Source organism: Phoenix dactylifera, chromosome 9 (assembly GCF_051530095.1).
Source record: "Phoenix dactylifera cultivar Ajwa chromosome 9, Ajwa_hap1_PhDact_Kaust_v1.1, whole genome shotgun sequence".
In the NCBI taxonomy this organism is placed as follows: Eukaryota; Viridiplantae; Streptophyta; class Magnoliopsida; order Arecales; family Arecaceae; genus Phoenix; species Phoenix dactylifera.
The window spans coordinates 25,987,882-26,049,257 of NC_143198.1; the positions used below are offsets into that span (position 1 = coordinate 25,987,882).

General features: G+C 39.3%; 3 protein-coding genes and 1 long non-coding RNA gene across 4 annotated transcripts; 1 reads left to right on the forward strand and 3 right to left on the reverse strand.

Moving 5' to 3' along the window:
• Positions 1 to 4,813: 4,813 nt before the first annotated feature.
• LOC103715140 (protein decapping 5-like) lies at positions 4,814 to 20,447 on the reverse strand. The gene is made up of 8 exons (XM_008802675.6): positions 20,038 to 20,447; positions 14,346 to 14,446; positions 12,787 to 12,855; positions 11,758 to 12,705; positions 8,544 to 8,609; positions 5,721 to 5,909; positions 5,465 to 5,575; positions 4,814 to 5,377 (listed from the first exon to the last, which is right to left on the reverse strand). Exons 1-8 carry the CDS (start codon positions 20,180 to 20,182, stop codon positions 5,231 to 5,233), a joined length of 1,776 nt encoding a protein of 591 aa, XP_008800897.2. The 5' UTR covers positions 20,183 to 20,447; the 3' UTR covers positions 4,814 to 5,230.
• Positions 20,448 to 26,028: 5,581 nt separating this feature from the next.
• LOC103715139 (nuclear matrix constituent protein 1-like) lies at positions 26,029 to 38,133 on the forward strand. The gene is made up of 6 exons (XM_008802674.6): positions 26,029 to 26,735; positions 30,575 to 30,784; positions 33,556 to 33,809; positions 33,942 to 34,209; positions 35,091 to 37,144; positions 37,388 to 38,133. The coding sequence occupies exons 1-6, from the start codon at positions 26,409 to 26,411 to the stop codon at positions 37,467 to 37,469; spliced, it is 3,195 nt and encodes a 1,064-aa protein (XP_008800896.3). The 5' UTR covers positions 26,029 to 26,408; the 3' UTR covers positions 37,470 to 38,133.
• A 1,311-nt stretch (positions 38,134 to 39,444) lies between these two features.
• On the reverse strand, positions 39,445 to 50,921 carry LOC103715138 (large ribosomal subunit protein mL101 (rPPR4)-like). The gene is made up of 2 exons (XM_008802673.6): positions 50,570 to 50,921; positions 39,445 to 40,901 (listed from the first exon to the last, which is right to left on the reverse strand). Exons 1-2 carry the CDS (start codon positions 50,780 to 50,782, stop codon positions 39,657 to 39,659), a joined length of 1,458 nt encoding a protein of 485 aa, XP_008800895.3. The 5' UTR covers positions 50,783 to 50,921; the 3' UTR covers positions 39,445 to 39,656.
• On the reverse strand, positions 40,902 to 48,143 carry LOC149752915 (uncharacterized). Its single transcript, XR_016396513.1, has 2 exons — positions 43,577 to 48,143; positions 40,902 to 42,640 (listed from the first exon to the last, which is right to left on the reverse strand). It is a non-coding gene; the product is annotated as an uncharacterized LOC149752915 (long non-coding RNA).
• Positions 50,922 to 61,376: the final 10,455 nt, after the last annotated feature.

The window sequence follows — 61,376 nt, forward strand, 5'->3', positions numbered from 1 at the left end:
TTTTTTTTTTGATGAAGAGAGAGGCAAGGTGTCTCCCTGTCTATATTGAGAGAAGGGTGAGAGTTTATGTACCGAGAATATGTCCGAGAGTGGTGAGGAGGAGGTTACTACTGACTTTCCTTAAAAAAATTAGTCAAGCTAATCTATTCATCTATATTCCTACTCATCTAAGATTGATAATATTTCAAGAACTAATTTCTGTAAATTCCAAAAGAACTACGTGAAAGTTTTTATCAAGATTCTTATGAAATGAATCGATAAAAAATTTCCATCTTCTTTTCAAGAAAAATAAAAAGTTCTTACAAAAATCTTTAGCAAGCTACAGGTATATATCTTAAAGCCCGCGCACGTTAAATGGAACAGTGGATCTATCATGCATCCAAAGCTAGAAAACTCAAAATGGTACGACCTAGATGCTTGTAACAAAACGGAATGACTATTACCCTATCCTAGATTCCTAATCCATTAAGGGTAGCACCTTAGGGCATGCCACCCCAACTTTTGACAGAAGACCAAAGCACCCGAGATGCATCAAAAAGAGAGGTGCCGTAGGGGCATATGCCCCCACAAAACATTAGTGGAGTGTCACCGATCTACTATCTTGTCTGTGAGACAGAGATCAGACCAATGTCTCAATGTCTCAAGGTGTTGTTTTCCCACTGAGTTTCTTGAACTCCCTAGCTGTAATGTCCCCACAAAAAAAAACCCTAGGGCTTCCAAGATGCTCCGCCACATTTTCTCTTCAATGTCTCATTGCAATGAATTTGGAGTCTTATATATGGTCCATAAGCTTCTGCCTTTCCTTGCTTGGACGCCAAGATAGAATCCTCTAATCTCAGTTACAAGGTGCATCTCTGAAGCAACCATGCATGTCGCCCCTTGAACTTTAAGCACGAAAACTGCAATGCCTTCTGGTGATTAGACAAGTTTGAGTCACGTATGGGCCCGGAGCCAGTTTACTTGTACCCTTTGGTTCACATTGATGTGGAGACACAAGTTGCTGGATTAACTCGGTTCTCATTGACAAAAAGCATTGCTAAGACCTGATAATCTGAGAAACACTGGACATGCCTAGGACCAATGCATGTAATCGGAAACAAGTTGGACTGGATTACGCCATATATTCCTATATCATGTAAGAATGATTAAACTGAGCTCCATCTACTCCATCTAAAGGAGTTTCATAAGTTTTTATTCAGATCCATAATTTTTAGTGGCTTCATCATTCTCTGCTTGCTTTTGAGTTTGATGAATACCCAACTCTAGCTCTATTTCAAAAGCTCTGATAATTTAGGACTCTATACTTGGACCTAAAAGCTGTCCCATGTTTCACTTTCTGCAGCTAAAGCATTAGGGATCATTCACTATCATCTAGGCACACATCCTATTATGTGAGGGCCAATGATTCTCACACCTATCTTATATAAGTTTCTTCTTGAAAAGGAAGCATCACTTGCCTAAGGTATGACCTTCTATAAAACTGTATAGATTGTTAAATCACTGTTATTGCCGTCATCATTATTATTATTATTATTTGTTAAAATTAATAAATTATACGTGTTTAGTTTGAATATATTCAAAACAGTCAGCATATAAAATATTTTAAAATAAAATAGGGAGAAAAGGGGGCAAGACCGAAGCAGAATGGTCGGCTGTGAAAAAAAGGCAATCTAGTCGGCTGTTTTATTCATCTCGTGGTCTATTTGTGCCAGATGTTCAAAAGAAAAGATTGTGTGTGCAGCTCCGGGTCTGTCCGCGAATCCAGCTGATGAAACTACTTTTTTTTTTTATCGTTTTTTGAAAGTCTAGCCTGATGAACATTGACACGTACACACAGAAAGGCCCTAATTACGGCAGTTTCAGACAATCCCTGTCAAATATCTGTTATGCGGTGACAGGTTGCTTCTGATCTTGGACTCCATAATTGGGGGTTAGCCAATAAATGTGTGATAAAAGTTGGAAGGCTGGAATCTTAATAACTTGTTGGTGGGTCCCATCAAATATAAACTGGATTGATGAGATATCTTTCTGTCACAATGCGTCAAAGAAATAATAGTAAGAGATTGAATGGTTATTATAATGCATCAAAGAATAGTAGCTGTCGAATGAGTTAATGAAGATGCCACTCTTTATTTCTGACAACAAGAATTGATTAACTAGAATAAATTGTGCTTCGAGCTCAGATGCAAAGGTCTATAAACCATTACAAGCCTTCTCCGTCTGAGAACCAACAACTGCAACAATGGGACAATTTCGTAGGTGTTCCGGGACAAAGACCATGTCACCAGCAAGTAAAAGTGGACGTTTTCCGTTGGCGAGACTATTCGATGGAGGTCGAGCTGAATGAGTTATGGAAGGTAGTCTTGAGCTCGGCCTGCATTATGGAGTTAGAATGGGACTGCATCTCCTCGGTCTGAAGACTTCAGACCAGCTCAAGCTGGGAGAAATTTGAAGACGCCAGGATTAGGTGGAAAGGTCCGAACGCTCTCGATGAATTGAAAAAAAAAAAAAGAAGAAAGAAAGGGAAGGAAGATGTAAATATCGGCAAAAGAAGCGTCTCTCTAACTCTGTAAAAACTGAAGACCTCACTCAAAAAAAAAAGATTAGCAAAAAATATTTTTAAGTTTCTTAGTTCTGTATAAATACTCAAAATCTTCTTAGCAAATAATCGATATGCATGGGACTAAATACATGTCCGCACAGATCTTCATATAATATATCGATATGAAATTAAATACAAACCCGCATGGTTTCTCACATATTTCTTTCGTTTAAATCCTAATATCCTCGTTAGGCTAAGGATCTAAATCTATTTAAATCTAATTACAAGCACCACGATTAGCCTGTGGTCAGTCTCAATAAGCTTGTCTTGCAGTATTTTTGGCAATGGGCTGGATCCGCTCTGATACTATTTGTAACAACTTAGGACATTATCCAAAAAACTAAACGATAGGTATTTTTTGTATTTCTTAGTCTTATATAAGTACTCAAAATTTTTCCGGAGAATAACCTATATAAAACTAAATCATAGGTACATCAAGATTTTCTCATGATTTTTATGCATTTTTGCATGTGTTTTCCATAAAATATTAGTCTTATAGTTATGTTTCACATTTCCGTGTTATGGTATTTTATTAATAATCATTTTATAATCCCTACTTTCAAACTGATTCATAAATCAGTATGCTGATAGTGACTATCGTACATAAATTGTTTCATAAGCAATATATTTGGACTCTTAACACATGCCAAACAATGGAGCGGTGGGAGCTAGAAAATGCCACGTCACTTATATCAGGTTTGGACAAGCAATTTTTCTTATACTGGCAACACCAGACAGCATACTTTTATGGAAGAGTGATACTTTTCTGTTCCGTTTCAGATCGCCGGAGCTGCGGCCATTTTTTGTTCCGTTAGCGGCGGCGAGAGATGGGAGTTCGGAAGAGATATAGAATCGATGGTGGCCTGCGTCCAGATGCAGCTGCCGTTAGAGAAGCTGAATGCTCTTTTGGTGGTTTTCTCTCAAAGAGCTGGTGCTAAATGGGCCGTGGGCAAGAAAGTAGTGGGCCTTGTTTCTAAACTGGGCTCGTTGGGTTTGAGCACGTAGTCCAAGGAGATGGCCTTAATCGGATTATATCATGGTTTGTGTTTATTTTTGTTTTGTTTAGTGTTTGGTATTGTTAATTTTCTCTTGGGAGATCTCACCTAACATATTTGACCTCAAATCAAGTCAATTTTAATTTATCATGAATCTATCTATGTTCGAAGACTCTCGATCGATTATTATTATATAGATTAAATATATAGTCAAAATATGTAATTGTATTTCCGGCTCTCCATCTCATCTACTCGCAAAAGCAACCTCATTCTTGTAATACTCAGGGTTCAAAAAAGGGAAAATGATTTTACTTAAAGGTTGAATTTATCTTAGACCACTTCACATTATATGTCAAGAGTTCTGGTGAGATTATGGGATACCTGTCGAATAACTCGTTGTTAATCAACAGTTAATTGCGTTTGAGAAAAAAAAAATTCCACAAATTTTTAATCGCATCTGTGACAGAGGGAATCTTAAAATTTAGTCATTTTGTTAACTATAAGTACCGATGATTAAAGTTTTTTTCCGCATGTCTGTGTCAAAATTATCATAACTTATCAATTTTTTTGAATTGTCTTGGACAAAATCAATGTTTATGGCATTTTCATTATGTTCTTGAGTTCAGATTTTCTTCATTACCTGTATAAGAGTTTAAAATATTTTAAAATTTTGGGAAGGAGATGCTAAAAGAACGTGCATCATCGAAGTCATTAATAGTTCATATACTTGAATCTTTTTTTTCGTTTGTTTGTTTTGAGGGTGGTGGGAGATGAGCGAGGAGATTTCAATCACCTATTAAGGTCCAACATGCAAACAATGATTGTAACCGATGATATACAAATGAAGGATTTGTTTGATGCTTAAATTTTTTAAAAAAAGGAAAGTAAAGTCAAGAATCCATTTGGACGTTATACAAACTTTTATGTCATCAATATTTATGTTGTTTTTTTTTGGTACACACATTTAGAAAATTTAATAATATAAGGATCTACTCAAAACAATTTTGGAGTAATTTTTCTTTACCTTTTTGATTCAATGGAGGAACGGTTCCCATGTTGAACTTCTAATGCTGTGCTTCCATCGGGGTTGGCCGGTCTATGGTCCTCGCAAATCAAAGACCTGGTAATGGAGGATGGTGTCGGCTTGTTTGCCTTAACAGCATAACGCCTCGACACAATCAACACAAGGGAAATTATTTGCTGCTACTTTTAAATATCACTAATAAGCTTTTATCAGAATCAGAAATTTTTTCGCAGCATTTCAGAGCTGTTCACTACATAAGCGAACTATGGTGACCAATAGTCTTCTGGCCAGATCTTCAAGAAAATGAAAAACGGGAACCAAAGTAAAACAGCACAGATCTAAACCTATAACATTCATAGTTATAAGAAGACAAGGCCTCAAACATGCCACCTGCGTGATCATAGGAGCTTCAACAAGCTCACTTACCATCCGGGATTTATTTTCACATAACTGAAAACCCCCCAATTGTTCTCTCCTGAGCTTCTCTTTATTTTATAAAGCAATCACACAGGTAAGCGGACAGCACTCCCTAAGATTAAACTAAAAGACAGCCCTGTCATCATCGACTACTTGATCCCACCGGCATGTAACCTAGTGCCAGCAGCATCCTTAAGAGGCACGGTTTGAAGAAATACGGCCTCGGCCCCTCCCGGCATAGCCGTACCCTCGTCCGTAGTATGAAACCCTTGTACGCCCACCACGAAGGCCACGTCCGCCACCTCGACCTGGCCGATGCCTTGCAAAATCACCGAAAGTCTGCATAGGAAAATTTACTTATATAGCAACATCTCTATTTTAGCAGCATACAGGTCAAGGTCAAGGTCAAGAAAGTGTTCGATTTACCTCTGTGTCTATTTTCAACTGCTCAGAGAACTTGGTTCTCCCATTCCTTGCACCATTGTTGAGTGTGTCGCAAGAGAGTGAATCAAAGAAATCATCCTTGCAGTAAACAGGCTTAAGGAAATATCGGTCAGTAGCTGGTTCTTGTTGATAAGGGAAAAATATTTAAACTGTTTAATGTTTGTGTCAGAAGAACATGTTGATATTTAACCAACTGGTGCAAAAGTGATGCTTGCTTCAGAAGAACATGTCATAGTACCTTTATCTCCAATTTTGTGGACTCTGGATCATCGTCCTCCAGAGTATCATCAGCTTCATCTTCTCCTTCCCTGTCCTTTATCTGGGCTTTACTTTTACCAAGATGGCCCCACACTTCATCCTTCTTGAATTTTTCATTCATTACTGTGAAATCAAAATCTTCGGTGAATTTGGTGACAGGGCGCGGATACTGCAAAGCCAGAGACAAAGGTCCATTTCATCATATAAGTAAACAACATCAAGATAGGATACATTCTGTAACTGCATAACTACAGCCAGGTACATAATGGTTGCACATCTGCTTGAGTTTGCAATCATGTGCCCGTGTAACTGCTAGGTGTTTTATTATGGAAGGATGCATGCTGATACAACTACGAAGGAAGATCACTTCAAGAGGATATATGTGTTGAGCAGCCAATGAAGTGATGGAGGACACATGCATGCTGATGCAATGACAAAGGAAACATGCATGCCAGTGCAATTATGAAAGATACATGCATATGTCCTTCCACGTAGATCACCACATTCAAAGCCCATTTTTCAATTATAATTGCTAACTAGAAATGCTAACAAATAGAATTCGAAAATTAGGGATTTCATTAAATTTTAGGTGCTTCTTTCAAAATCTTTGGTAGAATTAGTTCAAACATCTTTAAAGTAAAGGCTCCAGAAAAAGGTTTGAGAGATCAAATAAGGATTTATTAGACTTCAGGAACATCGAAATTCAGGGGATGCAGCATTAAATAGGAATTCTGGCGAAAGTCCATAAAGATGGCTACCAATTCATAGAACTGTGGCTTGTTTTGTTCATAGTGCTTAGTTTGACAATCAGAGGTAGTATGAAACAGAAGGAAATTATTGAAGGAATCCCATGTCTTAAGGTTTGGAAAAGGGAGGTACAAAGGATATCAAATAAGAACTGGAAAAATAAGGTCTGTGTACACTTCTTGTGCACACTTTCCACATGATCATGTGGAAGGCTGCAGTTGTCAAGATCCTTCTGAATTTTGAAAACTACTCTTAAACATGTGCTGCCACAACAACACTTAAAAAAGGGTGTCCAAAACCTATGCTAGATATAGAATTGTTCGCAAGAAATATGGGGCAAGTATGCATTCCAATTGATAGATCCAGTTTAGACAAGAATCATTATTTAAATTCAAGAACATGATCTTAAATCGGTGAAACATTAGTTCAAATTTTTGTTTGTATCCTGCATAAATAAATAATAAACTAGAATTAATTTATCCAACTGGAACCAAGCCGTATCATTTAAAATCAAATTCAGTAGCCAGTGATCAAGGAACTTACAAGTCCAACTGGCAACCACAAACATGTGGCACCATGCTAGATAACATTATCCATATAAGGGTTTGTGACACAAATGAGGAGCTAAGACTTCAAGAAAAGCCATCCATAAATGTTAAGTAAGTGCACATCTATATACATCTTATTTATGTATTCATGTTGCCTATACATATTGCATGTAGGTCACACTAATCTAATTGATATTAAGTTGATCTAATTTGAAATAGCCTGAGTTGTTTATGAGATTAGTAAAATGCATTATAAATGATTCGTGGAACAATTTTTAGCTTATAGAAAAAATTACCACAGTGCCACGAATAATAAATCATAAAAAACTTGGAAAAAAAAGGTCTATATTTTTGCTTGATCAGAAGCTTAGTTTTCTGAAATGGGGCAGATTCAAGAACTGGTTCATGAAAGTGAATGCTCTCAAAAGAAATGTGGAAACATTTAGGAAGCAGGTGCCTTTGCACAAGCAGTTGAAGAGTCCTCAAAGGCTCAAACAGAATTACCTATTGAAAAACACAACTTCTAAAGATAAACGTGTTTTATAGATTTTTCTGCAACATGTTTTAGAAAACACATTGAATTATTCAGTAGACTTTGCATAAGAATCATCAAGAGGCTATTTGCGAGTTTGCAGTTCTTATCTTTCGTGCAGCACAGAACTCCTTGCCCTTAAACTTATGTGGCATAGAATGCTTAAAGAAGTTGAGAATCAAAAAATAAGGTAGGTTTTCCTAACACAAGTTTACGTAATCACTTAATAGTAAGTTCTGTTAGTTGATTTCCAATGTCACCAGAATTGAGAGTTTTACCCAACAAGAATATATGACAATATCATGAAGGAAAACTGGCAGATTAGGAGAGAAGCCACTGTCCATTTTTCTAATGAAGAAAACAGGACAATCATTTCCTTATTTTACTGCAAGGTGACAGCAGTTTTAGGGGATCAGGAAGGATATCCTAAGTGAAGTCTTGAGGTCGTAAGAAATTTAGTAAATGTTTAAGGGCATTTAAAGCTTGCCATACTTCGCTGATATCTTTGTGAATGGATGGTTAAAACATAGCACATGTAACTCCATTCAAGAAAGGAAGGTAGATTTGACACCCACAAATGAACCCCAGTTACTAAGTTCATAAGTGAAAAATATACTGAAGATTTAAAGTTAATGCAATGTTAAATGATATTCAAAACCTTAACCCATGGATTTCTAGTCATTCCTACCAGCTCGGCATGGAAAATAATGAACATATCAATATATGCTCAACTTGGGTAGCAGCATAAAAAAATCATAATACTATCTAAGAAATAATTATTAACTTAATTTTACATGGATTTTGGTTTAGCCTGCTAAAAACATATGACTGAAATTGTGGGAGATTTGCGTTTTCTGCTTTTACATTTCCTATGATCAGTAATGGAAATCTCATGCCTTATAAAGCTACTCAGAAAGTTTGTCTCATTATAAAAACAAATAATTAGAAGAATTGAAAGAACAAAGAAATGCAGTACCCCATTTCCTCTTCCTCTTCCACGCCCCCTAGAGCTGTGATAAGTCTGCAAGGCAGCTCCATTTGGCTGGATAAACAATTTATATATCAAAACCCACATCATTTTAAAAAAGAATTTTTTTAAAAGCAAGTGTGTAGCACTAAAATCTAAAAAACAATAATGAAAATGAGTTTAACTTGTTCATCCTCGTTGAACTAGTCTTCCATCCTAACAGTTTAGAAAAAAGGTAAAACAATGATACAGGAAACTACTTTAACACAAAAATCAACATCCCTTTTTTCAAACAATTATAAAAAACATACTTCTGAACAGTACCAGAAGTATAATAAAGTAAATCATGGCATCAGATGTTCTTTTAGTGTTCCGCATCAGATGTTCTTTTAGTGTTCCGCATCAGTTAAAATCCAAGAAAAAACATGGTTATGAAGTAATAGTTTTCGTTCTAGTAGTCTCCTTGGACGGCAAAGCCATTTTCAGAAATTGTCTTATTAAAATTTAGCCTCCAAACTTTATAGTAAGCCAGCCACATACCAATGATAGGATGGTTCCATTTAAACAGATTTTGATAAAACTTATGCTCCTGTTTTGTTCAGATCTAGAAATTAATTTTTCTCGAAAACCATTAAAAATAATATATCAGGTATAACAGTAAACTGGACACGTTTCTAAAATGTTTCCATTCTTGTCATTGTATGGAATCAAATTTCATCAATACTGCACCAGAATCCTCAACTATATAACCCTCATTACTTGCAAAGCATGAATAAATGATCAAAGATTCATCTGTAACATGTCAAAACAGGTATACACACGCATCATCATCATATTTGAGGTATTTTCTTCGTATTTTCTAGGGTAGGTCTGAATATTCTGTTTCAATAACTGCCTTGAAATGAAATGCTTGAGGAATGATCAAAGTATCACAACATATGGTCCCAAAAAATCCACAACCCAATATTTTCTGCCTCCCTCCCCACTTTCCATTCCTTGTCCCGCTTTAGGCAACCCCAAATAGGGTATCTAACAAGTCCTCTAAGATAAGTAACTTTCTACTTTTCTATTTTTAATTATCTAAGCTTAATTGTTTTACTTTTGTTGTGTCCACTTCCTTAAGAGGTACTTATTTTAGTAATGTATTGCAAAACTAGGGTCCATAAGTTACTTTTTCAAGTTTACAGAATAAATTATTTACCAAATTGAATAAAACATCCTTACAACTTGAGTCTTTAAACTAAATTTAATAGCCAATCATGAACCAGTACATGTAGCTAGATTTCACGCATGTGAAATTCTGACCGATGAATCTGAAATCACATATTGAAATAAGAAATGCTGCACATAATATTACATAATTGGCAGACAGAAATTTAACAAAAGGAAGCTAAGAAGCACTAATATAAATTAGAAGCAATCCAAAATGGCAAGCTAATTCAACACAATTACAGGGCAAATGTACAAGTAATCATAGATGGTCTGGGCTCAACAATGTGATAGAGAAGTCTGAAAAAACAAAACAATACAATGTGAACGATGAGAAGAAAGATGAACAAAAGATATAAAGGAACAAGGAATTGGATTTTTAACATTACATTCAACATTGTTTTATTGAGTTAGTTTTTCTTTTGAATATCCAAAAGTTAAAAATATCATCTCTACATGTGTAACAAGCTCTTAAAATAATTCCTCGAAAACTATTTCCTTTTCTTAAAATCTTAGTTGAATAATTTTGAAAAAGAATAGTTCATCTTAAGCTTCCCATCCCTCACCAATATTGCATTATCTACACTTTTATTGCACCTGATTAAATCAATCTCAGTCTCCATTTAGCACCTCTTCATTGTTCCTTCATGTCTTTATGAGAACAACCTAATATACAATTCATATGCTACAAGCATAGCCTTGTGGGGTTTTTTTTGCATCTTTCCATTGCTCTTCATCATTTCTTCAAACAAACTCTTAATTGCCAATAAGACCATAACATTTTGCAGCTACATGCTGAGCACTTACCCTTGGATTCTCAAAGAAATGATCTATGATTATGCACATCTTATGCATATCAACATCTCTTAAGAGGGAAAATAACCAACCTACAAGCCATTTAACTGACATATTAAAGTCATTATGTAATCTTATTGTAGGCATTTGTGGTCATTATATCCTCTGTTGTTGCAACTTCGTAGTCAACTTTTCATAGTATTTTTTGTCTTCAAACTGTTGTACTTTTCTTACAGAAGCAACTAAAAACCACCAGTAGATACATTCATGCTATATTCACTTGCATGGGCATAAAGATCCTATCAAAATTGTTTCAAATTGTATCCTTCAGTAATACTTATCATGCATACATGATAATATTATCACGATTATCTCCCGTCTCAACTCCTAATGCTACAAAGTCTAAACCTATCATTCCACACAGTAATATCTACAAGTTTTCCATGCATCTTTTTAATATTATATTACCACATATAAGCTTGTAGTGGATAGATGTTCTACGAGCATGCAATATTGACTCATCATTATATCCACTAGACCGGTACTAGTTGTCAGAGCACCAACATTCTACATGATGTCCATGATATACTTGGCTTTCATAGAACAGCCTTCTTTTTTCTGATATCAGTCCATCTAATCCAGGAAAAAATTCTCTTATCATTGCAATCAGGCACCATTTCCACACATCACCTTCAAGAGCCAGCCTTGCCAACCCTCTCACATTTTTATAAGAAATGTCGTTATATATCACTTATAGGAACTGCAATAGCTTACTTATATCCTATTTCTTATCACAATCAAGTTAATGTGTCAAAATGGGGGCACATACTGGCTAATTATTGCTCATCTGTCACAAGGCTTGAGTTCTAGGGGCATCAATGAGTCCGATCAAGATTCATCTCAATTGATTCAGCCTCTGTTTCTTGTGACCTTGTATGTCAACTTGTCAAGCCTCCACCTTCTACATGCAGGCTTTGGTTTGGCACAAGTGAAGTTTGCATTTGGGAAAAATTGTTCAGATTCCACATTCTCGAGATGTGTTTAATTGTTAAAAGGAAATATGTGTCTATATTATTATAACAAAATTAGTAACATGAGAAGATATAAAGAACTATTAACTTATAGAATATGAGCGGAAACAAAATGACATTTAAGGAGTTAGTGAGTTCAGAAAACATAATATGGGAGTTCACAGATAACAAGCATTTTACCGCCATACCTTCTGCTTGGTTGGTTTTGGTAATGGCAATATGGGCGCCTTATTTTCAGCTGGAGTCAATGCAGATGGTTCAGGTAATAATGGTCTAACCTTAGCTTCTGGTGGTTTAATCTCTACATCGTTGTTGCTCATTTGCAATGACTCAGAAGAAGTAGGGATGGAAAGGCCAGGCTGCAACAGCTGACTTGGAGTTACCAAGGGTAGTGACGATTCAACTTGGCTCGAACTGGATGAGCCGATAACGGAGGGCATGACCTGGGATATAGTTTGAAGAGCAACAATGGGACTAGGAAGTGTCTTGGGTCTGCTACTGATGATGGATGGCATATTCTGAGAGAGAGTTGAGGCAGGCTCAAGACTAGAAGTTGATGGGGGCACAAATGGCAAATTAGTACCAAGAGGTGCTGCAGGATGAGAAGTGATGGAGGGCTTGCTTGGCATCGGATTTGCCAATGTTTCAGGAGCTAATGCACTGGTATAGGCAGGAGCCAATGTCGATGGAAACATAGATGATGTTAGACTAAGGGTGCTACTACCAGGTGGCAATAAAGGAGGAGGGATCTCTGACAAACTTGGAGACCCAGATGGTAATGATGCATTCATTCCAGAATATTGCAATTGTTGTTGCATGGAAGGAGGAATTGGCAGTCCAGGTGGTGGACGAAGCAAAGGTGGTTGTTGCAAATGAGGAAGCCCCGTTGAGGGTGCATAATATCCTTGCCAATACATTGGCATCGCAATCCCAGAGCCATTGGCATTTGGCAAAGGTGGTGAGGAGCCCCATGATGCTAAGCTTCCCCCAGGTTGATATTGAGGCAAGCTGCCTTGAAAAGTTGGCCTTGGGAGCCCCAGTTGAGCTGCATGGGAACCAAGTTCAGGTGCAGTTCCACTTCCGACAGGAGGCAAGCTTGTAGTAGTCAATGCAGTTGCAGGATGAGAGTAATGTGACTGCACAACGTTGACAATGTTATTGAGTCACAGATTATTAAATTAATTCATGCTCTATTCTGCAAGGTCATCTTGCATTACCTGAATAATAGCAGGATCGTTGTGTATAGGAGCAGTCTGAACAGGTGGTGAAGACTTAACCTGTAAATCCTGAAACCAATGCAAGAGAATATGTTTGAAGCTCCAGCATTAATCAAATAACAAATCTTAATGTTTTATAAGAATTCTAAATACAACATTTATTCAAACAAATAAACATTAACAGTTAACATCCCCACAAATAGACACCATCATGACAGAGACATGGATGGGCTGCACTCCTTAAAATTAGGACCATCACAAACAGATGTTCACCACTTGAATCAGTGGATTAATAACACGCAAGCCAGAGAAAGATAAAACTGAAAGGTTAGATGTTTTTGTTGCATAATTAGTAGAAAATAGCAAATAAAAAAAAGTCGGCCAAGTAACTAGATCATATGGACCATCATTTCTTCAACAGATGGCCTACACATGGGACAGCAGAGATGATGACAACACCATATCATGCATAATCCGAATGTAACTATGCCATACCTCTTCAGATTCCTAGAAACCACTCATTCATTAAAAACTGATTCATCTTACTGATCCCGCAATTCATATTCGACAGAATTAGCCAGTATCTAACATCAATAAAAACATAAAAAAAAACTTGTAGCTGCAGTAAGTTACATGCCGTCATAAAAGCATTAGCTCAGATATGGAGATTCAGCAATACCTTTAAAGAATGACACATCATCGATGCAACTAGTAATGAAACAAGCAACCAAGCTGTAAGTTAATGGATGAATGATGGTGTACATAGCATATTGCTCCGAGGATGAGGTATATGCATACTGCTTTGAGTTCGAGGTATATGGCACACAATTTCAGGAAAACAAAAAAATGGTTACCATGTTAATACCCAATCAATACTAAAAAGCTTTAATATTGTTGATAATGAAAGGCTGGGAAAATGGCAGGATTGGAAAAGGAATGTTTCCAATAGTTTCACAGACAGGTGGATGGTGTCAAGTCAACTAGATAATTGCACATCTATATGCTACATCAATGATTCTTCAAATTGTATTAATAAGATAACAGATTGTGACAGTTTAATCAAGGAGGGAGCTAGAGACATTTCAATGAAGAGGTGCACCTGTGAAAAGCCAATGAGCTTAAACAAGTGTTGCAAAGACCAAAGAGGGTTTTAAAATAGAAAAATTAACAATGAATTTCATAGGAAAAAAGAAACAATTGCAAGATATACAAAAGCAAGCAAAGATGAACATAACAACAGCAAAACTGATACTTCAAGTTAATAGGCCAGGCACATGGAAACAATCAATCACGAACATAATAGAAGTAGGCAGAGCATTTAATGTAAACCTTAAGCCTAGAAGTATCGGTTGATTTGTTATTGGGCATTCAATCGAAGTTTGGAAGAAGATGCATAAATGGCTCTGATGTGCATTTTGCATCTACTTAGTTTGTCACAACGAATATTTACCGTGCATGCAGACTGTTTGTAAATTCTAATCATGACCAATAATTGTTCTCACAGTTCTAACTTATTCTTAATATCTGAACAATCAACTAACTCAGAAGTGTTGGTCTACCTTGATATCACTCCCACGAAAGAGTATGTACTCATAGATTTTGTCGCTAGCAGGAATTTGCGGACCATCCTTCTTTCGTCCTTCGGTTCCAAAAGATCGCACTGCCAAGACAAAATTGGAAACAGCAATCAATAGAAGTTATTTCAGAAACACAAAATCCTACAGATAAAAGAAGTTACAGCCATAAAATGATTTTGCAATGATAAAGCAGGCTATTATGGAAATATTCTGCAAACATGGCGCCAGTAGAGTGCTTATGAGGAATGTGATATTATAAAAAATAGTAATGAAGTGAGCTAACAAGCTTTGCGATTGTGGGAGATCTTTATGGAAATCCAAACAAACGACTCTCTTGCAGGAATACAACACCATAAACATAATTTGTGATTAGAAATGCTGATATAATATAAGCAATCTCAGACAGCCATAGACCATGCAGCTTACATGTGTTGACCAAAAAACAAAAGAGAGAATGACATGAGTGCTAGAAGCTTATTTTAAAGATAGATGCTTAGAAAGGCCCATGCGCTCATTTTCAAGCAACGATATAAAGATCAGGACTTAGTTGTCAATCATAGAGGATGTTATATCAGAACATGGATCCACTTTTGGATCATGAGACAATTTTAAATCGTTTTCAAAATTTTAAATATAAAATAAATGTCAATTAGAGAGAGGGAGAGAGAAAGAGTCAATTGTAAGGTAGATGAATGAAGAATAAAAATCCATAAATATAAGACACCTACCTTCCATTGTCTTAAGACCATGTATAGAATGTCCAATGAAAGAGAGACCATGTTTGTTTATTCAAGATATTTATATGTTACCTATTAATTCAATGATCCTTTTAGGTAGAACACTTTGAATATGATAAATCTTGCAATATATAATGAGAAAGCCCCGAGTCCAGAATGCCTCAGGGGCCTTCTGGTTAAGAGTCCAGCACGCTGTAGGACTCTGAGGCATTCCATTTCATAGTTCCCAAATAAACTTTTTGAGAAGAGTAGCGATCAATGTCAAGCAGATGATGGGGCACACTTGCACAAGGCTTCCTTTTTCAATAAGCACATGCTACCCATGTGCTGGATGCTAGTCAAATCTTGATAAATGTATGTTAAAAATACAAACCAATGTCTCCTGCTAAATACAAAACTATATCTCCTGCTTTTAAATCCATTAACTCCATAACATCTTTTTCTTTACATTTTAGAAGTTAAAAACTCCAAAAGCTTGTTCACTTTACATACTTGAGACTTGCCAGTGATAAACAAGCAATTTAAACTATAGAAAATAGTTCCACATGTTTCCATATACAAATTACATGATGAAGCTGTAGGATGAGATCCAAACAGTCTACTGTTGATTTGGATTGTAAAATCTTAACAGCAATTTTCTCAAGCACCATCTAACAAAAGAAATAGTTTCATCAACACCTCTTTGGTTGGTTTTATTGGAAAGTATCTAGTAGGGTTTAATTGCATCATCTTCTTACTGTATGTCCAGGAGGTAAGTATAAAAGTCGTTATTATGTTAAGAAAAAATGGAACCTAGAAATGCTTCCATCTTTCCATATAATTAAGTTGCCATTAATTATGAGATTCCTTTCCCGACCATAGCCTGTAATGTGATATTCATCACACATGTTCCTTAACCTGGTAAAACCAAGTAATTTGCTTGATATTATGCAGCCCAATATCGTAGAGACTTTCTGAATTAGAAGTAAAACTTTTAAACTATTTTTTTAACGTAAGAAACACAAAAAATCTATGATGCCACATTTTTTTATAACTTTTGCAATAAAGCCATGACATGCATAAATACAAGGTTTATGATTGATGTGCTTAGCTTAAAGAGAATATACATATATAACTTTTAGAAATATTGGTAGGCAAAAAGTAAATTACTGACATGTTGTAAGACTTGCATCATCATGAAGAATTTTCTCGTGTTCTAGAAACAGTTTTCCATGCAATTTATACATTCATTAAATCAGAAAGAGATATTTTTAGTGTTTTAATACAGAAAGAAGAGAAAAAACAGTGCAGGGCCAACGACTTTTAGCTCAAGTGGTTGGCATTTAGAAATATTAATAAGCAAAAACCAAACTGTTGATGTGTTTTAAGACTTGCAATCATCATGAAGACTTTTATCGTGTTCTAGAAACATTTTCCATGTAATTTATCCATGCATTAAATCAGAAAGAGTGATTTGTAATATTTTTATTCAAAAAAAAGAGAAAAAAATAGTAGAGGGCCAACAACTGTTAGCTCGATTGGCACCTCTCTCCAAAGAGCTTCCACTTGGAGAGGTTCAGGGTTGAAAGTGTCTTGAAACCCTAGTGGTGTCACAGATACCACCATATTGATGGAAAAAAAAAAAAGAAAAAAGGAAAAAACAGTAGAGGTTTTAGAACTTTAGTCCTTTTTTGTTTAAAACACATTCAAGGAAAGCTTTATTTCCTTCCCTCCCCTAGGTCTCTCTCTTACTTACCCTTCCCAACATCTCTTTCTCCCTCCCAACCAAGACCCAACCTACCAGCAACAGAAGACAGTCAAGGGTGATGGAGGTTGAGGGCAGCGAAAATGGCAAAAGCATGATTGCAGAGTTAGTGTGGATGAAGTTAGAAACGGGTCATGACACTGGCAATTGCTAGCGAGGTGACGGAGCTGAGTGGAGAGAAGCGGAAGTAGGAGGAGAGGAGACAAGGGGAGGGGGAGGAAGAGTGGGAGACAAGGCATGGGAAAACGTAAGAAGGGTATATAAGTTATGTTTCGTTATTTTACAGTTAGGCATCAGAATAGTAATTAGGCAGGCTTAGGTATTTTACATGAAACTTTATCATACTTAGACTTCCAACCAGGCCCTTGGTCATGTCAAGGACAAGCTATACCTAATTTAAAACTATTTTGGCCTAAAAAATAAGCTAACTTAGACGATAGCCTGGATTTCCTTGACCAAACTCAGAATAATCAAAGCCTGGCTTGAGTCTGATTATCAGCCATAAATACTGACTAATAATTTCTCCTGCAGAATGCCTTAGGTCTCAGACTAGTCAGTATTGATTTCATCAATTTATCTAAGAATTCTTAATTCAGTTTAATAAGATTCTTTTAATGGAAGATATTCCAACAACTAGAAAATCAATGTTCCTAAGTGGATACTTAGCAGGTTTAGTATGAAATCTCTACTGATCTCCAATATAAGAGTCCCAATAATCACCAGTAGGAACTTAACGCCTATCAATTGCCATCATTACATTAAAGAACCATTATGACCCTTGTGCCTATAAATTTCCCGCACGCATTCATTTGAAACCTCACCTATTATCTCTTGATGAAAATTGCAGGTAAACGTCCCTTTCCACCAAAAGCTTAGAAGAAACATTTCCTTAGCATAGCCATTAACCAACAGCTATAAGTAGTCAGCAGTTGCTTAAGAAGTAAACAAGAACTAGGTCATCGATTAATATACACTGACATGATTATCTTTGTTAATTTCTCACCAAGATCTTTTACTACTTCTCAAAATAAAGTTAAAGAATATGTGGCCTCTTTCCCAGTCCATCCATCGTCATAAGATCATTCCAGCTAGACGTAGCATAAGCAAGAGGCTATATGTGAATGCAGGATACATGATAAACTTAGAGACTTAAAGTGAAGCGCAGGGTAGATAAAGTGGAGATATACTTTTGCCAAGTTGAACAACCAACATGTGGAAGTGAAGCTTAATAAAAAATTCTACAAGATAAATATGTAATAAGGCCATAAATGCCACATCAGTTGGTATGATTGAGCAGCAAAAAGGATCTTGCTGCATATGGAGCTTTTTTTTATTTTGTTCAACCACCTAAGCACCATATTCAATATTGAAAATGTGGATGCAAGATCAGAAAAAGAGTAAAGAGACCAATTAAATCGAGATGATAATTGTTTGAGTATCATTTTTTGGAATGAATGCAAGAAGATATTCATATGCTTTAAAGAGCATAAACAAAGTTACAGTCTTCATTGGTTTTATTTTACAATTTTAAATATGTTGGTTAATTTCTTAAATATCATAACTGGTTATTTCTTCATATCCTTTTCTTTCTACACCCGGCGTGTTCTATCATGCATGTTCAGTCAAGGTTATAGTTTTTCTTTTTTCATTGCCATTTTATTAACATGTATTTTATTTTTTTAATGCACATAAAGTTTTGCCTTTGACGGGTCTGCTTTCAATGACTTTCATTGAGTATATAGAAAAAAACTAGAGAGATGGACGCACCATCATCTTATATATAGAATTTTCTAATCCAGGATTTAAAAGTTAGACATCTTTCCATGTAACCAAAAAAAAGAAACATAGAAGTAACAGTTCTAACATGAGTGAGTGCTCAAAAAGGGCAAGTGATTCTAATAATAATCATTGTTGCATTGACTTAAAAGATAGTGATGCAAAAAAAAAGAGAGAGAGAGAAATTTTGTTAATAAAAACAAAATATTGCATAAGGACAAAATCAATAAAAGCAGAGTTTAAGACAAAAAATGAGACAAAACTGATTGCGCAGGCCTACTATTAATTTGTTACCAATAGTTTGTCATGGAAAGAGTACAGGATCTAGTGGAGTGTTTTGAACTTGAAGAGCCTCAAAGAGAACAAATTTGAAAGAATAAAAATGCATAACCAGTTTTCACTTCTGCATGCCTTAAGACCACCTACTAACTGCGAAATGGCACAAAACTGAAGATGGGTGCATGGAGAACGGCCTAGCCAAGCACAATGCCAGAAGGTTTTGACTTGCTCTGGCAACAGGATAATGAGTTATGTCTATTAAAAAAACAAGTACCTCCAAAGCTCTAATACCATTCCAAAAACAAAGTTATTGCCATATGGATGCATGGAGCTGGAACTTGAATTGAAGAGGTGCCCTAGTTTGTAAATCGGGCTTCTGCATGATGCATTGATTTGTAGACAATATCCATATATAAAAATGCAATCTTGAGCACGATACTGTGATTCAGACAATAAATGTTGCCAATTCAACGATTATAGCCCAGCATCAAAAAGAAAAATATTCCCACAAAAGAAGATCCACGGCTCTAAATTACTCATATGTACATGGAGAGTTATATGCAGAGCTCATCATAGTTCCACATGAAACTTCAAAAGGACTTTATATATTCTTGAAAAAGGATGACATGTAGAGAATTCCATCACAAAGAAAAGGCTAAGCTCGAAGAATCTTAAAAAAAATAAAATAAAAAAAAGGGACACTGGAACAACTAGAAAAACTCCTACATAATCAAGAATTAAACTATTAGAAGAAAAAAAAAATCAGATACAAAAAAAACCGCCATCCCGGAAAACCACAAAGGGGAGAAAACCGAAAACAAAATTTAAGAAAAACAAGAATAGAAATTAAACAACGGATGTCGGAAAAAAAAATGAACGATGATGATTATGGAGAAGGAAAATAAGTACGAAATAACAAAAACAACAACTATATTTACTATAGATGAAAACAAGAGAACCAAGTCATAGCAAAACTAGCAACGCCCACATCTGAGAACACCTGAAATAGCAACCGAAAAAACCAAAACCCCCCAAAAAAGCCTCAAAATTCCAACTTGACACTAGAATTTGCCCCAAAAAAACAAGACAAACCCCAGAAAACCTAAAGAACAAAGGTAATACGAGAGAGTGTCGTTACCATCACGCAACCCAATGCTGGATTCCTCGGTGTTGATGTTGTAGAGGATGCCTTCGTATCTGATTTCGCTTTTGGAGGTCAAGCTAATGAGGCTCCCAATGTAGGAGTCGGCCGAGGGCCCCGACCTCGAGCTCTCTGCCGCCATGGCCTTCGCCCTCGCGCAGCACCGATGCGAGCCGCCGAGATTCGAACGGTTTATATACAGAGATAGAGGGAGAGGGAGAGGGAGAGGGAGAGGGACGACCCTAGCGAGGGGAGGGGCGAGAGACGGGAGATGAGAGAAGCCCTATATTAGCTTTCCCTCTTACTAACGCGACTGCGGTTTTGACCCCCATGGGGCCTCATATATAGAGGTCTCGAAAAGGATGTACGGGCTTCACTTGGGAATTCTGAGATATTTTCTTCTTGGTTTTCCGGTTGAAAACATTAGGGGCTCGTTTGGTTCGCAGGAAAAGGAGGGGGGAAAGTGTGGTCAACGGGAAAGTAATGAAATGCCTCTTGTTTGGTTGGAGTTTTCAAAGAAGAGAGATGGGAAAGTTGTATTCCCATGGGAATATGATTCCCACATTTCATGGGAAAGTCTTTCCCATGAGAAATATGGGAAAGTTACTTTCCCATGAGGTGGGAATCACTCCTTTTTTATTTTTTTCCCAAAAAGACCCTTCAGCATTAAAGAATCATTAAAGAGGCATTAAAGACCTAATTTTTATTAAGGGCATAATAGGAATTATACATAACTTTCCTAGGAAAGTGGATGGTCAACCAAACATAAGCACTTTGGAAATTAGTCACTTTCCCATGGTTAACCAAACATGTCAAAAGTACTTTCCTAGGTATCCTCTTCCTAGGAATCTGATTCCCAGGAATCATATTCCTAGGAGGGAAAATACTTCCCGCGAACCAAACGAGCCCTAGGGGCTATTCACCTCGGTATCCATTTTTCCACTTTAGTACACTCCTCTACTATCGACTTTCTAGTTTGTTGTCTGATCAGTGCTTTTTTTAAATAAAATTTCGATTGAAGTTTATGAAAAAAGAAGTGCATATGTTTGGAAGGGTTTGATAATTGGATGAACATATAACCATTTTGGAGTCCATTCTTACATCTCCAATGGGCACATGCTTTGAAATCTAGTTGGGTGGTCATGGAGAAATTTATGTTGCGAGCGAAAAACTATAACATCAAGATGATATTCTTATATAAATATTCAATCTCATAGTCTTGTATAACTCTGATTTTTCATGTAAGTTTCTAATATTAGATTTGTTGTGTCAAATCATTTTTTGAATAAAATAATCTATGCAATTGTAGTTTTATGCTAGTTAAGAGATGGAAATATTGCCATGATATTTTAGTTTCGTGATACTATATTCATCATCGTAATGACCTTATTTTCTTTTATGTATTTTGCATCGGGCATGGTCTTATCTAATGAACTAGTGATTATGAAGCTTACCAATAAAAATTTTACTGAAAAGGATAGGGCTGAGAGCATAGAATCTTATCCACAAAAGCCTCTCCTTCAGTGGTTCTTTCCTCTTTGTTATCAACCCTATTTGTCATATGCAAGTCTTTGAATTTATTTAATCTACAGAATTGCAGCTTGAAAGGTTTTATTTCATGAATTTAAACATAAAAATATGTGAAAAAATCTATATTTAGAAACATAGATAATAAAGGACTTTCATATGATTGTTCCAAAAAAAAATAGATCTTTCATAGAGTTTGAAGAAGGCAACCTATATTTTATATTAATGATAATTATTACACAATAAACGGTTAAGGCAAGGGACTGTGGAGATCACTTGCAAACCGACCAATTAAGGCCATGTTTGGGGGAGCTGTTGGCAGTAGAGCTGTTAGAAGTAGAGCTGTTGGAAGTAGAGCTGTCTGAAGTAGAGCTGTTATAAAAAGCTGTTTGCTGTTTGGTAACTACATTCGTAAAGTGCTGCGGTACTTTGTTTTGTGTTTGGTAAACAAACTGAGAAAGTACTTTTGTATGAAAAAATTACCATAAAGGACATTGCATAGTATTATACAACAGAACATAATAAAACATAACATATATTAATACATAAATATACGATATAGTATAATATTTTTGTAATATAAAATAATATTATTATAATATAGCATAATAGTAATATAATTATTAGAGTAAATTAATATTTTGTAATATAACATAATATTAAATTATTTAACATAACATATTAATGTATTATGATATAATGTAATATATATTATATTTATAGTATAATACAATAATAAAGGTATAAAATATTATAATTATTGGTATAAATTAATTTCTCATAATATAACATAATATTAAATTATTTAAAATAACATATTAATGTATTATAATGTAATGTAATATATATTATATTTATAGTATAATACAATAATAAAGGTATAAAATATTATAATTATTGGTATAAATTAATTTCTCATAATATAACATAATATTAAATTATTTAAAATAACATATTAATGTATTATAATGTAATGTAATATAATATAATATTAATAGTATAATACAATAATAAAGGTATAAAATATTATAATTATTAGTGTAAATAATTAATAATATTGAAATATATTTATTTATTATCTCATTTTTTCATTCATTCATTCATTTATATAAATAAATATTTATTTATTTATTCTTTTTTTATTTTTTAAATTTTCTTTTCTTCTCTTTTTTTTTCCTTTTCTTTTCCTTTTCTTTTTTTTCTTTTTCTTCTTCTCCTTCCTTCCTCTCCCCCGTTCTCCTTTCTTCTCCCCCCGCGCGGCCGGCGGCGCCGGAAGGGGGCCAGGCCGCCGCGGCCGCGGGAGGGGGCCGGGCTGTGGCCGGCGACGGCCGTGGAGGGGCCAGATCGTGGCCGGGCCGTGGCGGCCGCGTGAGGGGCCGGGTCGTGGCCGGGCCGTGGGAAGTTCTCTCCTCCCGCGAGGCCGATAATGCCGGGCTGGGCCGTGGCGGACGCGGGAGGGGGCGGGTCATGACCGCCGGCGGCCGCAGAAAGGGGGAGGGCGCCCCCTTCTTCTTCCTGTTCTTCGGCCCCTCCCCACCGTGGAATCTCCTTTTTCGGCACCGTCCCTTTTCGTGACGGGGACATCGTCGCCGGCGGCGGCCGCGGGAAGAGGAAGACCACCCGTCTTCCTCTTCTTCGGCACCTCCCCACCATGGGGGCGGGGGAGAGGGAGGGGGTGCGACGGCGGGGCAGAGGGAGAGGGTGCGGCGGCGGGGGAGAGGGAGTGGGGTTGGGTGGGAGAGGAAGAGACGGTGAGAGAGAGGTTTTGGGGAGTAATTTTTTTTTTTTTAATTGGGGGTATTTTGGTCAAAAATACAGCTTTCCGAAAAAGCTGAAAACAGCATTTTCGGAAAGCTCCAAATTGGAGCTTCCCCCCAAAAGCTGTTTTCAGCTTCCCGCAAAAGCTGAAACAGCTTTTCGAAAAATTTACCAAACATCATTTTTTAGCTAAAAGTACTTTTGGAGGGCCAGAAAGTGCTTTTTGGCCCTCCAAAAGCTCCCCCAAACAGGGCCTAAGTCAAGCACTTTGATCCACAATAAGTCTTACTCAACTTGTTGTTGGATTTTCTTCGAAAAAGTTTTGCTGCATCTATTAAATACATATGAAATATTCTTCCACCCACTTATACTAACTCGGTAAGCAATATTCAGCCGACCTCAATAAATAGCACAAATTTTCATAAATTTCATTAATCTCTTCATATTAGTGGAAGGGGAAACATTTGTATGCATACAACAAGCACCATCTAGTATTACATTTTCTTTTCTTAGAGTTGTTATAACAACATCTTCTTTCAAATTCAGTATTTAAAAAATCAGTTATTTAGAAATATCTCAAAATTCTGAATTTTTTGGACTGTGTATAGCCATGCATGCTTAGATAGCCACCATGTTGCTTATCTTAAGAACGGAGGGCTTTCACTCATCTTCTGAAATAGAAAGCGTCATACCAAGATGCCAAACAAGTATAGTAGTTGCCAAAAAGAGATTGTGAGAACCTGCTGTTTCAAGAATGGGCAATATGGCATCTACCTAGGCATACATGGCTCAAAATGATGATGATGGTAGTAGGCCTCAAAATGTTTGTCGAATACAAAGAAATATTACACTTTTGTGTTCGGTGCCTCTAGAAGTGGCCATAGTGATTGAACGGTAATCTCTATAGCGCTTTAAATTGCAAAATATCTTCTTTGGTTAAAGGACATAATATTTTCATCTGCACTTTAATTACGAGATTCTTAATGTGTTGGAAAGCTAACTTAATGCTATCCAATGGCTCTGCTCTAATTTTCGATACACCCGATATTTTATTAGGTGAAGAATCCTACAAACCATTGTCATCAGAGGACAAATTTGTTCATTGCTTTTTGTCTTTGACATGCTTCTAGCTCATGATTTCTGCTCACTAATCTGTATTGCACACCCCCTGTGCAGAAGCCTGTCCTCCAGACTATAGACTCAAATGGACTTCTAGACCCAGAGCCCCACAACTAAACTTAGAAATGGAAATGAGACAAATACACGACTAAAATGAATTAGTAAACTTAAGTGTAAAAGACTAATCTTGCAACAATCATATCGGACCATTCGAGCAACTTACATGCATCTCTACCATGTCATTCTTTGGTGTCTTGTGTTTAGAAGGGGACAATAATAAATAATAGATTGATCAAACCTCTTCATGCATTGAGTCATGATCGTTGTATTTGCATGCACATTGCAATAGCATGTGGTAATCCTCCTCTCGTGTGAATCCCCACAAAAAATAGGAAAACTTTGAAGAATCTATTGATGCCTCATTGAAGAGACATCAATAGTAAAATCATGTGGATCCATCGTACTAATGAAGGTTCACAATCTGCAAGATCTTAGGGACCATCGAATTATATCCTTGACTACTGCATTTTGATGAAGGGCCTCATGTTGGGTTGGTGAAGATGTATCACCCTAATTTGTCATCCTCATGGAGATACATATAAAGACTGCATATTTTTCTTGCATAGGATTTTCATTGATCAAGTATACACCATGTGTCCTAGAATAAATCAATTATATTCATTGTTATTAAGGACTTAGCATTTTTTGGGATTTCTTCTCCTTCTTCTTCTTCCCACACACACTAGGGGGAGGGGTTTGGTGGATGGGTGAAACAATATCTTTAGTCAATCCAAGGTAAGACAATAAGTGGAGGCACCCAAAGATGGTGCATTTGGCAGATAATTTATGCAACCCTTAACCAAAGATTCATATTTGGTGTAAAACAAGTTCAAGTCATAAATGGTTCAGCCTTTTTAGACTCTTTTTTTTTATTAAAAGAAATGGCTTTAAGTTTGAACATTTGATTCATTTAACCCTATTTGACCTATTTAATAATTAGGCTGGGTCATAATATAACCCGTTTAAAACCTACCTACCTTTTTAGCCTAAGCCCCTTAACCTGTTTACCTATTTACCTATTTAAATCTATTTAGCATGTTAAAAAGCTACCTAACAAATGTAACTTGTTTAATATATGATTTGATCTATTTATTATATGGGTTATGTTGGTTAGGTCAAGTCACCTATTCTATTTAAAGGTTAGGTTCAAACCTATATTCTTAACATACTCAATAAAAGTTGGGTTCGAATTGATAATTTTTTTGATCTGATCCACATCCAACTCAACCTTTGTTTGACCTGATCTAAACCGACCTCATTGCAGCTCCTACTAATCACTATTTAACCATCACCACATAGTTTTCTTGGGATGTGGCAGTTTGGGATTGGTATTTAGTAGTGCGAGTGGGCCTCACTTATTGCTCAATTAGTTATAATTTTTTTTTTGGCACATAAAATTTTTTATTTTTCTGTGAACTAAGTGGTGGTGAGTAGCATAAGAAATTATTTCATGCACAAAAGGAATAAACTGAGATGAAATGCATAAGGCGACAATTGGCATGGTGTACTGCTATGTGGTGCATATTATAATTTTTGGGTACATATCTCATTCTCCGTAAAAAGTTAGTTTACATAACAAAAATTAGATCAATTTTAAATATTAAATTAGTTTCCCTGGCGGTCCAACGCTGGGCAGGTTGGCTGTTCTTGAATTTTCCTTTTCCATCACCGCCCCCGGCGCTCTATTTATAGTGTTTTTTAGCCCCCCCACTTCCCAATTTCCGCTATTGGCATCGCTAGAAGCGACAAGTTTTGATCTCCGATCCTTTGCTTCTTCTCCTCTCGATTCTTTCTATTTTCCTTTTCTTGATATCAGGGTTTTATAGGTTTGTCTCTTGGGTTCCAGTGGTTTCTAGATCGAATTTAGGGTCATTTTCTTTGGTAATCAAGAAGGGGAATTGGTGATGTTTACGCGGCAGAAGAAAGGGTGGTCCCTTCTGCCGAGGGCCACTGAAAGGAGCAGTGGCTCGGTCCCATTAAACCCTAGAGATGGCAGCGGAATGATTCTTAATATGGGGAATGGGAAGGGGAAGGGGATTGCGGTGGCTGAGGCACTGCCGCAACCACCCCAGGCATCACTTGGCGGTGATAAAGGTGCTGTCTTGGCCAGGGAATGCGGCGAGGAGGAGGTCTGGAGGTCGTTTAGAGAAGCAGGTTTTCTTGACGAGTCTGTGTTGCATAGAAGGAATTGTGAAGCGTTTGCTCAAAGAATTTCAGAGCTCGAGAAAGAGGTTAGCAGTGAGTCATGGACCCAATTATATGTTCTTTATTTCTCTATCTGTCTATGATACAGCGTAGTTTATGGTGGAGGTTTCAAATTTATCCGTATGTGATTGGAATGGGAATTGGGTGCTATTGACTTGTTGACATTTGTAAATTTTTAGTGCTTTGACCGATGAAAGTAAAATAGGTTGAATTCTTTTCTTTCAAAGATGGCTATATGCTGAACTGACATTATGGGAGCAAACATTCAAAAACATAAGGTTCTAAATATTAAATAAAATTAATATGATACGTATCTTGTGTAATTTTAGGGGGAAAAGAAATGAAAATAAGGTTTGTCTTAAATCTTGTGGTTGGGAAATATATTATGATGATCATTTTCATTGTTTGAAGTTATTAGGAAGATTGGTGGAGAAAAAGAAAAGGCATATTTAACGTGAGAGGGAGTAGGGAGGTGCTTTTGGGGCGTCATATGTGTTTGCCGCATATGAGATATATTGCTCAAGGAAATATTCATTGGATCATTGTACAATCAACCTTTCAACATTATAGGCAATAAAAAGTGTGTGATAACATAAGTAAATTTAGAAGCATCAAATTATAAATTGATGTCAGAAGAAGCTAGACTTTTTCTTGAAAATGTAGAGATATATAAAAATAAAATAAACCAACTAAAAATGTACTCTGCACCATTTTACTCCACATGAAGTTATTAAGTTTTTGAATTTACTGTATTCTTTGTAATTCGTTCATTCAACAACAGAATAAAGATAAAATGCTGCCAATGAAACATTCTGCACCTTATTATTGCTGACGATGTTCTAGATTATCCCAAACTGTTACTCTATAATTTTGGTTTATTAGTCCAGATTATCCCAATTAATCAGTAGTTCATTATTTGCCGATGATGTTCCTACTCTCTAGATTGGTGATGGGTTATCATGATTTAATGATCTTTGCTTGGAATTATCTCTTTATTTTTATATGTTTCAGGAATAATGGTTGGTAAGTCCCCCACTTGATCAAGTTTTAACTTAATCCCAACAAAATATCATACGTATTGTGCTCAATTTTTCATAAGAATCTGGTGTTGACACTTGGCAAACATAGGCACGAAAAGATATGCAAATATTTTGGAAGAAATGATGGAGGCGCCCTAATATTATCATCACCATTATTTTAGATTTGTCCAGTTAGGACGGGTTCAACCTGTGCATACAATGTCAAAGGGTATGTTTGGGCATATTTGCAACTGATTTTTAACTTGACAGCCTTTTTTCTTTTTTTCTTTTTGTTTTATTAAAATAGTGCTGAATTCTTTGTCATGGCAGCATAGGCAAGGGAAGGGCCTACCATATAACTTTGAAGGTTAGTTGATGGACAAGGGTACATATTTTATTGGTGCAGTTAACTTCGTACTACTAGAAGATGGTTTTTGGAATTTCTCTTAGATCTGCAAAGATTCTTAGAGAAGAGGGAATACACCACAATTTAATATGGGGCTCTCTGTTAAGCTCTGAGGCATATTGGTGATGAAAAATTTAAAGTGGAACATAATATAAGAACAAATACTAGCAAATATAGAACAAGAAAATCCTAAACAAAAAGACCTCAAGCTTAAACTTGTAGCTGATGTCTTACAAATTTTATGTTTACATTTGCTATTTTTTTTTTTCTGTTGAAAAATAAAGTAAATAAAGTAGAATATGTTTGGAAATGAGTCGATAATCTATCAATATAGGCTTAGTTTGAAAGGCATCGAACCGCGCCAACTAGTATCTTAATTCTGATATGCTGCAATATAGAATAATGTAATCTACCCACAAATCAAGGTTGATACAGTGGAACATTTGTAGTGCATGACATGGTACAATACAGACTGACACTTGGATCCTTAGTCTTGACTCATTGTCCTTTAAGCCCTTAAGTTTCTTCTTTGTTAGATATCTTTTGTGAAAGTAATTGTGCATAATAGCAGCATTTTCAAGGATTTGAGTTATTGTTAGTTTGCTAGAAACTTCCACCTTTGATGATACATTTTATATATGCATCAATGTCTTTGCTCATATGAGATATAGAAGTCATCATTTGTTCCTTGCACACATTGCAGATTCTTTGAAGATTACAGATTGCCCCTCTCCCCTTGCTTGTAGGATTGGGTCCTAATAAAAATAAAATCATATGCTTTGGTTCTGGGCATACATGGCATTGTTATTGCTCGTAGGATAAAATTTTGGTTCTATGTCAGATAAGCATGAAATGAGTTTCAAGGCTTGGAATTTCTAGTGAGCTTTGAAGAAAATTCAAATTTAAAATTATAGAAGGCAGAAAGAAAGAAATAAAGAAAAAGAAGCAAAGGAATGCGAGGAAAACACATAGATTTGGAGTGCAGTATGCATTTGAGGGATCCTAAATCTGGTTTAAGTGTTGAAAGCATCTTATACAAGGTACGCCGTACTGGTACGAACCAGGTGGTACGGGGCATGCCATACCGTACCGGTGGCATACCGAGTGTTAGTATGCCAAAAAAATTCATACCATACCGTACCGACACTATGCTAGTGTGGTACCGATAGGAAGTCCGGACCGAGACGATGAATTTTGGTCTTATACATGTGAATGCTTCTCATCCTCTTTTGGACATGGTTGATGACTATAGAACTCTGCTATGACAGTTAATTGCCAAAATATACTCTTTTTTGGTGGAAAAGATGTACTCTTTTTAACACTCTTGGAGCAATCTGAAACCAACCAAACTTCTATCTTTGTTATATGAGAACTCCTAGATCAACTTTGACCCTTTTTTTTTCTTTGTAAAACCTAAATGTGCAAAAGGTTAAAGTAATTCTAATTTGTTAAATGGAGAAACTAATTTTAGTTGACTGGAGAACGGAATACTGAGCAAGCGGGTGGAAGTTACAGAGGATAATTTGATGAAGTTCATGAATGGTTATGTAGTCTAAATAAATTGATCTTAACTAGTAGGGATAAGGCTTCCTGGTCACGGGTTTGTTCGTATGATCTGGAGGAATTGATCTCTAAATTGTTGATTCATAAGAATGTTGATCATACTGGTACCAACCTATGACTTCATTGTTATGTGGCTTGGGTCATTGGAGAGTTTCTAGGGAATCAATTACTTTATTGGCAGTTATCTTTCTTGTATGACTTAGTTAAGAATAGGTGAGAAATATGGCGGATAACCATTGATACAACTGGTTAACCGTATTAACCATTAATATTCACATTTTGACAACTCAGTGCTTTTTCCTTCCCTTAATGTTGGAATCCTCCATCAACCAACCTTCACTTTTTCCTACTTGGTGTCTGACAAAGTGACATGTATGCATCTTGACATGTATGCAAATTGGCTGCCGTACATGTACATTTGACTGCTCTGTGATTTATTTTGTCTGATGAGGAGAATTGCTTTTTGCTTTTAAAGACTGCACTATACCATTCATACATAAAATTGTTTTCTTTTTTTGGTTCAGTTCTTGAACAGATGTTTGTAAGGTTGTGGTCATACAATTGGTCCATCTATATATATCGCAGCCTCAGTAGTTTGTTTCCTTTTCTGCCGTCATATGGTAGTTATCAACTGCATTCAGTGTTTTATGTTTATGGTCTCTTTCATTAAGCAAACTTAGCTTATCCTTCAGCAATTCAGTTGTGTATGATCCCTTCATCTAAGTTCTAATTTGCCATTTTAGATCATTACTTGTCAAGTAATTCAGGCAACTAGTATGAAGCTGTATAATCTGTATTTGTTTGGTTTAGTTTCACATCTATCACTTCTGCTCTGTCTTGGTTGTCAAATGTTACCCAACTGTATTTTTTTGAGCAGCTTTATGACTACCAATATAATATGGGGCTTCTCCTGATTGAGAAGGAGGAGTGGGCTTCCAAATATGAAGAAATAAGGAAAGGATTGGCAGAAGCAGGGGAAACCCGAAAGCGTGAACGAGCAGCACATTGGATTGCTAGATCTGAACTTGAAGGCCGGGATGAGAATATGAGGAAAGGTTTGGTGGTTGAGAAGCAGTCTGTTGTTGATGTATGAGACTGGCAGATTTCCTTTTTCCTTTAATATAAACTGTCTGCTGACTCCAGAAATAATTATTGCTCCATAGTCATGTTTGCATTCCATTCTTTTCTTGATTTATTTGTTGCTTGTATTGTTATGTTAATGCTAATATTAGTCACAATTATATCTTGACATCTGTAGAGCTTAAATTTCTATTTCTCTTTGTGCTTTGTAGGTTATAACACAATCATCTCTGTAGTAATTCTGAATTTACATAGATTTGATAAATTGATATTCTTTTGACATCTGTTCATTTATTTGGCAAACTGTTTGCTTATATTATGTAATAATTCTCCCATGAGTATGGTTTGCTGTATTGTCGTGAACCGCCTGGGTCAGGGCGTCCCGAGTTCTACTCGGGTGGACCGGCACGATTCCACCTCTCGGTTCGAGAAACTGGCGAGGGAGGGGGGAAGGGGAGAAGGAAAGAGAGAGAAAGATAGGCAGGCTGTTTCGAACGAATAGGGGCCGGGGGTCTTTTTTTTATTTTATTTTTCGAAGCATTAAGTGAAGTCGGCAGGGCTTGCCGACTTCACTTAGATATTTGAAAAATAAAAAAGGGTTCGAATATTTAAGTGAAGTCGGTAAGGGGCTTGCTGACTTCACTTAATACTTAGAAAAATAAACAAGGGGCTCCGACCCTTATTTCGTTCGAAATAGGAGGTCCGGAGCGCTCCCTCTGCTTCCCCCCTAATTCTCTCCCCTCTCTCTCCTCTCTCTCCCTTCCTCCTTTTCCTTCTCCATCCCTCCTATATCTCTTTCTCTTCCTCTCTTTCCTTTTCCCTCTCCCTATACCTTGCCTGCTGTGTTATGTCGGTACGGGCCCGGCACGGAACGACACGATACCGAACCGAACCATGTAATTGGGTAACTGGTGCGGGTCTCTGTACTAGCACAACATATCTCACCCATGAGAGAATGTCTTTGCTTGCTTTTATTTTTTTTTTTATTTTTTGGGAGTCTCGTGTATGTTTCTTGCAAATTTTGCATTTTAAGCTGGTCCCTTTGTTGGTAATAATTCTCCCACGAGAGAATGTCTTTGCTTGCTTTTATGTGTTTTTTTTGGTGGAGCCTCACATGTGTTTTCCTTGCAAATTTTGCATTTTAAAGTAATTGATTGTTTTGAATCATCTGTTCCTTCACTCATCCTTTTTTTTCTTTTCTTCAGTTCATTTTTTGGTGAAATTGGTTACCGATGCTAGTAATGCGGCTGTGCTGTAAGACCACAATTATCAATTGCAGATTGGGCTATCTTCTCTTTTCTTTTCTTTTCTTTTTCTGGGGTGCGCTTTTTTTTTCTTGTTTTGGGGGGGGGGGGGGGTGTAGAGGAGATTCACAACCAAATTGGGTTGTATTCTTCTACTGTGGTTTTAAATTAATATTTATATTATTTTTGTGTCTGTTTCACATCCTAGTGATATATAATTTGTCCTTTGTGGTGCTGTTCTGGCATGGTTTTTGCATCTTATCATTGTGGAAAAGCAGCTAAGTGTGCAATCAAGGTAGCTGAAACATAGAAAGTCGTTGATTTCTCATTTGATGAAGCTGCCTTATTGATTAAGCTGTTTGCTAGCATTAAAAGACATGCATTATTGAAAGGCTTGAGAAGACTCGGGATGCAAACAGTTGTTAGAGAAAAAATATCTTGTAGTTGGTGAATGCAACAAAAACTCCGCTAAATGTTGATCCATGAAGGAGAGGACATTAATTGTATGGAATCTAATGCTAGCATCAGCTGTGATTAATCTAAAAAGTGTGGTGAGGATTAGACAGAGCACTGTCTATGCCTCCATAGTCTATCCTCTAAGGCTTTAACTCCATAAAATGTCAGGACATAATTTTAGACTCAGGATATGTCATGATGTGGTCTCGTAGTAGTTGCAATTGGGTGATCAACATGCTGGATAGCAAAATTATAAAAACATGCCATATCAAGTAATAGGTACTTGCACAATTTTGAGTTACGGTGAGTTGATTCATGCTGAATACAGGAAAATGTATTTTTGAAGCCAACACTCCCATTGATCTTAAACTATCAATGATAATTATGTTTACACTCAAAATAAAGAAAATCTGCAGCATAAATACTTGTTAAGCATAAAATTATATATATATATATATATATATATATATATATATATATATATATATGTATATTGAATAATTTATGCAAGCTGGAGGGTGAGCCTCAATGCAATTGTAAGGTTGTTCCATTGTGACCCGAAACCACAGATTTGAAACATGGAAACTATCTCTCCGCCGTGGGGGTAACATAGCTAGTTGCATACTTCTGACCCTCACTAGACTGTGCAGTGGCAGGAGTATCATCTACTAGGGCAACCTTTTTTAATAATTTATATAAGCTGAATGGAAACCTTATATGCTTTTAGCTTTACAATTGATACTTTATTGTGTGCTGAGATGTGGATGCATCATTTCTTGTCATTTTGAGAGATCATCCTCAAAATTTGACACGTGGTCAATACCATACATGCATTGCAAAAATTACGTTTAAAGCTTGTTGCATTCATGCCTGACTGTTGAGTTTCTTATCCTAAGGAATTTTTACGTTTCATGCATTTCTAGGTACTCTTAGTATCTTTTCGTTGTAGAAGAAATGATTGATCTGCTTTGTTTATCTTTTCTCCCCCCCTCTGATGGAATTGTCTTATGTCTCTGTTTCCTCACTTATGTTTCAAGGCATTTATTTCATCTCTCTCACTGGATCTGTTTTTATTCAGCTTGAAAAGGCCTTTCATGATAAGTCGGGGGAAAATGTGGAAGCTAAATTCATGTTTGATGAGCAGTTGGCCGAAACTCATGCTCTGGAGGCAAGTATTGGGGATAGATATTTGGAGATTAAAGGAAAGCTACATTCTGTGGATCCTAGGCTAGCAGAAGAAAGTTGGAGGAGTCCAGAGATGGATAGAAAGTTAGAGGATGTGGAGGTTCATGAGCCTGAGCTTCGAAAAGAATCCACAGCCTTTACAACTGGGTATTCCTTTTGCCCTTCTAGTTTAAGTTTTTACCTAGTTGATTAATGTGCCTTGATGCTTACATTCTTTGATTCCTTGAAATTGCTTTTGTTTCTTGAATGGTGATTGTAATTGTAATCTACAACTTCCAGAAAGAGGAAACATGAGAACGACCTCACTCAACAAAGAGAAGTGTTCCGAGCTTGGGAACAGAAGCTGCAGGATGGTCAGAAAAAGCTTGACGAGGAGCAGAGCTTCCTTGATGGGGGAGAGAATGAGGCAAATTGGAGAGATATTGTTCTCCAAAAGGAAGAAGAGCTTGAAGAGGCTAGAAAAGAAACAGAAGTTGCTAATAATTCATTAAAAAATAAAGAGAAGGATATCAGCACAAGACTGGAAGCTTTAGATGCTAAAGGGAAGGTTAGATTTAAGTTAGTTTTGCTTGAACTACCCCAAATATGTTGTCTCTTTTTCCAACTTTATTTTTTTTCAAATTTTCGTTACTTTGATTGCAATAAGCTGTCGAGGAAGAAAGAGAAATGTTTAGTTGCAAAAGAAGAAAATCTTAATTTTAGAGGATGTGTGTCTATTATGAAATGCTGAAAATTTATTGGAAATTGCTTGACTATTAAGTATATTGCTGTTTTCAAGCTGCAAATGCTTGCTTGCATTTCTCTTTCGCTTTGTAGCATTTTTAAGGCTTAGAAGACACCAATATGCCAAAGAGCCGTATGCAACATAGTCCTATAATCATCGCATAAAAGGCCAGATTACAAATAGGTGGGATAGGCATGTGGTTATAAAAGTGTCTTCATGTATTAATTTAGCAGAATATTTCTGCATGTTGCAAGGACTGTGCAAGAAAGCCCTATATTCAGCCTTTGTGTGCTAACATATGTTATGCCATACATAATAGTAGACGCATCAGAAGGACTTAATCTTGATCTGCAAAGGAACAATTTCAAGTATGAAATTTACTGTTACAATAGTAGATGCTCTTGCAACCTGAATCTTCGTCGAAGTACTTGTTTATTCAAATAAAATATTAACTGTGTCAACATCTGAGCTGTGTTCGTGGACGGGATGTTTTGCGTTTGTATGGTGATTTTATTAGCAGCTGAAGTTTAACTTACTCTTGGTGAATTCCATTTGTATCTCCATTAATCATAGGATCCTGTTGTTTATTTATTGTTTCATTGCAGGCCTCCTTTATGTTTTACTTTTAACATATTTTCTTGACCACACAAGTTGTTCCCCACTTTCAATTGATAATCCTGTCTCATCTTTTTGGAATTGTGAAGGTAGAGATCCAGAAACTTTTAGATGATCACAAAATGATTCTGGAATCCACGAAACGTGAGTTTGAGTTGGAGATGGAGAAGAAAAGGAACATCTTTGATCAAGAGGTGAAAGACAGATTGGATGCAGTGGAGAAGAAGTCCATTGAAATCAATGTCAGAGAGGTTCAAATTTTTAATAAAGAGCAGGATTTGGAGATTGAATTGCAGAAATTGAAGAACAAAGATAAAAGGTTTAACGAGATATTGGATGCTTTAAAGGAGAGGGAGGACTCCATAAGAAAAGATGAGAATAAGTTGAAGGATGAAAAAGAGAACCTAGCTAGAGATACCCAGAAGCTGGTGTCTTCTCAAACTGAACTTGAGAATTCAAGAGCTGCAATGGAAGCTGAAAGGCTGCAAACTATCAAGGAGAGGGAAAATCTTGAAGTAGCTAGGGAGGAGAGGGTGTACCATCTTCTACTGCAATCAAAATTAGAGCAGGAGGTTGATGATTACAGGATCATGAAAGAAGCACACAGAAAGGAAACTGAAGAGCTGAGAAAGGAAAGGGACAGACTTGAGAAAGAGTCAGAAGTGCTGGATAATAGAAAATTAGCATTGGAAACAGAGCTAAAACAGCTCAATGTTGAGAAAGAAAGGTTTGAAAAATGGCGATGTGTTGAAGAGGGGAAGTTGAAAAAAGAGAGGCTGAAATTAACCATTCTTATCCAGAGGGAGTTGGAAGAGGTCGGAGCGGTAAAGGAGACTCTTGGAAACTCATTAATACACCAATTGGATCCTGTTGAATTGTTCAAGAAGAAACATGCTGATATCAAGGATGCAGATGAATTGAAAATTCAGAAGTTGAAGCCAGATCAAGATTGGCTGGAAGGGGATAAAGAACTACATGTTTGTAGAAATAAATGGGAAGCTGAGCAGCTAGATATTCAGAAGGACATCACTACCCTCCAGTTTATCAGGAAGAGCCTGAAGAATCAACAAGAAGCTTTGATAAAGGAAAAGGAGCGCATTTTTGCCCTGGCTGAGCAGTTCAAGTGTTGTAAAAACTGTGGGTTCAAAATTGGTGATGCAGATGTTCATGGTATCCAAATTCCAAGAGGAACTGAGGGTTCGGAGAACATTCTTCTGTCAAGCCTTGCCAATAACTATTTGAAGGAGCCTATGGAGGGTGAGCATACAGATGCATCTCCTCAGGGTACAAGCCCTCAACATGTTACTTTAGGTGGCTGTGAGTCCTTTCTGCAAAAATGTTCGAGCTTATTCTCTCATGGAAAAGTGGCAACTCAGTCTTCTGATGGTCATATAAAGAAGTCCTCTTTATTTAATGCTCATCTTGATGCAGAGGCTTCAGAGGAGGAAGCAAAGTTCCAACATGCACCATCCTTCAGTGTTGTGAACACTTCTGTTGATATGTGTAGGGCTCAATCTGTTGGTGAAGTTTGGTATAATGGAGAATCAAAGGGACTAGATAAAGCCAATGATGAGGCAAAACCTTCATTTGGAGTGGCAGACATTTCCACTGAAATGATGAAATTTCAGTCAGGCAATAATGCAACGGAGATGGAAGATGAGCCAAATTTTCCCTCAATTCATGAAAAGAGTGGCAGGGAGGGATCTTTTCTGCTTCCTGAGACTAATTCCCAGGTTCAGGCATCGAAACAGAGACAGCACCAATCCAGCTCAAGTGCTAGGTGTAAAATTATCAAAAGAACGCTTTCTGTTACGGCAGTTGTTGAAGATGCCAGAGCTATCACTGGGGTGAATTCCGAAGAGAAACACGATGAACAGTCAAATGGGGAAGACAGACATTCTCAGTGTGCTCATGAAGAAAGCCTAGATGATTCTGTTCATGATGATCAGTTGCCATCAAATGCAGAGCAGAACACCCATTTTTCCGATGCTTCTGGATTGACAAATAGCGAGCTGGATGCAGGGGACGGCGAAGTGCATTCTGAGAGTGTATCACGTCGAGGGCGTCGGAAAAGACGACAAACAACATCTCCTGGAACAGTAACCCCAGGATTGAAGCGCTATAACCTCAGACACTCCACAATGTAAGTAATCTACTTTATAGACTAATCTTATTTTTCAAGTTGCAGTCATATCTTTATCACAGGGAAGACTGAAACTGCTAATCATATCCTGTTACAATATGTCAAAATATTGTAGTAGGTCCCCAAAATCCAACCCTTTTTGTTTGCAAATACCACATTCAGAATCTGATCAGATGCAATTAATATGTTATCCTTAAGAAATTGTTAACAAGAGACTCATTTGAAGTTTATCTTTCATGTCAGTGTGGCCACAATGACAACAGCCCAAGGATTATCCAATCAGAAAAATGGACAGAAGAAAGGAAGCCCATGGCAACCACATTAGAAACAAGATGCTGAAGGGTGGTAGTGATGATGATGGAGTTCAGGACATGAAGTTAATGGCACATTTTTGTCCGCATTTGTTGGTGTCAATGAGAGAATTATTTACGTCTTAAGAACACCTAGGTGGGAAATGACTTTGAAAGTAGTGATTTCTCATCCCAAAATCTTGCCCAGATAGACATTTTCACTGTTCTGGTGTGATGATTTTCATTTCTTAGTAAGCGCATGGCATCTGAGGAGTGCTTTTCATTTGTAGCTCCAATCACCATTTTCGGAGGTACTTTGGTGCCATGTCATGATATCCAGCAATATTGCTTAAGGAGATGGGAAGCAGTTGGTATGGGATTATATCATTTTAGCTGGAGCTTGACTCCTCCATCCATGTATAGGATAATAATTTCCTCAAAAAGTAAATTGCAGCATTTGGGTTTGCAAGAGGCTTCAACCATTTCTTCTTAAGCTAAATCTATGAATATTCAAGCTGTATTTCCACCCACAGAGGATGTTATGCAGATATGCTGGGTGCAATCCTGAGATTGATGGGATGCCACAAATCATTCTTTTTCAAAAAGATATGTGGACCATATATCATTTTGTACAAGAGTCCAACTTCAAGTACCAGGACATTGCTTTTTATTGTTATTATTATTATTATTATTCGCTGCTGCTGATGCTACTACTATTATTATTATTTATAATTTCTATTTTCATGTAGAACTAGGAGGGAGAAAATCCATAAAAAAATTGGTGAGGATGGTGACTTAAATCCAGGTCATTGGTACCATTTCCCGTAACGAGCTGAAATAGTTGGAGCCATCTTGATAATCCCTCGCTTCATCTAACATCATGTTTTAGTTTTTCTTTTGTGAACAGGACAATTCCTTGCTCATCAGGGCCCAGCAACAATTGTCTCCCTTGTCCACAAGATCAAGCTGTTAAAGAATGAACGCATGGTAGCCCTCGAGCACATGATCACCATACAGTATTACCATTTTTTATATTTTATATTTTCACAAGCTTGTCTATATTTATTTGAAAATAGGATTTTTTTTTTTGTTGTTGCAAATTTACATTTTATTGGAAGTTTGATGATCTCTTGGAGGCCAGTAGACTTGTTCAATGGGAGGGCCGGGCTGGGTTCGAGCTCGACTCAACCAAAAATATAACTGATATTAGCTAGGTCCGAATCTAGTACTTACTCGAGCTTCAGGCCAGATCTCGGATTTTTTGGATTTTTTTTTCAGTTTAAAAATATAAAAAAAGCTGCAAAGATTTAATATTTGACAGGTATTGCCGTATTGGTAAGAGCTATGAAATTGTATTTATAGTTATTCATAAGAAGTGTCAGCGCATGGAAGAGAGCTATTGATATTTTTTGATCGCCATAATCAGGGCATAAGGATACAATATATGTTATATAAGATTTGGGTTGAGTTAGGCTCGGGCCAGGCAGAACTAGAACCAAGTCTGGCCTGTTTTAACAGGAAAGCTCACATTTGAAGCCCGGCTCGGCCTGCCGGGCTTAAAAACCAGGCCTAAACCCATCTGAAATGTTTCAGGCTCAGACGGGCAGGACGGCCCGTCCATCCTGTGTGCGGCTTATTAGTCTCGTTTGCCATTGTTAGGTGGTCGCTTTTTCAAGATCATTTAGTATCTGAGTGCGATTGGCCGGTGCCTAGAATCTCATAAACTTCACTTATTTGATCTCTGAATAATTTGAGTGGACAAATGACCTAGACGAATTAACTTGTGACTTTGATTATATATAGCATCAGCATTTGGAGCTTGACATATATTCATCAACACCAATGGCTCGTGAACAGCAACACCAATGGCTAACGAATAGCAAGACAGATCTATTCTCTCTTATGGTGTGTCGAAACTATCTTCATGAACAGCCTACAACTTAGATGTAAAGTTGTAAACCTTCTCATCATCATGACGAGATATTCCAGGAATGTGTACCGTAGACAAACTTAATAAGAGCTGCGAGACATTGTTCTATTACAAGTTCGTACCAATGTGTATACAATCTGAGAACTCACAACTGGAAATTTGAACCGGATACAACATCACACAAAAATAGCGATTGGGAAAAGCTTATTTTAGGTCAAAATGAATATACCTCAAAATAATCAGTTGCTAAGTTGGAAAAATGTAGCACCGTCAACTTTATATTAAGAAAGAATCATTCAACGCACAGAGTGTCAAGCAATTTTTCAGTGGCTTCACTCACAACCACATTCTCCATCTTCAAACGCCTCCGCATCCCTGGGCTGTTCTTCCCAGCTGCAACATAAGTCCTTATGAGGGCTTCAAATACCTCTGCTCCCAGATCATAGTCCACTTTCTGGAGAAGCTCAATGAATTTTTCAGCACCTGCAACATCCTTCTTCTCCTCAAAGTACGCCATTATAGCCCGGATCACTACAAGCGGTGGGACCCAAATCCTACCATGGCTTCTTCCCTTCTTAATCGCACGGTCAGCACACCAGTGCACCATTTTCATATCACCTTTATTCAGATAATATTCCATGAAGATCTCCCATGTTTTGGCATTAAGTCTCGCCCCTCGCATCTTGGCATGCTTCTTAACAGCTTCAGCCTTATCTAACATGCCCTCTTTAGCATAAGCCCTAATCATCGCATTTGCTACCCGGATATCATATGTTGCGCACTTGGATTTCCAATCCTTAAAACATTCTTCAGCACCTGGCAAGTCCTTCAAATTCACCAGCACCTGAATCATATTCAGATAGCTTACATTTGCGATCTTAGGATGTGCCAACTTCAGAGAGCGCCAGATGCGGTGCACTTCAACTAGATTTCCAGTTCGGCCATACAATGTGATCAAGAACTGATAGGCTCCAAGATCATCATCCGTCTTTCTTTTCTCTAGTTCTTTGAGAGCTCCTTCTGCCTTCTGAAACATGCCAGCATCTACATAAATGGATGCCAGATTACTATAAGTCGTCCAATCAGCAGTAACTCGCCCATTCCTTTTCATCTCTTCTATCACTCTTTCAACACCAAAGATGTCATTGATGGCAGCTAGAGCCCTCATCCAGACATTGTAAGTATAACAATCCAGCAAAACATCATTAGTCTTCATCTCTTGTATAATAGTAGGAACCTTTTCTGGTTGGTTGATTTTACTGTAGAGCGTCATCAAGCTGTTATAGGCCATAGGACTCGAGGTAAACTTCAGCTCCTTCATTTTTTCCATAAGGGCCTCAGCCTTGTCAGTCATTAACTCCTTGCAGTAGCAGTTGAGGAGCGCACCATATGTAAGGTGATTTTTAGCAGTCTCTGGGAGATTGATGAAGTAATCTTCAGCAGAAGCAATGCCTCTGGCTTTGGCTACAAGATCCAGACGTATAGCTTGATCGCTGACAGTTAAGTTCATCCCTCTTCTGGCCATGGTTTCTGAAAGCTGCATCAAGAAAGATCATAAAAATTTTGTGAACAAATGGGACATCGCAGCAACTTCTCCTTTGGCTATAATTTTCTTTTCATATTTATCTCTATACTATGTTCGGTGCGCTATAAGGGCAGAAGTTGCAGCCAAGTTACATGCAAGCAAGCAAATTAGAACTAAAAAATTCATGTAGCATGAATATATCTCAGATATAAATCACATTATCATTCGTAGGATGCCTTATGAGAACAAAACTAAGTGAATATTTGTCAACACCATAGAGTGGTTGGTAGAGCTGAAAATCTGCTAACATAGATTGATGGTATTATACGAAACTTCTTTTTTTTTTTTTTTTGCTTTGGCAGGTTCTTCATATAATACGTATACGAATACACCTAATAAAATCAAAATATTTCTTCTTCAAACACGGAGTTCTATACTATATAAGGGCATGTTATAGGAGCTTCAGAATCCATGTTCAGATAATGAGCCAATCAAATTGCAAGGAAGAATATAGTAACAAGAATAAACTAATAATGCATGACAAGGCAGAATAGCAATCCTATTCTCAACATCCTCCCCAATGCAGACACTTCACAAATAACACTAGTTTCATATATTTGACCCTATTCTCTAAATATCTTTTTATTCTTGAAAGACTGAAATGACATCCTCATCATTGGAATGTAGCACTATCAAACCAAGAGGTCATGCCCTTTTATCAACCAGGGTGCAATCTATGAATGTGTACCTTAACAAAGAAAAGATAGAAAACAAAAAATGATGGCAGATGTAAAATTACTTGAATATCTGGTGCATTATTTGTTAATTATTTATGTGTTGTTTATTTTATCTGGCTTAACCATGTTTTATGATTACTGCCATACATTTCCAACTAGGGCATCACATATCATTGCATTCCTGATCTCACTTCATGATGCTTTGATGTATATTAGTAATGAATCAAGACTACTCCTGGTTGAAATCATTCTAGTTTTATAATATTTTAATAAAAAATGTACCCTGTGTTTCTCAAAATGTGATTCCCTCAAAAAGAATGACTTCTTAAATTAGAGGATACAGTCTATCTTTCCTTTTCAAATCACTCTCAACATTTTGAAAAGGATCGAATAGTTACTTCTCCCAAAGGACCTTAGAAGCTCAATTATGGACTTTAGATAACCTGTTTAATCTCAGTAAGAGTATTGAACTTATAAGCCTCAAAATAACTCTTCAAGTTTACATACAAACAACAAGAATAAGATTCTTGATCCCTGCTAGTATCATCCAAGTCCTGTCTTCCTGTGTCACTATCCCAGAGGACACCAAGCGTACACATACAACATTTGCAACAGATGTCATTGATTTTGTAACTTAAAAGCATTGGTAAGTTGAATCAGCATACGTGTAAGAGTTTAACCTTTTCTACTAGTTCATTCATAGTCACACTGTCACGCCCCCGAACCCATCACCCGGGTCCGGCACGCGACCGGCCGCATGATCCCTAGAGCAATGCCCTAAAGATCATGCAAGGCCTAAGATAAACAACAATTCCAATAATTCCAATAATTCCAATAAATGCCAAAATCAATAATTAATGGAATTCAATCAGGTCCAACCAAAATGTACTGAATGATTACATAAATTCAAATGTCCATAAATAAGAGATAAATTGACTTCTAACTATCTAGCAGTCTGACTCAGATCGAGCTCACTTCTTGTCCCATCCGACAGATTCTACGAATCCAGTGCCTCTGAAAAAAAATGGAAGTGTAGTATGAGCTTTTCCAGCCCAGTAAGAATCCCAACAGCCACACACAACAAAATCATAAAATAATCAAGTATCAAAATATACATATCATTTCATCATTTCAAAAGCTCAACAAACAACAAATATATGTAATCAGTACATATACACCAATCCTTTTTCACATTATGTGATCCATTCCCGTATTACTCAGATTCCAAGTTTTCAAACTTTTCATTTCTGGCGTTGGACTAACCAAGATCATGTCCCAGTCCAAGACTGCACAAATCCCACGCATAAGCTCGTGGCAGCTATCCCACGCGTAAGCCCGTGGAGGCTATCCCACGCATCAGCTCGTGGCCGCTATCCTACGCATAAGCTCGTAGAGGCTATCCCACGCGTAAGCCCGTGGAGGCTATCCCACGCATCAGCTCGTGGCCGCTATCCGTAAGCCCGTGGAGGCTATCCCACGCATCAGCTCGTGGCCGCTATCCGTAAGCCCGTGGAGGCTATCCCACGCGTAAGCCCGTAAAGGCTATCCCACGCATCAGCTCGTGGCCGCTATCCGTAAGCCCGTAGAGGCTATCCCACGCATCAGCTCGTGGCCGCTATCTCATGACAAGGTTAGTCCAACCCATATTACATGTCTAGTTTTACATGTTCAATCACATTCCCATCACATCACATATTTTCATAAATTTTCAAAAAATATGTTATTTCTTCCCAAATGAATTTATCTCAATATATTCATTAAAACAACATGCACGCCTCATAGGTGCCGCATCAACACATAAACAATAACAACATAATAATGAAAATATGTTGATAAACATTCATCTCATATGTGTCATATCAGCTCACAAGCAATAACAACACAACCGTAAAATAAATCCAACGATAAATCAATATATGCATAGAAGTGCTCAGATGTAGGAATTCTTACAGAGATTGTAGACTGTCACAATTACAGATCCGGATCACAACTACGAGCTGGGGTGCTGAGTCCCCTGATCAAAATCTCCTGGCACCGCCGACTCTTCCTCTACAACATCAATTATAAATCACAACTAAATTATTTAATATTTAATTATTCCAAACCATAATTGATATTTACTATGGGGTCCATAACCAGATCCCCAAACATCTCAATCTCTCCAAGTCTAGGGCAGTCGGGGTGGCCCGACTCCCACCCTTGTACCACCGACCCATGTCGTCGCCAGCCGTGGCCGCTGCTACGCCGGCGACGATGGCCGGTCCCGATGAAAAGACCAAAAGAAGGGTGGATGATAGAGAAGGGTTCTTCCTCCACCTCTTTGGTCCAAGGGCAACAGCCGGGGTGGCTGTGCCCTCACCTTCCCCACCCTCGGCCACCATTGGCCGAACCATCGCCGGCCGCCCCTGCTGCAGTCACCGGCGATGGTGGCCGGCCAAGAGAAAGAGAGAAGAAGAAGTCTCTTCCTCTTCTTCTTCTTTTCCTTCTCCTCTTATTATTATTATTATTATTATATTCTTATTTTCCCTCCTCCTTTTTCTTCTTCTTCTTCTTCTTCTCCTTCTTCTTCTTTCCAACCGACACAGACCCCTCCCCCTTCCTCCATTTCTTCCACGGAATGGTCACCGTGATGGTGGCTCGGCCCCCAACCGACGACACCCAGCCGCCGTCACCGCCGCCGGTGGCCAACCGACGAGGGGAAGAGGAGGAGAGGATGGAATCCCGAGGAAGAAGACCTCGGATCCACCCTCCCTCATCACATACATAACCTAGAAAACCCTCTCTGACCCCCCTCACAGATCCAACCAACTCCAACCGCCATGAATCCCGGCCATCTCGGCGGCCGGCGGCGGCCAAAAACCGGAAAGAAGAGGCCGAAACAGGGGTACCCTGTTTCGGACCCTTTTTCCGACGATCCGCCGGCCAAAATCCCATCCACACGACCCAAAAAAAACAAGCAAATGATACGCAAGGAAAGATCCACGCTTACCTCAGTCCGATGAGTGCTCCGGCGGCCTTTCCGGTGAGGAATCGGAGGAAGAAATCCATGAGCACACACACGGGTCCAAAGCTTTTTCTCCCGTTTGCGGGAGGTCTTCACCGAAGAAAACTTCCTCCGTGGCCGGCCGGATCTCGGTCTCCTCTCCGACGATCAACCCCTCCGGCGACCAACCTCTCCCCGGACGTCGCCGCCGCCGCTCTCCCCCTTCCCTTTTTTTTTTTTTTTGTGTGTGTTTCTTCTCCCACGATCGTGCCCTAGGCACGATCGTATATGGTGGATGGGCCCGGTCTTTTCGGGCCGGCCCGTCCACCTCTCTCTTTTTTTTTTTTTTTTTTTTCCTGGGTATCACATACTCTCCCCCTTAAAAAAAAATTTCGTCCTCGAAATTAACTTACTTGAAGCCTCAAACTTTAAAAATATGCATCCGTTATATCATCCCCGAGACCTCAAGTAGTCTCCCTCTCGGAGTACCTACTCACAAGATTTTGACATACAAAAATCATAGCATCTCAAAACTTGATCCTTTCTATTTACCACACGTAGTAAGTTATTTTGGTATCCTTCAAAAGAATTCCAAACTCCCAACCTTGGATTAAAATGCCATAATTATATCCCAAGAAATTAATTTCTCTTGATTCTACACAGAGATCATAATTGACTTGACAGAAATAGGAGAAATCTTTAGTATCAAATGCTCTTAATATTCTATAATCATTTTTCTTTTCTTTCTCCCACATCATTCCAACAAATAAGAGATCCATAGAATCAACAACATTCTCCTGAAACTAACTTAAGTATTTCATCATAATGCCTTTTAGATCAAATATTAATGATCTTAACCAGTTTCAAAATAAGTCAAACCACCACACTTCCGCTGCACACTCTGATTTAATTCATTTAATTCTTTAAAGTCACAAAATGATTTCTGACTAAAGTATCACTTTGCATTGAGACTAAGAAACTCCAAATTTCAAATTTCCAAGTAGAACTAGAGCAAAACCTCTAGATCTTTTTGTCCTCAATTTATATAGAGTGTACATACCATAACTAACCCCCGATCCTTTAGTCAAGTTTAAGGTCACTAATGTGATCTCCACAACCTTCTTAGAATCCAAAAATATCTAGATTTAATTTAAAATAAGTTAACCGTGGATTTCCTCAGCAATTTAATTAAACAATCTACGTTGATCTTCTTTCCAAAAGATTTACTTCAAATTCAATAGTTTAGAAGTCATTGAGCCAATACACTAGAATTTAACTCGATCGATCTCCAGATCTTCCTTCACCAAGATTCTTAACATCCATCAACGATGCTATATATGATAATTCATGTAAGCATCTCATAACCGAAGTCTCAACTCAATATGACATTTATTAGTGGCTTCATCAACAATGACAAAAGATCCCTGCTCAAATCTTAAACCTAAGCTTGAGTTTTAAATTAACACATCAAATAGTCTTCTACAATTATAAGTAAAATCCAGTAGCTCAATCCAAACATGAGAATTCAAATAATTAGAATTCTCCCATCAATATGCATACTCTATGGCCTCAAAATAATCAAATACATCCATAGGAACTAGACCTATTTGCAATATCCAACATGCCAACACCAGATATAATCCACATACATTTTCAACTTCGAAAAACGTTCCTTTCAATATTATGAAATCTCCTTAGCTCACTCCAATGCTATGGAAGACCTGCGTACTAATCTCACCCTAATAATTAGCAGCAAAACCAAAAGTATGATCACATCAAAACCCACATCAAATTTGAACTTTCAAATCATTTAAATAATATCTGAACATGGTATACTCGATATACCATTGTTGACCTACACTTATCTTAGGTCAAACCTCTCTTATCATGATCAAAGACAATTTATACTTTCCTTCCGTATGCATCGAAAACCAAACCGATGCATACATTTTATCACAATGCCCAGTGATCTTACAGCTTAAGCACTGAATTTAATTATCATGTCCAAAGTGATCATAACCTTAAGCTATGATATATTTCTGTCACGATCCCTAGTGATCTTAAACATATGCTCAGATTCCAACTGGTCACATTTTCCAATAATCTTAAACCTCAAACTTTAATGCCACTAAGGCCACAGTCCCTAGTGGTCTTAAACCTTAGATTATAATATCATTCTTGTTACAATCTCAAGTGATTATAAACCAAATCTCTGATAATTTTTCTATCATAATTCTCCAATGATACTCACCTGAACATAAACCCTAGGATACCTTAACCTTAAGCTCTGATACCACTCTGTCACGCCCCCGAACCCATCACCCGGGTCCGGCACGCGACCGGCCGCATGATCCCTAGAGCAATGCCCTAAAGATCATGCAAGGCCTAAGATAAACAACAATTCCAATAATTCCAATAATTCCAATAAATGCCAAAATCAATAATTAATGGAATTCAATCAGATCCAACCAAAATGTACTGAATGATTACATAAATTCAAATGTCCATAAATAAGAGATAAATTGACTTCTAACTATCTAGCAGTCTGACTCAGATCGAGCTCACTTCTTGTCCCATCCGACAGATTCTACGAATCCAGTGCCTCTGAAAAAAAATGGAAGTGTAGTATGAGCTTTTCCAGCCCAGTAAGAATCCCAACAGCCACACACAACAAAATCATAAAATAATCAAGTATCAAAATATACATATCATTTCATCATTTCAAAAGCTCAACAAACAACAAATATATGTAATCAGTACATATACACCAATCCTTTTTCACATTATGTGATCCATTCCCGTATTACTCAGATTCCAAGTTTTCAAACTTTTCATTTCTGGCGTTGGACTAACCAAGATCATGTCCCAGTCCAAGACTGCACAAATCCCACGCATAAGCTCGTGGCAGCTATCCCACGCGTAAGCCCGTGGAGGCTATCCCACGCATCAGCTCGTGGCCGCTATCCTACGCATAAGCTCGTAGAGGCTATCCCACGCGTAAGCCCGTGGAGGCTATCCCACGCATCAGCTCGTGGCCGCTATCCGTAAGCCCGTGGAGGCTATCCCACGCATCAGCTCGTGGCCGCTATCCGTAAGCCCGTGGAGGCTATCCCACGCGTAAGCCCGTAAAGGCTATCCCACGCATCAGCTCGTGGCCGCTATCCGTAAGCCCGTAGAGGCTATCCCACGCATCAGCTCGTGGCCGCTATCTCATGACAAGGTTAGTCCAACCCATATTACATGTCTAGTTTTACATGTTCAATCACATTCCCATCACATCACATATTTTCATAAATTTTCAAAAAATATGTTATTTCTTCCCAAATGAATTTATCTCAATATATTCATTAAAACAACATGCACGCCTCATAGGTGCCGCATCAACACATAAACAATAACAACATAATAATGAAAATATGTTGATAAACATTCATCTCATATGTGTCATATCAGCTCACAAGCAATAACAACACAACCGTAAAATAAATCCAACGATAAATCAATATATGCATAGAAGTGCTCAGATGTAGGGATTCTTACAGAGATTGTAGACTGTCACAATTACAGATCCGGATCACAACTACGAGCTGGGGTGCTGAGTCCCCTGATCAAAATCTCCTGGCACCGCCGACTCTTCCTCTACAACATCAATTATAAATCACAACTAAATTATTTAATATTTAATTATTCCAAACCATAATTGATATTTACTATGGGGTCCATAACCAGATCCCCAAACATCTCAATCTCTCCAAGTCTAGGGCAGTCGGGGTGGCCCGACTCCCACCCTTGTACCACCGACCCATGTCGTCGCCAGCCGTGGCCGCTGCCACGCCGGCGACGATGGCCGGTCCCGATGAAAAGACCAAAAGAAGGGTGGATGATAGAGAAGGGTTCTTCCTCCACCTCTTTGGTCCAAGGGCAACAGCCGGGGTGGCTGTGCCCTCACCTTCCCCACCCTCGGCCACCATTGGCCGAACCATCGCCGGCCGCCCCTGCTGCAGTCACCGGCGATGGTGGCCGGCCAAGAGAAAGAGAGAAGAAGAAGTCTCTTCCTCTTCTTCTTCTTTTCCTTCTCCTCTTATTATTATTATTATTATTATATTCTTATTTTCCCTCCTCCTTTTTCTTCTTCTTCTTCTTCTTCTCCTTCTTCTTCTTTCCAACCGACACAGACCCCTCCCCCTTCCTCCATTTCTTCCACGGAATGGTCACCGTGATGGTGGCTCGGCCCCCAACCGACGACACCCAGCCGCCGTCACCGCCGCCGGTGGCCAACCGACGAGGGGAAGAGGAGGAGAGGATGGAATCCCGAGGAAGAAGACCTCGGATCCACCCTCCCTCATCACATACATAACCTAGAAAACCCTCTCTGACCCCCCTCACAGATCCAACCAACTCCAACCGCCATGAATCCCGGCCATCTCGGCGGCCGGCGGCGGCCAAAAATCGGAAAGAAGAGGCCGAAACAGGGGTACCCTGTTTCGGACCCTTTTTCCGACGATCCGCCGGCCAAAATCCCATCCACACGACCCAAAAAAAACAAGCAAATGATACGCAAGGGAAAGATCCACGCTTACCTCAGTCCGATGAGTGCTCCGGCGGCCTTTCCGGTGAGGAATCGGAGGAAGAAATCCATGAGCACACACACGGGTCCAAAGCTTTTTCTCCCGTTTGCGGGAGGTCTTCACCGAAGAAAACTTCCTCCGTGGCCGGCCGGATCTCGGTCTCCTCTCCGACGATCAACCCCTCCGGCGACCAACCTCTCCCCGGACGCCGCCGCCGCCGCTCCCCCCCTTCCCTTTTTTTTTTTTTTGTGTGTGTTTCTTCTCCCACGATCGTGCCCTAGGCACGATCGTATATGGTGGATGGGCCCGGTCTTTTCGGGCCGGCCCGTCCACCTCTCTCTTTTTTTTTTTTTCCTGGGTATCACATAGGTGTGAGGCCCAATAGTCCCACATCGGAAAGACTCGTTCCAGAGCCTGGGCATATGAGGCGGGTGTCTCCTAATCCTGCAGACGCGTTTTGGGTGGAAAACAAAACCGGGGAGGGGTGAAGGACGCTTGCGTGAAGCCCCAGAACCGGACAATATCTGGCAGGGGAGCCCCGTGTTCCCCCCTCATGTGGCCCCCACGTGGGCACTAGGTGCCTCACGTGCCTCGCAGAGGCGGGGGCGTGACATTTGGTATCAGAGCCGAGGACGACTCTTGTCCGATGGTGGGAAGGGTGTGAGGCCCAATAGTCCCACATCGGAAAGACTCGTTCCAGAGCCTGGGCATATGAGGCGGGTGTCTCCTAATCCTGCAGACGCGTTTTGGGTGGAAAACAAAACCGGGGAGGGGTGAAGGACGCTTGCGTGAAGCCCCAGAACCGGACAATATCTGGCAGGGGAGCCCCGTGGTCCCCCCTCATGTGGCCCCCACGTGGGCACTAGGTGCCTCACGTGCCTCGCAGAGGCGGGGGCGTGACACACACACTCATCACTCCTTAAACAAGGCCAATGTTGTACACTTATAGTGCCAAATCAAGGAAAGCAATCCATGGTAAATGTCACCCATTCATAACTTTATCCACCGCCTCAAGAATGCGACAAATGACCCATCATCATCTAATCATTGAGCAGCACCTCACTAGTAGCTCAGTATAATACTAACACGTGGTCCATGCGCTCAATTTATACTAACAGGATTAGTATTACAGCACAAAGCATCTTCATTACATTGAATTTAATCTCTAGCCAAGCAGTAACATGACGAAGATCCAGTCATTTCCACAAACACTTAGCATACAAAAAAGTGAGGGTTCCAACGGATTAGATATTAAACTCAACACAAAGTCCTACTATGAAAACTTGGTCATTTAAAAGAACAGGGCGCATAAATTTGATCTCAGAAGCAAATGGGGCAGAAAGAGGGGAAAAAAAAGAACGAAAAGAGCGAGAGAGGAGGAAAGGAGGAGACCTTGAGAGCGGGACGGAAGCGCTTGCGGTCGCGGAGCTTGCGGATGGTGACGCCTACCTCCCATTTGAAGACGCGTTTGCGGCTCTTGAGGAAGTCGTCGAGCTCCCGCCGGACGCTCGCCGTAGAGCTCCCCTCCCGGAAGAGCCTCTTGTACAGCGCCTCCTCCAGGTACTTGCTCGACCGCTTCGCCACCAACTTCGTCCGCGTCGCCATCGGAAGCGCCTCCTTTCGCTTCCGCCATTCTCTCTCCCCTCGGCACCAGGGTTTTGGGAGCGAAAGGGTTCTGCTGGACCGGCACCGGTCCGGTCCGGCTTGTTTTGGACTCTCATAGTTCAAAACCGAACCGATAAAATAAACCTAGCTCCGTGAATGCTTGCTTTTCCCGCCTAACTACTGGCTCGGATACGCCTCGCTCAGGCATCCTTCTCAAAAAATAGATCGACTCCGCAGAAAATAGATTTAGCAACTCAAGTTTACTAATGCTTTCTCACAAAATAAATTTAGTAACGTATAAAATATTTACTAGACTTATGCTATTGTTCTTACAAAATCTTACCGCCGGTTATTGTGAGGCCCAATAGTCCCACATCGGAAAGACTCGTTCCAGAGCCTGGGTATATGAGGCGGGTGTCTCCAAATCCCGCAGACGCGTTTTGGGTGGAAAACAAAATCGGGAAGGGGTGAAGGACGCTTGCGTGAAGCCCCGGAACCGGATAATATCTGGCAGGGGTGAAGGACGCTTTCATGAAGCCCCGAAACCGGACAATATCTGGCAGGGGAGCCTCGTGTTTCCCCTCTCATGTGGCTCCCACGTGGGCACTAGGTGCCTCACGTGCTCCGCGGAAGCGGGTGCGTGACATTTGGTATCAGAGCTGAGGACGGCTCTTGTCCGATGGTGGGAAGGGTGTGAGGCCCAATAGTCCCACATCGGAAAGACTCGTTCCAGAGCCTGGCATATGAGGCGGGTGTCTCCTAATCCTGCAGACGCGTTTTGGGTGGAAAATAAAACCGGGGAGGGGTGAAGGATGCTTGCGTGAAGCCCCAGAACCGGACAATATCTGGCAGGGGAGCCCCGCGGTCCCTCCTCATGTGACTCCCACGTGGGCACTAGGTGCCTCACGTGCCTCGCAGAGGCGGGGGCGTAACATTTGGTATCAGAGCCGAGGACGGCTCTTGTCCGATGGTGGGAAGGGTGTGAGGCCCCATAATCCCACATCGGAAAGACTCGTTCCAGAGCCTGGGCATATGAGGCGGGTGTCTCCAAATCCTGCAGACACATTTTGGGTGGAAAACAAAACCGGGAAGAAGTGAAGGACGCTTGCGTGAAGCCCCGAAACCGGACAATATCTGGCAGGGGAGCCTCGTGTTTCTCCTCTCATGTGGCCTCCACGTGGGCACTAGGTGCCTCACGTGCTCCGCGGAAGCGGGGGCGTGACAGTTATGATTTCTTAAGCGGCAAATATGGTAAATATGCAATTCTCCACAACTAGTTAAGCAAATCCAATACTCTATTTATGACATGTATAAGATAGCTATCTATTGTGCCAATAAATTTATGTTACATGTGAACTCACTCTTGCTAATTTAAAATTTAAAATATTTATTTTTTTGTTATTTTGTTTTATACTTTATAATTTGAGCTTTCTTAAGAAATACTTATCTTATTTGCAAGTCCATTTTCACCTGCTTAGCTTTCCTCTCATTTAAAACTAATAATTAATGAATCTACTAGTTTTTTTTTTCTTCTATAGTTATAATAATATTGTCACGCCCCGGATCCGGATCCGTGACACGGCCGTGCTATTGCCGACTACTACCCGCAATAGCACGCAGCCTCATACCTGGGTAATAGGGTAGTCAAACCAACCGAATCTTTTCATATGAAAGCATTCTTAGTACAACATGCTGGTCAGTACCCAAGTACAGAGCTTCTACATAGTTTATGTACACAAAAGTATACTTGCTTTACCCCAGAAGCCCTGATACCAAATTAACGTGTCTCTGGCAGCTATCAGTGGTGAGGATCTGAAAGAAAAAGTAAATGAACGGATATGAGCTACACGGCTCAGTAAGTAATCATACATAATCTTACCGGATCGAACATAACGGTAACCATGTTTATGCAGGGTTTGAGAAGCTGACAAGCGTATTATCTCACAATTTATCATGGCAAAATATGTATGCTTGGAAAACAAAGCAGTATTTTCAGTCAAACAGAATTTTCATACAATGTATGCTTTGGCGAGGCACGTTCATAAATGTCACAGTCCGCCTTCGCAGGGCACGTGACTATCGGGCCTACATGAGGGGGAAACACGGGGCTCCCCTGCCAGATGTTGGCCGGTTCCGGGGCTTCACGCAAGCGTCCTTCACCCCTCACCGATTTTGCTTCTCCCCAAAAACACATCTGCAGGATTTGGAAGCACCCGCCTCATATACCCAATCTCTGAAACGAGCCTCATGATCATGCTTCAAATATCATTTTCATAAAGTATGCAATTTAAACAAAGCAGTATTGCAAATCACAAAATTTTCATAAAACATGCACATGAAACCGTGCCCCCGGCATACCGTGGTCATGCTTTTAAATGCTACTGCGAAGTCATTCTTGGCCACTGGCGGGACCGGCTCAGTTATTAGGCGGCCACTGGCGGGGCTGGCTCAGTCATTCTCGGCCACTGGCAAGGCCGGCTCAGTTACATTGGGTCAGTAGCTCTTAAGAGTTCATAAATAATGCTCCGTATAGGTAGTACCTCATAGATGCTACGGCGAATTCTTTAATGGTCACTGGCGGGGCCTGCTCAGTTATTAGTCGGCCACTGGCGGGGCTGGCTCAGTCATTATCGGCCACTGGCAAGGCCGGCTCAGTTGCATTCGGCCCGTAGCATTAGTAGTTCTTAGGTACCCCCTTACAAGCAATATGCAGCTAGAGCAAATCATTATTACTCTTTACACTCATGCTAAGAAAAATCATAACATGGAACTCCATTCATTTTGCATGTATCACAAGAGCTATGAAAACATAATATGTGCACAACTATGAATCATGTGACTGACATGTACCACTCATGTTCATATTTCATAACTCATATCTTAGCATGTAACGTAATCCCAGTATTTTGTAGGCATAACGGAATATAAAACATATATCATCATATCTTGTGTAACTAGAGCATGTCAGATACACATATCGTTCTTAGCCTACAGTACATGCATAACATGTTAAATTTCATGTATGATCCATAAAGATTAGGGCAGGTTACTTACATTCTTCACTAATCATGCATACAATTCAAATTGTATAAAAAACACTGGTTCATCTTATAAAATGTAATACAGGATCTACGATAAGATTAAGGCAGATTACTTACCTCAATTCGCTTTCCAAATTGCTCAAGTCCAGGTGATAGATCCTTAATCACCTAAAATCATGTCATAATAACAATATGTTATTTCCTTTTCTTTTCTTTTCTTTTTTTTTCTTTTTCTTTTTCTTTCTCCCTCTTTTTCTTTTCTTTTCTTTTTTTTTTCTTCTCTTTTCCAGAGCCTTCCCGACTCTTCACTCCCTCCACTCTTCACCCTTTCTCCTCCTCTCTTCTCCGACGAAGGCAGGACGGCGAGCGGAGGGGAGGACGGCGAGCGGAGGCGTCCGCGGCCAGGCCCCGCGGCGTCCCCGGCCGAGCCTACGACGCTCTCGGCCGCGCCTGCGGTCGACGCTCGTGTCGACGGTGCTCGCAGCCGAAGCCGGCGGCCACCGCACACGACGCCGAGCTGATGAGTCCCCTCTCCCTCTTTTCTTCTTTCTTTCCTTCTTTCCTTCTTTCCTTTCTTCCCGTTTTCTTTTCTTCTCTGTTTTCGCCGAACCCAAGTCTCCGGCCCTTCGGCCCCCCACCGGAACCCACTGTCTCCTCCCCTTCTTCTCCCTCCCGAAGGCTCTCCCGAACCCTTTTTCTACTCTAATCTCCTCCCCTTCCCATCACAAGGAAGAAGATGAGGGGGCTCGGGAGAGGCCGAGCTTGGGGTCACGCCACGGCCGGCGGCGCCCGCGGCTGATTCCAGCGGCCAATGGGCTCGTCCGTGCTCGCAGCCGGTCCGCGGCCTGTACCTGCGGCCGAGCCGAGGCCGGCAGCGTTCACGCTGTTGGCGACGTCCCTGGCCGCGCACGGTAACCCCCTCCCCCTTCATCTTCTTTGCTTTCATTCTTTCTTTGTTATCCTAAATAAATCAGGAGGAGAGAAGGTAGAGGGCTTACCTAGCTTTTGGAAGAAGCCACGAGCATCTTCTCCGGCGACGGAAGTAGGTTTGGCAAACCCTCTCTCTCTCGTTCAGTGCTCTAGGGGGTCTCTCACTTGGGGTTGCCGGCAGAGGCTTAAATGATTATTTAGAGGATGAAACCCCCCTCTGAGAGGTCCCATCCTCTCCTTTCCTCCATACCTCGGGACTGGCCGCCGCCCCCCCTTGTCTCCGGCGCGCCGGCATCGGCTGCCAGCAGGGGGTGCGGGTCACCCTTCCCTGTCGGTCTTATCCCCTCGTTTTTTTTTTCTTTTTTTTTTTTCCTAATCACGTAATTATACTGCCACAGTAAAATTTGGGCCCAAACCTTAACTGGGCCTATTCCTTATTGGGCCTAGTAGGTTGTGGGCCCGGACATTACATCCTACCCCCCTTAAAATAATTTCGTCCTCGAAATTAGTCATACCTTAAGGTTCAGGCTTTAAAAGTATTCAACCATTGAGTCATCCTCGAGATCTCAGTTAGTCTCTCTCTCGGAGTACCTACTGATAAGATTTTGACAAAATCATGGCACCTCAAAACTTGATCCCTTCTATTTATGATATAGGAGTTCTTTTGATCTCTTCCAAAAGAAGACTAATCTTCCCACCTTAGATGCTATAATCCTTGGCCCGAGAAATTAATTGCTTTTGATTAAGTCCACACAAAGATCGTAATCGGCTTAACAAAAATAGGTGAGAGCATTAGCATCAAATACTTTTCATAATCTATAATCTTCTTTCTTCTCTTAACCTTGCCTACAATTTTATGATCAACTTTTATCCTAGCGAAACTTCAAACCCCTTTTTGATAGGTAGATCGAAGATGTCATAGCTAGGAGTAGGGAACATTTCAGGTCTAAGCCCAACCAAGGTTTAGTCAAATCCGTTAATACTAAATTTAAGATGCCAAGATTCTCCCGGGAGTTGCCAATAATAGAAAAACTCACTGGTGAAAATTATACAGCTCTCTCTCTCCAGATTATTCATAGAATCAACATCTTAATTCTGAATAAGAAGATCAAGTTTCTTTGTCAAAATATCAACTTCTCTTGATTAACCGATCTATCACAAGATTAGATCATAAACAACTCTAATCCACTCTGGATAGAAATTCCTCGTAGTCTACTGACAACCTCAATTTCTTTCAACCAGATGGAGGGTTGATATTAATTAAAGAAGCTCAAGCTTCAAGTTTAGGAGGACGGAGGTTTATATCAGCATATTCCAGGTCTGAGATCAAAATTGATGATCCGTTAATTCTAGTCTCGAGATGCTAAGAATTTCTTAGCATGACATAAAACTGGAGAATCTAAGGTAGCACAGCGATATCCCAAAAAAATCCGATCATTTTCTTTTCATTTATCAAGGAAAATCCTACTACAGAAGAAAACAGATCAAATTTTTTGTTATTAAAACTTTCCGAATCAATGGAATAATACTACAGACCAACTTAGAGAACTAATTCAGCCCACTATGTTTTCGCTGCGCATTCTGATCAAATTCCTTTGAATCCACAAATAACTTTTGATCAACATACTATTTGCCTACAAACAGAACTATTTAATTCCTCATCTGTATTTGCATTTCAAATCTTTCCTCCATCTTGATCGAATGTTACTTAGCCAAAACTTCTTTTTACTTTTCCATGAGCGAGCAAAGAAAGGGTATCCCAACATAAGATCCTCTTAAATAAGTGACAACGCTTTAAAATGAATTTTACATTTTCAACAACTTCATTCATTGACAATAAGCCTTCTTTCCTAATACGAGATAAGCTCTCAAGTCATCTTAGGACATTTTAAGCTCGAAATTGTGTAAACTTCTGAAAATTATTTCTCAATATCCCAATCTTATATTAGGTATCTTTAAATTGCATGAGCAATAATCTGCCCTACTTTAGCATTGCTAGAAGGTGATTCTGGATCTCACATCCCCGTTAAAAGAAAAGGATGTATACTTTTGTTGTAAGATCTCTATTTAAAAATCTTCTTCTATTGTACTCTTTCCACTAGACGATGATATGTGGAATTATCATCCATAACTTTCAGCTTCCTCATGAAACAATTTAAACTTGCTTCTTAGTGATAAACGAAGGCATTTAGTAATTGCTCATCTATTAGAGATGAAACACTTTATTCCAAATCTTAGAAGCAGGGATTGCTAAATACAATCTCCTGAAACATCATGTGCTATTGGGCATGTTCCCATATCAACTCTGTTGCTGATTCCACTCGCATTTCCTAATGACCCCATGTCATCATCATTCTCTCTCTTTTTTTTTTTTTTGTGTCAAAACATCAACTAATATTCGTTTAATTGATTTATCACAGGATCACAAACTACTGCACTTTATCCATAGTAGAACATTTGAGCCTAAAATATTCTTCAACATTGAAAATTATTCTCAGAATTTACTAAATGACTTCCAATCGAAATATTAATCTTGCATTATAATTTGCAAAGATCTAATATTTCACATTCCAAGTAAACAAAGGAGAAATTCTTAAATCTCATTTCTCAAATATACTTTCTTTCTATATAATAGTTGCCTGCATAATTGTCATACAGATTTTATCCTCGAAGAATATTAAGAAATATCTTTCCTTGTCCAAGCCTTAAACAACTTATGAATAAATCCTATCTTGTCATCAAAATAATTAACTTCAAACTAGAAGTATTATCCACAATACTCAGTATCAAGTTAAACTTTCAAAATCACATATATATTGATACGCACTGTACTTTAATATTCCATAGCTAGTACTCCACTTAACATCAGTCAAAATCTAATTTAATCATAATCCAAAATACAAATTACTCCGTCGAGAAATCTCCAAAATAGCTTTTTCTTATTTTGGCATGGCTCGTTAGCATTCTGATTCAAAACACCAAAATCCTTAGTAGTCTTAAATCTTAAGCTCTAATACCATACCTGTCACAATCATGCCCCTAGAATGGCTTTGTATTAGCCCTAGCTTCTTTCTTTTTGTTGCTCATTATCACCTATCAAAATATTTGTGTCAAGCAATTTTCGTGACTGACCGATGATACGACCAATAAAATCTTTTCTTTCCTTTCCGGTTATGCGGAATCTCACTAAATGAGACTTAACTACCCATTTCCTTATTAAAGCTTAAAATTTTTACTCATGGTTAACCTATTGCTCTGATACCACAAGAATGTCACGCCCCGGATCCGGATCCGTGACACGGCCGTGCTATTGCCGACTACTACCCGCAATAGCACGCAGCCTCATACCTGGGTAATAGGGTAGTCAAACCAACCGAATCTTTTCATATGAAAGCATTCTTAGTACAACATGCTGGTCAGTACCCAAGTACAGAGCTTCTACATAGTTTATGTACACAAAAGTATACTTGCTTTACCCCAGAAGCCCTGATACCAAATTAACGTGTCTCTGGCAGCTATCAGTGGTGAGGATCTGAAAGAAAAAGTAAATGAACGGATATGAGCTACACGGCTCAGTAAGTAATCATACATAATCTTACCGGATCGAACATAACGGTAACCATGTTTATGCAGGGTTTGAGAAGCTGACAAGCGTATTATCTCACAATTTATCATGGCAAAATATGTATGCTTGGAAAACAAAGCAGTATTTTCAGTCAAACAGAATTTTCATACAATGTATGCTTTGGCGAGGCACGTTCATAAATGTCACAGTCCGCCTTCGCAGGGCACGTGACTATCGGGCCTACATGAGGGGGAAACACGGGGCTCCCCTGCCAGATGTTGGCCGGTTCCGGGGCTTCACGCAAGCGTCCTTCACCCCTCACCGATTTTGCTTCTCCCCAAAAACACATCTGCAGGATTTGGAAGCACCCGCCTCATATACCCAATCTCTGAAACGAGCCTCATGATCATGCTTCAAATATCATTTTCATAAAGTATGCAATTTAAACAAAGCAGTATTGCAAATCACAAAATTTTCATAAAACATGCACATGAAACCGTGCCCCCGGCATACCGTGGTCATGCTCTTAAATGCTACTGCGAAGTCATTCTTGGCCACTGGCGGGACCGGCTCAGTTATTAGGCGGCCACTGGCGGGGCTGGCTCAGTCATTCTCGGCCACTGGCAAGGCCGGCTCAGTTACATTGGGTCAGTAGCTCTTAAGAGTTCATAAATAATGCTCCGTATAGGTAGTACCTCATAGATGCTACGGCGAATTCTTTAATGGTCACTGGCGGGGCCTGCTCAGTTATTAGTCGGCCACTGGCGGGGCTAGCTCAGTCATTATCGGCCACTGGCAAGGCCGGCTCAGTTGCATTCGGCCCGTAGCATTAGTAGTTCTTAGGTACCCCCTTACAAGCAATATGCAGCTAGAGCAAATCATTATTACTCTTTACACTCATGCTAAGAAAAATCATAACATGGAACTCCATTCATTTTGCATGTATCACAAGAGCTATGAAAACATAATATGTGCACAACTATGAATCATGTGACTGACATGTACCACTCATGTTCATATTTCATAACTCATATCTTAGCATGTAACGTAATCCCAGTATTTTGTAGGCATAACGGAATATAAAACATATATCATCATATCTTGTGTAACTAGAGCATGTCAGATACACATATCGTTCTTAGCCTACAGTACATGCATAACATGTTAAATTTCATGTATGATCCATAAAGATTAGGGCAGGTTACTTACATTCTTCACTAATCATGCATACAATTCAAATTGTATAAAAAACACTGGTTCATCTTATAAAATGTAATACAGGATCTACGATAAGATTAAGGCAGATTACTTACCTCAATTCGCTTTCCAAATTGCTCAAGTCCAGGTGATAGATCCTTAATCACCTAAAATCATGTCATAATAACAATATGTTATTTCCTTTTCTTTTCTTTTCTTTTTTTTTTTCTTTTTCTTTTTCTTTCTCCCTCTTTTTCTTTTCTTTTTTTTTTTCTTCTCTTTTCCAGAGCCTTCCCGACTCTTCACTCCCTCCACTCTTCACCCTTTCTCCTCCTCTCTTCTCCGACGAAGGCAGGACGGCGAGCGGAGGCGTCCGCGGCCAGGCCCCGCGGCGTCCCCGGCCGAGCCTACGACGCTCTCGGCCGCGCCTGCGGTCGACGCTTGTGTCGACGGTGCTCGCAGCCGAAGCCGGCGGCCACCGCACACGACGCCGAGCTGATGAGTCCCCTCTCCCTCTTTTCTTCTTTCTTTCCTTCTTTCCTTCTTTCCTTTCTTCCCGTTTTCTTTTCTTCTCTGTTTTCGCCGAACCCAAGTCTCCGGCCCTTCGGCCCCCCACCGGAACCCACTGTCTCCTCCCCTTCTTCTCCCTCCCGAAGGCTCTCCCGAACCCTTTTTCTACTCTAATCTCCTCCCCTTCCCATCACAAGGAAGAAGATGAGGGGGCTCGGGAGAGGTCGAGCTTGGGGTCACGCCACGGCCGGCGGCGCCCGCGGCTGATTCCAGCGGCCAATGGGCTCGTCCGTGCTCGCAGCCGGTCCGCGGCCTGTACCTGCGGCCGAGCCGAGGCCGGCAGCGTTCACGCTGTTGGCGACGTCCCTGGCCGCGCACGGTAACCCCCTCCCCCTTCATCTTCTTTGCTTTCATTCTTTCTTTGTTATCCTAAATAAATCAGGAGGAGAGAAGGTAGAGGGCTTACCTAGCTTTTGGAAGAAGCCACGAGCATCTTCTCCGGCGACGGAAGTAGGTTTGGCAAACCCTCTCTCTCTTGTTCAGTGCTCTAGGGGGTCTCTCACTTGGGGTTGCCGGCAGAGGCTTAAATGATTATTTAGAGGATGAAACCCCCCTCTGAGAGGTCCCATCCTCTCCTTTCCTCCATACCTCGGGACTGGCCGCCGCCCCCCCTTGTCTCCGGCGCGCCGGCATCGGCTGCCAGCAGGGGGTGCGGGTCACCCTTCCCTGTCGGTCTTATCCCCTCGTTTTTTTTTTCTTTTTTTTTTTTCCTAATCACGTAATTATACTGCCACAGTAAAATTTGGGCCCAAACCTTAACTGGGCCTATTCCTTATTGGGCCTAGTAGGTTGTGGGCCCGGACATTACAAATATTCTACTCCTATTATAATTTCAAGCATGTGGGAGCCTCAAGTGATGACTTTAGCATGAACCTGCTTATAGCATGTAAAGTAATTAAAAAAGAGAGTATTTTCTCTCATGTTTTTCTCTCCTCCACTTTGCTGCATCCCACGCCACTGGCTACCCCTTCCATCCCTATACCGTCACATATTGCTAATCGCTCACCATTACCATCCCCATCCTCTTCTTTACCTTCTCCACCCTCCTCTTTTTTTTTTTGGGCTAAGATGAATGGATCATATGAGTATGGATGCACCTAATAAAATCAAAAAACAAAATACCTCAGAGTGTCAGGCTTCGATGCCAACCTCTTTGTCCATAACACTCTTACCTCTACGTACATCAAATGCTCCAACTTGGCATTTACTTCTGAAGTGTTTAACAGAACACATTTGAAAAAGACGCTCCTTTTTCATGCAAACTCTTTACCAAACACTAAATGAATGAGTT

Excerpts from the sequence above, each read along its gene's own strand:
- LOC103715140 (XM_008802675.6), bottom strand. The coding sequence starts at position 20,182 with ATGGCGGCAGAGAGCTCGAGGTCGGGGCCCTCGGCCGACTCCTACATT. Across the intron at positions 12,856-14,345 it reads TTCGTGGGAGTGATATCAAG|GATTTACAGGTTAAGTCTTC; the intron begins GTAGACCAACAC and ends CATTGGTTTCAG. Across the intron at positions 12,706-12,786 it reads ACGATCCTGCTATTATTCAG|TCACATTACTCTCATCCTGC; the intron begins GTAATGCAAGAT and ends AACGTTGTGCAG.
- LOC103715139 (XM_008802674.6), top strand. The coding sequence starts at position 26,409 with ATGTTTACGCGGCAGAAGAAAGGGTGGTCCCTTCTGCCGAGGGCCACT. Across the intron at positions 26,736-30,574 it reads TTTCAGAGCTCGAGAAAGAG|CTTTATGACTACCAATATAA; the intron begins GTTAGCAGTGAG and ends TTTTTTGAGCAG. Across the intron at positions 34,210-35,090 it reads CTTTAGATGCTAAAGGGAAG|GTAGAGATCCAGAAACTTTT; the intron begins GTTAGATTTAAG and ends GGAATTGTGAAG.
- LOC103715138 (XM_008802673.6), bottom strand. The coding sequence starts at position 50,782 with ATGGCGACGCGGACGAAGTTGGTGGCGAAGCGGTCGAGCAAGTACCTG. Across the intron at positions 40,902-50,569 it reads GCTTCCGTCCCGCTCTCAAG|CTTTCAGAAACCATGGCCAG; the intron begins GTCTCCTCCTTT and ends TTCTTGATGCAG.